Source organism: Bubalus bubalis, chromosome 8, assembly GCF_019923935.1.
Source record: "Bubalus bubalis isolate 160015118507 breed Murrah chromosome 8, NDDB_SH_1, whole genome shotgun sequence".
NCBI classification, from domain to species: Eukaryota; Metazoa; Chordata; class Mammalia; order Artiodactyla; family Bovidae; genus Bubalus; species Bubalus bubalis.
In genome coordinates this window covers 88811069-88883157 of record NC_059164.1, presented here as the reverse complement: position 1 = coordinate 88883157, position 72089 = coordinate 88811069, and the positions used below count along the sequence as shown (strand labels likewise).

The window sequence follows — 72089 nt, the reverse complement described above, 5'->3', positions numbered from 1 at the left end:
CTGACACATAGTTTTGGTAGAACTTGATTTTTCACAACTCATAATGAAGGTAATTCAATAAAATATTTCAAGTTTAAATGCTGGCAACCAATTAAAATTTAATAAGAAACAAACAACATACAGTACATAGGAGCATACTTGTTGAATTAAACAATATATATTTGTTGATATATTCAGTCTTGTTTCTTACTTTTGTGCTTATACAGACATAACCAGCAGAATGTATACAACTATATCATTCTTTGTCTCATCCCACCTATTATAATGTTTGTTTTTCCAGGAAGCAGGGAAACTCTACAGTTTCCTCTTGTCAACAAGGAAATTTTAAATTGTGTATAATTTTACCTTATTTCTCCAGGTCTCAATGGGAGTCATTTTGCCCCCTCAGAGACATTTGGTAACATCTTTGGGCATTTTTGGTTGTCATAATAGGGGAATGGATATGCTACTGGCATCTAATGAGTAGAAGCGTCTACAGTTCAGTTCAGTTCAGTTGCTCAGTCGTGTCTGACTCTTTACAACCCCATGAATCGCAGCACGCCAGGCCTCCCTGTCTATCACCAACTCCCGGAGTTCACCCAGACTCACGTCTATTGAGTCAGTGATGCCATCCAGCCATCTCATCCTCTGGCGTCCCCTTCTCCTCCTGCCCTCAATCCCTCCCAGCATCAGAGTCTTTTCCGATGAGTCAAAACGTCCCATAAGGTGGCCAAAGTACTGGACTTTCAGCTTTAGTATCATTCCCTCCAAAGAAATCCCAGGGCTGATCTCCTTTAGAATGGACTGGTTGGATCTCCTTGCAGTCCAAGGGACTCTCAAGAGTCTTCTCCAACACCACAGTTCAAAAGCATCAATTCTTCAGCGCTCAGCCTTCTTCACAGTCCAACTCTCACATCCATACATGACCACTGGGAAAACCACAGCTTGGACTAGATGCACATTTGTTGGCAAAGTAATGTCTCTGCTTTTTAATATGCTGTCTAGATTGGTCATAACTTTTCTTCCAAGGAGCAAGTGTCTTTTAATTTAATGGCTGCAGTCACCATCTACAGTGATTTTGGAGCCCAGAAAAATAAAGTCTGACACTGTTTCCACTGTTTTCCCATCTATTTCCCATGAGGTGATGGGACCGGATGCCATGATCTTCATTTTCTGAATTTTGAGCTTTAAGCCAACTTTTTCACTCTCCACTTTCACTTTCATCAAGAGGCTTTTTAATTCCTCTTCACTTTCTGCCATAAGGGTGGTGTCATCTGCATATCTGAGGTTGTTGATATTTCTCCTGACAATCTTGATTCCAGCTTGTGTTTCCTCCAGTCCAGAGTTTCTCATGATGTACTCTGCATATAAGTTAAATAAGCAGGGTGACAATATACAGCCTTGATGTACTCCTTTTCCTATTTAGAACCAGTCTGTTGTTCCATGTCCAGTTCTAACTGTTGCTTCCTGACCTGCATACAGATTTCTCAAGAGGCAGGTCAGGTGGTCTGGTATTTCCATCTCTTTCAGAATTTTCCACAGTTTATTGTGATCCACACAGTTGATCCTGTTAAAAATCCCACAATATGCAGGACAGCCCCATAACAAAGACTTATCTGGCCCTAAATTTCATTGGTACTAAGGTTGAGAAAACCTGGTTATAATATCTCCCCCTTCCCCCCAGTTCTTAATACTTTCTAAAATTTTTATGAAAGCCTAATGTATGAGAAATGGTATTGAAAAGAACTGAATAAAAATTTATGAGGGAAATTAAAGGGTGCTGGATACGAAATGAATAGTTCCCATTTTGTCGAGAGTTTTAATTTATTTCACTTCTCAATTAGTGGAACTACCTGAAACAGAGTTCTTCATTTTACTTAAATTTTATTTAAAAGCAATATAAGGAAAATCATTCCTATTTCTTTTTCTTTACCTTAAGCCTAGATGTTTATTTTAAAGTCTTATTCTTCCATCATGTTTAGGCCTCATGCAATTCTATTTAAATATTCATGCTCAGTTGCTCAGTCATGGGATTCTCCAGGCAAGAATACTGGAGTGAGTTGCCAACCCCTCCTTCAGGGGACTTAAATGTTCAATTTACTATTATTATTAATACCAATAGCCCAAGTAATAGTCTACTGTTTCAGACATTTATGAATATTTGTGACATATAATAAATACTCAATAAATATTAGTATTATTTTTCAGTTATTGTTCACCTGCATTTTCAGTGACTTTTAATAGTAATTTTATTTTTCCTTTTCTTAGACTTTCTGGTTTTTATTTATTTTCATATGCTTTAGCTAAAAGTTGGAGATTTATTCCAAAAGGTTTGAGCTAGACAAAATAAACAATTACATACTAAAACTGAAATATCATTGCAGTAGGGTAAATTAATTCATTCAGATATATTTTCCCATCTTCTGGGTTATCACATAAATATTAGGAAACATAAATTCTTCTAATAAAGATATATTTAAAAGAAAATTTCCTGATGAGTCAGCTATCTGGATACCTAATTCATATGTATAGACCCAGGAGTTCTGCTCCTTTCTTGAGCTCAGGAATCATTTAATAGGGTAGTTCCCTTTCTTGAAATGTTTTTTTGTTTTTTGCATTTTCTAATTCATAATCACTATAAATTATTTGCTTACATTCTCCATAGAAATTTATACTGCATGGTTCAAGTATATTGGATAGAGTCTTTGTAATATTTTTTCAGGTTTCAAGAGACCACTAGAGCGAATCAAATTTTCTTAACAACTTCTGACAAGCATCAAATTCATTTAGACTGAGGAGTTAGTCACCTTGAAAATTTCAGTTTATCTTAATCTATGACCAAATACACCACCAATTTCATTCAATTTATTCACTTAAAAGTAGGGTTGAGGAGTTTTAACTTCTTTAAAATATCTATTGGTGACTAGCTATATTTTTGTTTCTCTTATGTTGGTTTGATCTGTTGACACTATTTCATTGGATGAGCTGAAATTTTCATTTTTGCCAGTTTGTTTAGGCATTATATAAATGCAGCATTTATGTGATTTCAGATTATATACTAACTAAAAACCCTAACTACAAACTCAAGACTAACTACAAATACTAACTACGAACTACAAACCTAAGAAACCCTCTACTTCAAAGTTAAAAGATTTCAGATTCCTCCATCTTCCTAAAATTAAAAGATTTTAGATTAGAAAATTATCATATTTTAGCCATGAGTAAAAGTTATGGGAAAATTTTCTCTTACTCTGTAGCAATTAAGGAAATGCTTTAAAAAATCAAGAGTTTTATAAGATTATTTCATTAATATTCAAAATAGTTATACAGGTATATACAGACATGTGGGTACAGTGTAGAGAGTTATGTATGGTTCCAAATGATTGCAGCTCCTTAAAACTTCTGAAAGTATAGAACTCATGGAGAATATAATCACATACTTCCTGAACATATTTAAGAATACTAGCATTTTTTTTTCCTATTCTCTCAAGCTCAAGGGGATTTATTTAGGACAAATAAATGAATATACTACTTTGTACCATACAACTTTTGTGGTTAACACGCTGAAAAAACATTTCTTTACACATAACATCACTTGGTTTTTTTCTTCCCTTCCCTTCAGGTGATGTCACTAATTTACAAAGCTTCAAAATGTGTTAATGTGTATGTATATATGAGCAGCTTTGTTAATTCTTAAATTATTATGAGTATGCAAACATAGTAACACTGAACATTGAAAATTATTATTAATACTTCATTAACTCAGCTTTAATTATCTCCATTTAACAAAATTATTCTAGTCAACTACTTTAAAAGTTCAAAAGTCCTAGCATTTTAACTCGAGGACTGACCCAGTACTGCCTTTAGATCTGGACAAGTGGGGCCTCTGTCCTAGGCCCTGCAATGCAGAGGATGAATGCCCTCTCTATAATCTTCTAAGTCAACCCTGGGTCCCTGGGTAGAGCCAGCAGTGCCATCTGGGCATAGTCCCCTTGACCAGACTGGTACCTACCTTGGCCATAAGGCCCATTTCTCTACTTGGGCATTCTCTAACCCTCTATCCAAGTACATGGGCTCAATCAGATATCCATTAAGTTCTAGAACTCACTTAGTCTACAGAGTCTTCTGTAGTCTCCATGAGGTTGAGGTCCATGTCTGGGAAGACAGCCTAGCAAGAGGATTGCTCCAGGTGCTCAGAAAAGTGTTTCTTCTGTAGGACTTCACAAAACTGAGCTACTATTATGATGAAGACACACTCACTGGGGAGACTTCCACTCATGTTGGACACAGAGTGAATTCAGAGTTCCAGGCTGCTATGGATCAACACTCACCCTTGGTGACATGAGTTGAATGTGTGGACCTAAGCATTAGCTCTTGTTCTCCATTCAACTGTAGTGCCACCTCTAGTCTTTGGCACACAATGGTGCCAAGGTGGTGGCAGGTGACTTTGACCATATATGTCCCTGCTGCTGACACCTGAAGAGAACAGAACCCCCTCTTAGCAGGTTTTGTGCCACCTGACAGGCATTAAAGTCCACAAAGTTTTAGGGACTTGCTCACAAGACCTATCCTTCTGACTGGTCTTTTTCTGATAAATGTAGTAATGTTATAATCTCCTGGATCGGTCTTAAGCTTTGCCAGACAGGGACACTTAACAGCATTGTTAGCTTTATTATCATGGTATGCCAGAAGATATGAATCTGTGCATGAATCTTACTTTGGAAACTAAAAACTTAAAAAATGTTCTGGAGTTGAACTGGAGGGGATAGTGCATAGAACCTATGAAGAAAGTTCTTGTATAATGAGTAGACAATCAACAAATCCCTAAAGACATCTCTAACCATAATTCTAATGCATCATCAATAAATTACTATACCTCACAAGGGCCTGTGGATTTTGCAACATTTTTTTTACTCCAATTATTTGTGCAGACTGGGGCCTAACACACCCTAGGGGATGCCCCAGAATAGCCATCTCTATTGCTGGAATTTGACAGATACTACTATGTAATTTAAAATACTTAAAAATGAGACCACAGACAAGAAATAAAGAGACAAAGTGAAACATACAGAAGACCATTTTGAAGATAAACCTTACAAATTCCAAATTCATCTTTTATGTGGCTTATTAATAAAAGATTGAAATTATTAACCTTTTTGTTAACTTTTCTATGTATTTATATTGTAGTTGTATATCTGTGGCCTTTTTGTTTTTTACTAACAAGCACAGGTCTTGAAAATAACATACTCTGACCATGAAAATATTACTGGTGCCAGATTAGCTGTGGAAAAAAACAGCTGAAAACAAATTATAAAATATATATGGCAACTGTTTTCAGAGGACAGCAGGCAGGGAATAAAACACAAGTAGGGAAGTACATAGGTAAGCAGAGCAATCACCCTGGCTTTGTTCCTGGGGACACTTTTCAGGTTGTGGTGCAGAGAGTTGGAACCCAAACAGAGCACAGGGGTCCTGCTGAACTGTGAAGTCAAGGATCAGGGTTCCAAGGTGCTAAGCTGGCTAGACTCTGTAAAACAGAATATTACAGGTAAAGAAGAGCTACAGAAATTCTGTATGGGCTCCATCACTATTAAAACATATACTAAGCTTTGCTAGTATACTTTTTCCCAGGATAAAATTCCATAAGGTTTATTAGAGAATAGCTGCTGGGGAATATGATGATCTTACATCCCAGCCAACACTTGGCCTCCAACAATATGTTAAATTTTTAACTGATTCATCTTATGTGCTTGTGTAGTTTCACCAATTTCTCCCATGCTCTGCCACAAATAAGCCACTTTGTATGTTGTTCTCCCAAGAAGAGCCATTTCTGATTTGTATTCCATGTTATTTATTTGTTCTGCTGCTTCAGTTCTTTAACAGTCTCAAGAAGTTATGATTTTACAGTATATCCAGCCATGAATAGTTGTTAGAATGGATAAGACTCTTTTCAGTTTTACATATGCTGGGCAGAAGCAGAAATAACATTCAGTTTATTTTCAACAAAGGTGCCAAAGTAATTAAATTGGGTAAAGGAATGTCTTTTCAGAAAATGATTCTGGCATAATTGACTATTCATATAGAAAAAAACAGGGGGCCTCAATGACTATTTCACATCATGTAGAAAAGTCAACCGGGGGTGAGTCATAAACTTAAATGTAAGTTAAAGCTCTAAAGCTTCCTGAACAAGGATGCCACAAAAAAGAAAACTGCATGCCAGTGTCACTGATGAAGATAGATGCAAAAATCCTCAACAAAATTCTAGCAAACAGAATCCCACAATGTATTAAAAAGATCATACATCATGACCAAGTAGGCTTTATTCTAGGGATGCAAGGATTCTTCAATATTCACAAATCAATCAGTGTGATACACCATATTATCAAATTGAAAGATTAAAACTATATGATTATCTCAATAGAGGCAGAGAAAGCCTTTGACAAAATTCAACACCCATTTATGATAAAAAGTCATCAGAAAGCAGGTATAGAAGGAACATACCTCAACATAATAAAAGCCATATATGACAAACCCACAGCAAACATTATCCTCAATGATGAAAATTTGGAAGCATTTCCTCTAAAATCAGGAATAAGACAAGGGTGACCACTCTTGTCACTACTATTCAACATAGTTTTGGAAGTCCTAGACACAGCAATAAGAGAAGAAAAAGAAATAAAAGGAATCTAGATTAGAAAAGAAGTAAAACTCTCACTGTTCACAGACAACATGATCCTCTACATAGAAAACCCTAAAGATACAACCAGAAAATTACTAGAGCTAATCAGTGAATATAGTAAAGTAGTAGGATATAAAATTAATGCATAGAAATTCCTTGCATTCCTATACACTAACAATGAAAAAACAGAAAGAGAAATTAAGGAAACAATCCCATTCACCATTGCAACAACAAAAAAATAAAATACTTAGGAAAAAATTTACCTAAAGAAACAAAAGATCTATATGTATAGAAAACTATAAAACACTGACAAAAAAATTAAAGATTACACAAATAGAGAAATACACATGTTCATGGATTGCAAGAATCAATATGGTGAAAATAAGTATACTACCCAAAGCAATCTATAGATTCAATGCAATCCCTATCAAGCTACCAATGGTATTTTTCACAGAACTAGAACAAATAATTTCACATTTGTATGGAAACACAAAGAACTTTGACTAGCCAAAGCAATCTTGAGAGAGAAGAGTGGAACTGGAGGAATCAACCTTCCTGACTTCAGACTATACTACAAAGCTATAGTCATCAAGACAGTATGGTACTGGCACAAAGACAGAAATATAGATCAATGGAACAAAGTAGAAAATTCAGAGACAAATCCATGCACCTATGGACAACCTTATCTTTGACAAAGGAGGCAAGAATATACAATGGAGAGAAGACAATCTCTTTAACAAGTGGTGCCTGAAAAACTGGTCAACCATGTGTAACAGAATGGAACTAGAACACTTTCTAACATCACACACAAAAATAAACTCAAAGTGGCTTAAAGATCTAAATGTAAGACCAGAAACTATAAAAGTTTTAGAGAAAAACATTGGCAGAACACTCCCTGACATAAATCACAGAAAGATCCTCTATGACCCACCTTCCAGACTAAAGAAAATAAAAACAAAAATAAACAAATGGGACCTAATTAAACTTAAAAGTTTTTGCACAACGAAGGAAACTATAAGGTGAAAAGGCAGCCTTCAGAATGGGAGAAAATAATAGCAAATGAAACAACTTACAAAGTATTAATCTCCAAAATATACGAGCAGCTCATGCATCCGTATGCATATACCAGGGAAAAAAAATCAAAAAGTGGGCAAAAGAACTAAACAGACATTTCTCCAAAAACATACAGATGGCCAATAAACACATGAAGAGATGCTCAACATCACTCATTATTAGAGAAATACAAATCAAAACCACAATGAGGTATCATCTCAAGCCGTCAAAAAGTCTACAAACAATAAATGCTGGAGAGAGTGTAGCGAAAATGGAACCCTTTTACACTGTTGGTGGGAATGCAAACTAGTACAGCCACTATGGAGAACAATGTGGAGATTTCTTAAAAAGCTGGAAATAGAACTGCCATATGACCCATGTGTATGTCCAATCCCATTGCTGGACATGCACGCTGAGGAAACGAGAATTGAAAGAGACGCATGTACCCCAATGTTCATTGCAGCACTATTTACAATACTAGGACATGGAAAAACCTGGATGTCCATTGGCAGATGAATGGATAAGGAAGCTGTGGTACATATACACAATGGAATATTACTCAGCTATGAAAAGGAAAACATTTGAGTCTGTTCTAATAAGGTGGACAAAACTGTAGCCTATTATACAGAGCTAAGTAAGTCAGAAAGAGAAACACCAATACAGTGTATTAATGCATATATATGGAATCTAGAAAGACAGTAATAACAATCATATATGCAAGGCAGCAAAAGAGACACAGATATAAAGAACAGACTTTTGGACTCTGTAGGAGAAGCTGAGGGAGGTTTGATTTGAGAGAATAGCATTGAAACATGTATATTGGAGAAGGCAACGGCACCCCACTCCAGTACTCTTGCCTGGAAAATGCCATGGACAGAGGAGCCTGGGAGGCTGCAGTTATTACCATATGTAAAATAGATGACCAGTGCAAGTTCAATGCATGAAGCAGAGCACTCAAAGCCAGTGCTCTGGGACAACCCAGAAGAATGGGGTGGGGACAGAGGTGGATGGGGGGTTCAGGATTGGGGGATACATGTGCACCATGGCTGATCCATGTCAATGTATGGCAAAAACCATCACAATATTGCAAAGTAATTATCCTCCAATTAAAATTAATTAATTAATTTAAAAAAATAAAGCTTCCTGGAAAAAAACACAAATGAATATCTTCATGACTTAGGGAGCATTAAATATTGATTTCTTAGACTGTGTACAGAAAGCAAAGCCCTCTCCCCCAAATTTTTAAATGTTAAATTATATTTCATTAAAATTAAAAATTTATGTTCATCAAAAAAGACACCAAGTATTGACAAAAAACTGACAAAGGCTTGTACCTTTTGTACAAGTTATTTATATATGGTATATAAATAATTCCTGCAACTCAGAAATTAAAAAAAAAAACACTTCAATAATAATGGGAAAAAGACTTGGGACATTTAAAAAATATATGATGACTGATAAGCACATGAAAAGCTGTTCAATCATTAGTTTTTAGGGAAATACAAATCAAAACCACAATCAGTTAGGTATTTCCCTAGTGGCCCAATGCAGTGGTGGTGAAGACTCCACACTTCCAGTGTAGGGCCATGGGTTCTATCCCTGGTCAGGTTACTGCGATTTCACATGCCTTACAGTGCGAGGAAAAAAACAAACAAACAACCCAGCACAATGTGTTATTTAAAGATGTCCAATATAACTAGAATTAATACAATTATAACAGCAAATATGAGCAAAGATGTAGAAATACTGAAACTTTTACAAACTCTTAAAAGGAGTGTGAATTGGTACAAATACTTTGGAAAACGTCTAGCACTTGCTTATAAAGTTAAATGTATATCTGTGCTGTGCTATGCTTAGTTACTCAATCATGTCCAACTCTTTGCGACCCCATGGACTGTAGCTCACCAGGCAACTCTGTCCATGGGGATTCTCCAGGAAAGAATACTAGAATAGGTTGTCATGCCCTCCTCCAGGGAATCTTCCCAACATAAAGATTGAACCCAGGTCTCCAACATTGCAGGAGGATTCTTTACCTTCTGAGCCACCAGGAAAGCCCAAGAATACTGGAGTGGGTAGCCTATCCCCTCTCCAGGGGATCTTCCTGACCCAGGAATCAAACTGGGATCTCCTGGATTGCAGGCGGATTCTTTGCCAGCTGAGTTACCAGGGAAGCCCCAAATCTTCACTATGATTCAGCAATTCTATTTCTAGATATTTCCCAAGAGCAACAAACAAACAAACAAAGAAAATCATCCCACAAAATAACTAGAACAAGGGTTCCTAGCAGGCTTTCTCATAGTTGCTGAAAAAAAAAAAAAGTCAACCAAAACATTCACTCCCTTAAGAATGAATAAACAATCTGTGGTTTATTAGTGAAACACTACTTAGCAATAACGGAGAAGGCAATGGCAACCCCACTCCAGTACTCTTGCCTGGAAAATCTCATGGACAGGGGAGCCTGGTTGGCTGCAGTCCATGGGGTCGCTACGAGTTGGACATGACTGAGCGACTTCCCTTTCACTTTTCACTTTCATGCATTGGAGAAGGAAATGGCAACCCACTCCAGTGTTCTTGCCTGGAGAATCCCAGGGACGGGGGAGCCTGGTGGGCTTCCATCTATAGGGTCGCACAGAGTCGGACAGGACTGAAATGACTTAGCAGCAGCAGCAGCAGCAACTTAGCAATAAAAAGGGCAAAACCACTTACGAATCCCAAGAACATTTTACTGTGCAAAACAAGATGGATAAATTAGTGTACACGCTATTTGATTTCATTACTATTGAAAAAAATTTGAATACAGATTTTGATTTAGATAACAGTTTTGTTTCAATGTTAACTTTGAAGTAAAATGTCCTCCTTCTAGAAGAACATATTGGAATATTTAGAGGTATAGAAGGGATAAACTTGAATATATTCAGCAAAGTTTTTGAGAAGTTAGTATGTCTGTGAGAGAGAGGGACAGAGAGAGAGGGTAATAAATAATAAGGCAAATGGATAAAAATGTGAACAATTAGAAACTGCATAATGGGTACCAAGAAATTCCCATTTTGGCAACTTTTCTGTAAGTTAGAATAATATAAAAAGTTTAAGTTCCAAAAATTAGCATGCTGTACTTTGTATAATCAAAGTGCATACAAAAGTCTCTTACTACCAAAGTATTATGCAATGCTCAAGGCAAATTATCTTACCTCAAATTTTGACTGAGATATTTATATATCATACTATCCATTCTTTTAAAAAAAAACAGGCTTTTTAAAAATTGTATTTATTTATTTAGGCCATGCCACACCACACGTGGGCTCTTAGTTCCCCAACTAGGATCAAACCTGTGTCCCCTGCCACTGAAGTGTCAGTTAGTTTTGCCATTCATTCTTAAAAGCTAGTAGAATAATGGATACCTAAGATATTAGTGTAAGGCTATCTCCCACATAAGACCGGTGAAACAGCATTATAATAATTCTTTAAACCACCCTCCTTATGAATTTTGTTAAGATTTGAGACTAACAAATGAGACTAGAGCAGTAAGCCAAAGCTCTGTCACCAATGATCTTATTTATTTACCATGCTAAAGTGTTTAGATTTCATGAGGAAAATAGGAAGCTACTGAAAGGTTTTAGGCAGATTTTTTAAGTTCAGATGGAAATTTCATTACATCACTTTAATAAATTTGAGGACTGCAAACTATTGGCGAGGAAAAGAACTAGAAATGTATTGTCACAATCTACGAGTAAGAAAAAAAGGGATTTAGAGTGCAGACAATATGAATACTAACTGTATCTGTAAAATATTTTAAAAGGTGGAAGCATAAAGGTTTGTTATGTATTCAGTGTGGTGGTAAAGAAGTGGAAGAAGTAAAGCATTTATTTTATAGGACAGAGAATATAACAGTAACAACAGATTCAAGAAAATGATTAGCTCTACTACAAGTTTCAGACCTCCATGTAATGGCCAAGGTGAAATGATCAGAAAAGATCTGGAGTTCAAGAAGGTGAGCTGAGCTAGAGGTAGTATTTAAGAAGTCATCAGCATATAGATCTATCCTCTTGCTGTGAAATACTGGGCAAATAACTCCTCAGGTATAAAATATTTTAAGTTTTTATCAATTTCATTGTTAAATGTCAGGTGGTGTCATGATCTTTCATTGTCTATTATCCAAATAAATAGATTAAAAATGTTAAAATGCAGATAAACCACTAGAAACTGTAAATAAACATCTATCACAGTTTCTTTGAAAGAAATTTCTCTTTCTTTTGATACTTTCTTCTAATTTCAAGCATTTTTTTTTCTTGAATATTAATGCTGGTTGTTATATGAGAAAAATGCCTGTAGGCCAATTTTCAAGTGGCTGATGCTCTAATTACCCAAATTATGTTACATTTCTTGACAGGCTCCATGTTAACAGAATGTGAAATATGAAGTTTTCTCCAAATACAAGATTCCTTTCAAACTAATACAGTGTTTGAGGTTTAAAAATAAAATAAAATAAAATAAAAAGATTTTCAATAAGACATTTGAACCTGCCCAGAAAAGCAGAGGAAGGATAATGTAATTCTAATACATTTGAGATTCTTGATGGTATTAAAATTTTCAAGCCAAAATATGTGCCAATTCCCAACACAGAAGGGTTCAGCAAAGCCTCTCTGATGAAAATATTAATAAAAGCCAAGATGAAAATGGGGAGAAACATCAGTCATTCACTCCTCCTACAATCAGAGAATAACCTGTAAGAGTACGCATGCATGTGTATATGTATACATATGTGTATGTATATTGATAGATAGATATAGATGCAGCTGTATGAACACCAGTGGGAAATGTGGGAAGAAACTAGTGGGAAGAAAAGTTACCCAACATTTCAGAACTATCTCAACTACTTACTAATAAGATAAAAGTAGGACCTCCAAAGAAGTGGAACATCTTTGACCACTTGGCCATTTAAGTAGATCTTAAATCCCTGTTTTCTGGATTTGGCTACTGGTTAAAAATCTTTTGATTTTCAAAAATTTTGGCCTGTCATAATCCATCCATTCTTTCCTTATTTGGTAGAGACATTTTTACCCTATCTATAACAATTGTAAACCATTCTGCCAATATTAATCACAGAAATATAAGCATATTTATATGTTTATAATAAAGTGATACTTTTTAAAAGTTTATTTCCCAACTTGCTACATTTTTAAAATTTCTTTTCATTTAGGAATTAAGATTATCAGTGTTGAAAAAAATGTCATGAATGTAGGTAATTTGAATACATTGTAAATTTGCTTACAGGACGTTATTAAGATATGCTAAATATAATATGCTCCACAATAATGCCTAATAGGTGAACTGGACTTCCAGAAGTACAAAGGAGTTCTGAATGTTTCCTACTATTCTTGAAAGATGTAACACTATGGCCTTAGTGGATTACTTAAAGAAAATAAAATGTTCCTTTATTAAATGTAACTGATTATTATCCAAAACATCACTTTTCCAAGGAGAGCAATCTGAGATTTCCTCATTGACATTTAAATAATGCTTTACCACAAAACTAGAGTTGAGAAAATAATAAATTATGCCATATGTTCTTATCTAGTTTGTGCCCCCAAAGGCCTAGGGAATGGGCTCAGTTTTCTAAAGCTAAACAAATTAAATAAATGTTTTGCACTTGTAACGCTGTTACCTTTTAGCAAAAAAAAATGAATTACTGCCAGGGGAGCCACAGAATTAAGAGACCCTGTGAACAAATGAACAGAAGGCTGTCTGCATCTTCACACTAAATTAACGAACACCAGACAAGTTACAACAGATTATTCAGTTTATCAAAACAGACAGCTAAGTCATTGCAGTTTATCTGCATGGACTGTATATAAAAATATTTATAAATATAGCCTTATTTTAATCATTAATGAGGAAACACACAAAAAATTTTCAGTTTCTCAAGAAATTAAATGCATTTTTAAAAGCACAATGTAAAAATCTTGAATATGCCTTTCTAAACCTATTTCAGATTCTATATCTGCCTACAAACACAAATACTGATGTTACTTCTCCCCGTAATCATCTGACTATACACCAGCACATGTACATGAGCCTTGGCTATTATATGCCCCACACTTTGGTAAAATTATAATTTTGTTTCCCTCAAATTCTACCAGTTTCATTTTGTTTTTATTTTTTTCACAAACAGAATTAGTCAAGTTTTCTAATTTTATACCATGAAAAAAAATCAATGTAACATTAGAAGGATGGACTTTTATTTTGCATGTTTACTTGCTAATCTTTTTTATCTTACTACTTCTGATGAATCTGTGTACTACAGATTATATTAATAATTCTTAAGAGTTATGCCAGCAAATTTGAAAAATTCAGCAGTGGCCACAGGACTGGAAAAGGTTAGTTTTCATTCCAATCCCAAAGAAAGGCAATGCCAAAGAATGCTCAAACTACTGCACAATTGCACTCATCTCACACGCTAGTAAAATAATGCTCAAAATTCTCCAAGCCAGGCTTCAGCAATACGTGAAACATGAACTTCCAGATGCTCAAGCTGTTTTTAGAAAGGGCAGAGGAACCAGAGATCAAATTGCCAATATTCGCTGGATCATGGAAAAAGCAAGAGAGTTCCAGAAAAACATCTATTTCTGCTTTATTGACTATGCCAAAGCCTTTGACTGTGTGGATCACAAGAAACTGTGGAAAATTCTGAAAGAGATGGGAACACCAGACCACCTGACCTTCCTCTTGAGAAACCTATATGCAGCTCAGGAAGCAACAGTTAGAACTGAACATGGAACAGCAGACTGGTTCCAAATAGGAAAAGGAGTATGGCAAGGCTGTATATCATCACCCTGCTTATTTAACTCATATGCAGAGTACATCATGAGAAACATTGGGCTGGAAGAAGCACAAGCTGGAATCAAGATTGCTGGGAGAAATATCAATAACCTCAGATAGGCAGATGACACCACCCTTATGGCAGAAAGTGAGGAGGAACTAAAAAACCTCTTGATGAGAGTGCAAGAGGAGAGTGAAAAAGTTGGCTTAAAGCTTAACATTCAGAAAACAAAGATCATGGCATCTGGTCCCATCACTTCATGGGAAATAGATGGGGAAACAGTGGGAACAGTGGCAGACTTTATTTTAGGGGGCTCCAAAATCACTGTAGATGCTGATTGTGCCATGAAATTAAAAGACGCTTACTCCTTGGAAGGAAAGTTATGACCAACCTAGATAGCATATTGAAAAGCAAAGATATTACTTTGCCAACAAAAGTCCGTCTAGTTAAGGCTATGGTTTTTCCAGTGGTCATGTATGGATGTGAGAGTTGGACTGTGAAGAAGGCTGAGTGCCAAAGAATTGATGCTTTTGAACTGTGGTGTTGGAGAAGACTCTTGAGAGTCCCTTGGACTGCAAGGAGGTCCAACCAGTCCATCCTAAAGGAGATCAGTCCTGGGTGTTCATTGGAAGGACTGATGCTAAAGCTGAAACTCCAATACTTTGGCCACCTGATGCAAAGAGTTGACTCATTGGAAAAGACTCTGATGCTGGGAGGGATTGGGGGCAGGAGGAGAAGGGGACAACAGAGGATGAGATGGCTGGATGGCATCACTGACTCGATGGACATGAGTTTGAGTGAACTTTGGAAGTTTGTGATGGACAAGGAGACCTGGCATGCTGTGATTCATGGGGTGGCAAAGAGTTGGACACAACTGAGCAACTGAACTGAACTGAGGAGAGTTACAGTCACCAAATCAAGACCAGTATTCTATTGACTCAATTATGTTTCTCTCCTATTTGACTCACATATTGTCAAGAAGTGGAATTTGCTTCTGGCCACTCATCACAAGTCATTTAGGGGAACCCATCCCCTCTTTTACTAACCATGAACCTCAAACGAAGTTTATTTCCAGAGCTAGTGGCATTAATGAACGTGAAAGAGGAGAGTGAAAAAGTTTGCTTAAAACTCAACATTCAGGAAGCTAAGTTCATGGCATCTGGTCCCATCACTTCATGGGAAATAGATGGGGAAACAGTGGAAACAGTGGCAGAATTTATTTTGGGGGGGCTCCAAAATCACTGCAGATGGTGACTGCAGCCATGAAATTAAAAGATGCTTGCTCCTTGGAAGGAAAGTTATTGAAAGGTTGTTGTTGAATCATGCGAATACACGGGGATTCTTGGACCCCCAGAGGAGAAGAATTCAATCCGGGGCCAGAGATGAGGCTTGATCGCTCAGAGCTTTTGTGTAATAAAGTTTTATTAAAGTATAAAGGAGATACAGAAAGCTTCTGACATAGGCATCAGAAGGGGGTAGAAAGAGTACCCGGCTTGCTAGTGTTAACAATGAGGTTATATAATCCAAAGAATGTCTGGAGGTTGCAAAGACCTCATCAGACCCACTCGCATAATTTACATCTTAAGGTAACACGTCCTCAGGCAAGATACATCCTTGTAAAGACCAGGTCTACTCCCATAATTAACATTTTAAGATAACAAAAGGTTGAATCCAAAGACTGTCCTTAGGCAGGATACATTATTGTTAAATAATCCTAAGGAATGTGGAGAAAGAAAAACAGCTTGTCCTTTCTTCCTCCTTGAGAATTCCAGACCCCTCTCTCCTTGGGGACCCCTAGACTCCCTATCTACTTGCCTAGGAACTGACTCTCTCATTATGACCAACCTAGATAGCATATTCAAAAGCAGAGACATTACTTTGCCAACAAAGGTCAGTCTAGTCAAAGCTATGGTTTTTCCAGTAGTCAGGTATGGATGTGAGAATTGGACTAGAAAGAAAGCTGAGCACCGAAGAATTGATGCTTTTGAGCTGTGGTGTTGGAGAAGACACTTGAAAGTCCCTTGGACAGCAAGGAGATCCAAACAGTCCTTCCTAAAGGAAAGCAGTACTGAATATTCATTGGAAGGACTGATGCTGAAACTGAAGCTCCAATACTTCAGCCACGTGATACAAAGAACTGAGTCATTGGAAAAGACCCTGATGCTGGGAAAGATTGAAGATAGGAGGAGAAGGGGATGACAGAGGATGAGATGGTTGGATGGCATCACCTGCTAGATGGACATGAGTTTGAGTAAACTCCAAAAGTTGGTAATGGACAGGGAGGCCTGGTGTGCTGCAGTCCATGGGGTCACAAAGATTTGGACACAACTAAGCGACTGAACTGAACTGAACTGAACTGAGTGGCACTAAAGTCCACTTAAATCTTTTTTTTTTTCCCCAGGCAGGTCACTTAACTCTCTTAAACATTCATAATTTTTACCCAAATTACTTCATAGCCCAATGAATATATCTCAGGAAAGAAACAGAAATCTCCACTTTAAAGGTAACTAATAATTTGCTTTTGGATCCTTAACAGTTCTATGATTTCATTTAAGCCACATTTTAAAATCACTCAGCAATAAAGTCACGTTCAACAAGAAGTTCAAATCCATGTTAACAGGGTCAAATAAAAAATTAGGACACTCCCAAATAGGACTTTTTAATGATGAGCTACTCAGTAAAATGTCAGTCAATTCAATTTATTCAACAAATTTAGAAAGCAGATATTACACCAAGCCTGTGGGCTGTTTCATACACTGATCTACTATTCTCAGTTCTCCCCTCTTAGTGGTATGGTACTGTGTACAGCAATAAACAACATCCCAAAAGGAAGGAAAGACTTTCATCTGCTCCTGAAATAGAGGCATTTAGAGGGGAGGGAGAGGAGGGCATGTCAACCCACTCCAGTATTCTTGCCTGGAGAATGGCCATGGACAGAGAATTCTGGTGGGCTACAGTCCATGGGGTTGCAAAGAGTTGGATATGACTGAGCAACTAAACACAGAACACACAGCACAGACAGGAAGGAAATAAGAACAAGAAGCCAAATTCTCTCACCACTCCATAAATTCTTAAAATGTTCTCTTCGTCTTAGAAACAACACCACCACAATATTCAGGCCAGAAACCTAAGTGTGGAAGAATTGCAACATAATTTTTTTGGATACAAGTACCAGTATCTGTGCATTTCTCTTTCCTTTGTCAGAACAGCTCAATGGATTATGATACCACACCTGTGCTATAAATGGGCTCCAGGTGTGATGAGATTTTTTGTCCTCATTCTTTGCCCTACCTGGCTATAGCCTGGTATAGGATGCTCACAGTTAGTTGCCTCTACAAATATCATAAATTTTTATGAATCCATGACTTGTAAAAGGTGTGGAAGTACCGTTATATCCAACTGTCTCCATCTTCCTGGGCCAATGAAAACACACTGATTCTGTTTGATCTTGTATTCTTCCAAATTACTTTCTAATGGCATACGCTTCACTCTCAGTGTCTTTTGGGGCTTTATTTAGTAATTCTAAAGCTAAGAGTGAACTCTTCTGTCATCTGCTTTTATAAGGCAATGATTGTTGCTTACTGAATGGGAAAAGGTCTTGAAAAAACTACTTCAACTAAGTACACATTAGTCAGCATATCACAATAATCTTCCTATCTTTAGGCAGTGTCTTCATCAAGAATCAATCATGGTTGAAAATGAACTGAAATGTTTTCAAATTGGGTTCAGCAGAAAATAAAAGGGGTGTAGCTCTCTATCATCCACAAATATAAGAATCAGACAGAATAAATAAGACTTATGGGGGAAAAAAAACTACCTACCCAAGGACAAGAGGAGTTAATTGAGCATTTTGTGAGACTAGAACCAAGTTCAGTCTCACTGTCTCTCTGTACCACTTGATCTTCTTTCTAGGTTTCAGATTCATTCTTCCTTCACTCTCCTTTTGCGCCAAAGATTATTTTCCTAATTAATTTACCCTTGCATACTTCAAAAAGACAATTTTACACCTTTTCTCTCCTGATATCTCCAACAACCCTTTCACACTTTTCAGTCTCAGATAAAAAAGTCCTCATACCCATTAAAAAGAAATAATCAGAAAAGCATTTATACATCCCCCTTACCATCATATCAACCAAATGAGCTGTGTCTGTCCCTATATACTGACTTAATTCTTGTAACAATGAATGAATTGTTCCCTGTCTATGGTCAACCACTTTATTGGTGGACTAGATCACTTCCTCCTCTTACCTGAGCAAGAACATCAGTCCTGTAATTATCCCCTTCTTCTATGTCATTTTTCCACTTCACCAGATCATTCCATAGTCATCCTTACATTCAAATCACACTCTGAATTATCTATCTCCATTTGGAAAAAAAAAAAAAAGCCTAATCTAAAATCCCCTTATAGATTGTATGCTGTTTCTCCATTCCTTTTTCAAAACTTGTTGTGACATTTGTCTTTATTTATTTCTTATGTTCTCTTCAACTGAACCCATATGTCTTTTTGTCCTCCCTAATCCAATAAAACTGCCCTAGTTAATCTGAACTCTAGACACATATATTAGTATCTATTCAATGTACTGACTTCCACATCAAATAGGCATCCTGTATTTAATGTACCCCAAACCAGACCCTTCATTCTGCTGCCACTTTAACCCCAAACTAGCATGCTTCTCCCCAAGTGTCAACTTTTCCATAATCAACACCACATTCATCTAGTGGATTCACCCAATGGATGCACCCGATAAACCCACTCCAAGGTGACAGAAATTTTGAATTATATATCAAAGATATACAACACCTCACATGCAGGCTTCCCTGGTAGCTCAGCTGATAAAGAATCTGCCTGTAATGCAGAAAACCCTGGTTCAATTTTGGGGTCAGGAAGATCCCCTGGAGAAGGGATAGGCTAGCCACTCCAATATTCATGGGCTTCCCTGGTGGCTCAGATGGTAAAGAATCTGTCTGCAATGTGGGAGACCTGGGTTCGATCCCTGGGTTGGGAAGATCCCCTGGAGGAGGGCATAGCAACCCACTCTAGTATTCTTGCCTGGAGAATCTCCATGGACAGAGGAGCCTGGCGACTCTAGTCCATGAGGTCACAGAGAGTCGGTCATAACTGAATGACTAAGCACACACTTCTACACCAACAGCAAATCCTCTCAGCTCTACTTTCAAAATATATCTTGAATCTGGGGCTTCCCTGGTGGCTCAGTGGTAAAGAATCTGCTTGCCAATGCAGGAGACATAGGTCTGATCCTTGGTCTGGGAAGATCCCAAATGTTGCGAGGTAACTAAGCCTGCAGGCCACAACTACTGAGCATGTACTCTAGAACGCTGGAGCCGCAACTAATGAAGGCCACATGCCCTGGAGCCCATGCCCCACAACAAGAGAAGCCACTGCAATAAGAAGCCCGTACAATGCAACTAGAGAGTAGCCGTCACTCGCTGCCGACTAGAGATAAGCCTGCACAGCAATGAAGACCCAGCACAGCCAATAAATACATACATAAAAATTTTATATATATATATACATATCTTGAATCTAAGCATCAGCACACCCACCACTACTACCTTACTCCTTGACCAGTATAACACTTTAATTTGTTTCTCAGTCTCCACACTTTGTCACCCATAATGTTATTCTGACTATATATATATATATATAGAGAGAGAGAGAGAGAGAGAGAGATCTATATATCTATATCTATCTATATATATCACTCTCTTTCTTAAAACTGTTTAAAAGGTGTAACAGCACCATTTGAAAAAATTCTGTCCTTACTTTGGCCCTCCAATTCCAAAGAATTTGGCTTGTAACTGTATTTCCAGTCACATCTCCTATCATCACCTACCTCACTCACTGTACTCTAGCCAAACTCTTGCTTTTGAGCTTTTATGCTTGCTGTTTTCTTTGCCTGGATCATTATTCTCCAAGTGATCCATATAATTTTTTCCTCACATTATACAGGTCTCTTTTCAAATGTAATCAACTCAGAGAGTTAGTCTAGTACTATCCTATGTAAAATAATACCTCTGTCTGCTATATATCGGGTTTCCCTGGTGGTTCAGCTGGTAAAGAACCTGCTTGTATTGTGGGAGACCTGGGTTGGATCCCTGGGTTAGGAAGATCCCCTGGCGAAGGGAACAGCTAACCTTTCTACTATTCTGGCCTGGAGAATCCCCATGGACAGAGAAGCCTGGCAGGCTATAGGCCATGGGGTTACAAAGAATTGGACAGGACTGAGCGACTTTCACTTTCACTTGTTATCTGTCATTTTGCCCTGCTTTGTTTTTCTCCTTAACACTAACTTCATAACTATTATTTATGTAATTATTTTAATAATCTACACATCCCCATAAGTGTAAGCATTAAAGCATGCTTTATTGACTGAAGCATTCCTCTCACCTATGAGATAGTAAATAGTGGATAATCATTACTTACCCATTGAAAAAGTTTACAGAAAATAGCCCACATAGTATCACCCAGATCAAATGGTGAACACAGTTTCGTGAAGTCTCCATGTTTTATCTCCATGTCCCCAATCTATATTTCTAGGGCAAAGAAATACTTGGACAAATTTACCCTGGACCCATCAGTTACACATCCCATTAGCCATGGTGAAAGGGTGGCAGTCAATACAGGTACCACTGTACACAGTTACACCTATGGGAGTATTTAAGAAAAAGGGATATGAATAGGCAGGAAAATTAAATAACTTGTCTTCACTTTCATCTATTCAACAAATATTTATTGAGTACTGAAACTGTGCCAAGAATTCTAGAAGGTAGGATACAATAGGAACTTGGCAAACAAGAACCTTTCTCCTATAAATCTTTCACTTAGTGAATGGAGTTCCAAGTATATATGACACTCTTGCCTCTGGTCCATGAAAAAAAAAAATCAGAGTAAATAAAATTGAGTTATTTTGTTGTATTGCATGCTACAATTATTTAAATGTATTAATTAAAATAAGAATCCTTAGAAATCATCATGAAGTGAATATTGAATCATTTTCACACTGACCTTGATTATAATTTCACAGATAAAGCCTTAAAATTTTTTGTCTCCTACATATTATTTGGAATTTATAAATATGAGTATTTATTCCAAAAAGAATACATCTTTTTAAATATGTGGTATGCATGCACTTGACTCATTCTCATAACCACTACCACAATATAACCACTACTAAATTTATTCACTGTTTGATCTTCAGCACATTGCTCAGCCTCTCAGCCTTATTTTGTTATCTACAAAATTAACAGACTGGATTAGATGTTCAGAAAGCCTTTTGTGAGCTTAACATATTTTCAGTTCAAAAAGATGTATGGCAAAACCAATACAATATTGTAAAGTAAAAAAAAAAAAGAAAGAAAGAAAACCAATGGAGACAGATTTCTGTATTCTAGAAAGATGTATCTGGTGCACCATGGTCCACCATTCTCCTTTTATGAGAAGGTCCCATTGACTCTAAATGCTTTCGATGGTTAAGACTGCTGTTTAGAGGATATACAGTCAGGGACAGCAAAATGGATAACCACAGAGAAATGTTTTCTAAATAGCTCAATTATGACCAATTAAAATTTTGAGCATTCTAGAAATGAAAGTGTCAAAATTCCTCTGAATCTGAAGACATAAACTGACTTACCATGGGTTAAATTCTTCCCTCACATGTGATGTTTATGTTTTGTTTAGGTCAGCTCAGTTTGTTGACATTGAATTTGAATGCTTTAGGACATACTCTAGTTTACTGAAGTCCATAATTTCCCATTATTCTACACTGGTTGTTCACAAATTTGAGCATAAATTATAATCACCTGTAGAGCTTGTTAAAACACATATTGATGGTCTCATCCCAAGTCTCTGAATTGCATCTTCAGTGGGGCCATATAATATGCATTATTTAAAATTTCCCTTGTGTTGCTAATGCCACTGGTCTCAGGTCTGCATTTTGACAACTACTGCTCTGTACTACTTCTGCACTTTATATTATTTGTCAAGCCTCTAAAGACATCTAAATTCATGACTCACTGCCAAAAACAATTTACTCTAATCCTAAGATTTTTTTTAACTCTTAATGAGTAGACATCAAAAAGAATTGAACTGAGCTTGTCAACCCCCATCTGGCCTTGGATGTGATTAACATACATGGTGTTCTTTAAAGCTGTTTGACCAGACAACAAACTATTAGAAAGAGTAACTCAGAAAACAATCCCTTTTATATATGTGCAGGAAAAATAAAATATCTAGGAATAATTTTAACTAAGGAGGTTAAAGACTTGGACCTGTTACAAGATGCTAATGAAAGAAATTGAAGATGACACAAACAAATGGAAAGATATACCATACTCATGAGTTGGAAGGATTAATATTGTTAAAATGACCATCCTATCCAAGGCAATCTACAAATTTCATGCAATATTGGTCAAAATACCAGCGGTGTTTTTCATAGCACTAGAATAATTCTAAACTTTGTATGGAAATGAAAAAGACCCTGCATAGCTAAAACAATCTTGAGAGAAAAACAAAGCTAGAGGCATCACATTCCCTGCTTGAAAACTATACTATAAAGCTACTGTAATCAAAACAATATGGCACTGGCACAAAAAAGACACATAGATCAACTGAATAGAATAGAGAGCCCAGAAATAAACCCATATTTGCATGGGCAATAAACCTAGGGCAAAGGAGGCAAAGATATACAATAAGGGGAAGATAATCTCTTTAGCAAATGGTGTTGGGAAAACTTTTGCCAGCTACAGGCAAAAGAATAAAACTGGACTGCATGTTAAGTCACTTCAGTCATGTCTGACTCTTTGTGACCCTAAGGACTGCAGCCTGCCAGGATCCTCTGTCAACGGGATTCTCCTGACAAGAGTACTGGAGTAGGTTACTGTGCCCTCTTCCAGGGCATCTTCCTGACCCAGGGATTGAACCCACATCTCCTGCACTGGCAGGGGGGTTCTTTACCACTAGTGCCACCTGGGAAGCCCAAAATTAAACTACTTCCTCATATTGTGTACAAAAATAGATTCAAAATGGATTAAAAAAATGTAACACTCGAAACCATAAAACTTCTAGAAGAAAACGTAAGTAATATAGTCTTTGACATTGGTCTCAGCAATATTATTTTGGATATGTCTCCTCATGCAAGGGAAACAAAGCAAAATAAATAAATGGAACTATATCAAACAAAAGGCTTTTGCACAGTGAAGGAAGCTATCATCAAAACGAAAAAACCACCTACTGAATGGAAGAATATATTTTGGCAGGGAGAATTAGATGAAGGCAGTCAAAAGATACAAACTTCCAGCTATAAGATAGGTAAGTACTAAGGATATAATGTACATGATTAACAAAATTAACATTGTTATATGTTATATATGAAAGTCGTTCAGAGAGTAAATCCTAACAGTGCTCGTCACAAGGAGAAAATACTTTTTTTCCAATTCTTTAATGTTGTGTCTATATAAAATGATGACTATTCACCACACTTATTCTGGTAATCATTTCATGATATTACGTAAATCAAGCCATTATGCTGTACACCTTTCACTTATACAGTAGTGTATGTCAATTATATTGAAATAAAGCTAAAAAAACTAGATAAAAAATTGTAAAACATTGTTTGATCTGGACTGTTATGTGACTATCTTATTAGGACCACACAACTAAACTATACACCTGGTCAGTTATGAGGATTCTCCTAAAAGGAACAGATATTATCATGTTCTTAGAGAAATACTATATATTGGGGTACAAAAATCTGTAGTTATCAGATTTATCTTTAGACCTTGATAATGATTTCATCTTAAGTAGTGAGAGCATAGGTAGTATCAATCTTCTATGTTATTTCTCACTATAATTATATACATATATAAAGCTATATATATATAGTGTGTGTGTCTATATATATCCATATATATTCATCTACCTGTCCACCAGAGTGATTCCCACAATAGATACATTATTTTTCATTCCTTTCCCTTATCCTCCTTAACTTGCCTAAAAAATCAGTACTGATTCCTCTTTTCCAAAACCTACCCATTCTGCAAACTCTAAAGTACATTATTTCCTTACTGGACTCTGGGGGAATCTTACTGCCGTTGTGACACAGAGCTGTACTGCGGATGCGACAGGAAAGAATAACTACTGTAAAGATCTACTATTTGGATGGATTGTAACAGCATTTCAGAAGAGAAAAGTTATTATATTTGACAGATAAAGCAAACTACATTGCCAGAGAATTAATTACTGTGGCCATGAAACCTATAACTTTTGTTTATGCTCTCTATACAAAATGTGTTTGTTTATTCAGAGAAATTGATATGTGAAAATGTCAAAACAATATTAAGCATCCAAAGTGTATACTAATCATGATAAATATTGATAAAAATCTAAATTCCATATTGGTTAAATGGATCTTTGCTTCAGAAGTTTAAGTCTTTTATAGTGCAACATGTAATTGCTTTATTGTTAAATCATTAGAAATAATCAGCATCATGTTACAGGGATTTAAATTTTTAAGATCTTTACCTAAAGAAACTAGCCAGTTGCATTTTTATTTCTTTACTTAATAAATAATTTGGCTGATTTTGCTTGATTGCTTTATTTTGTTATATCCATCATGGCCCTCAGTCTTATAGCAAAGACTCAGGGACCAAGCTGAGAGCTTGCGCCCTGTGATGTAAAGGGAAGGGACCATCACTAGTCCCTGCCTTCAGCTCTCAGAAAGCAGGAAGTGGAAGTGGCTTGTGAAGACATATAATCCTCAAGGAAGCTTTGCCCTTTCTGTTGCCTGTGCCTAAAGCATATTCACCCTGCCTCTTTGTCTAATTAACATCTATATATTCTTTTTCTCAGTCAGTTTGGGCATCATAGCCCCTAATTAAGTTTACTCTCCTTTCATAGGGCCACTAAGCTTCCCTTTATTGCACTTATTGCAGCTGCATATTATATATTCATTATTATATTATTTAATGGATGCCTCTCTCACCCCCAAAAATGAGCTTCCTACAGGCAGTAGTGTGTTTTTACACAGAAACAGTGTGTAACAACATGCCTAACATCCAATAGGTACAAAATCTATATATGTATATCTTATACATGCATATATGTGTTCAGTGAACAAATGTATGAAAATATCTTTGCTCTTGGTCTACCACTTGAATTGAAATTTCCAAAGTTATAATCATTGATTATTATATAAATGAAATAAGAATTTTGCCCAATTGTTCCCAGATAAAATGAGAAATATTATCTAGGTTTTTCCTTTTTATATGGGCAATTTATTAGGTCCTATAGATATGGCTAGCTCATTAGATTAAATTTTAATTGAAAGACAGGTGAAAGAGTAGGACTGTGCCTTTTAAAGCATATTGAAATGTGACCTGAGCTGAGAGCTCTGTGCAGCAAGCATGAACAGTAAAGGAGAACACTGACCATTTAATCCGGTGGAGAGAACTCTGAAATGACAGAGAGGGCTCCCTGCCTTAGAGGACTTTTTAAGGTCCACTCTATTAGATGTTGTACAGGAGACAGGGATCAAGACATCCCAATGGAAAAGAAATGCAAAAAAAGCAAAATGGCTGTCTGGGGAGGCCTTACAAATAGCTGTGAAAAGAAGAGCACAGCAGGATCCTCTATGACCCACCTCTCAGAATATTGGAAATAAAAGCAAAAATAAAGAAATGGGACCTAATTAACCTTAAAAGCTTCTGCACACCAAAGGAAACTATTAGCAAGGTGAAAAGACAGCCTTCAGAATGGGAGAAGATAATAGCAAATGAAGCAACTGACAAACAACTAATCTCGAGAATATACAAGCAACTCCTACAGCTCAACTCCAGAAAAATAAATGACCCAATCAAAAATTGGGCCAAAGAACTAAATAGACATTTTGCCAAAGAAGACATACAGATGACTAACAAACACATGAAAAGATGCTCAACATCACTCATTATCAGACAAATGCAAATCAAAACCACTATGAGGTACCATTTCACACCAGTCAGAATGGCTGAGATCCAAAAGTCTACAAGTAAATGCTGGAGAAGGTGTGGAGAAAAGGGAACCCTCTTACACTGTTGGTGGGAATGCAAACTAGTACAGCCACTATGGAGAACAGTGTGGAGATTCCTTAAAAAACTGTAAATAGAACTGCCTTATGATCCAGCAATCCCACTGCTGGGCATACACACTGAGGAAACCAGAAGGGAAAGAGACACGTGTACCCCAATGTTCATCGCAGCACTGTTTATAATAGCCAGGACATGGAAGCAACCTAGATGTCCATCAGCAGATGAATGGCTAAGAAAGCAATGGTACATATACACAATGGAGTATTACTCAGCCATTAAAAAGAATACATTTGAATCAGTTCTAATGAGGTGGATGAAACTGGAGCCTATTATACAGAGTGAAGTAAGCCAGAAAGAAAAACACCAATACAGTATACTAAGGCATATATATGGAATTTAGAAAGATGGTAACAATAACCCTGTGTACAAGACAGCAAAAGAGACACTGATGTATAGAACAGTCTTATGGACTCTGTGGGAGAGGGAGAGGGTGGGAAGATTTGGGAGAATGGCATTGAAACATGTAAAATATCATGTATGAAATGAGTTGCCAGTCCAGGTTCGATGCATGATACTGGATGCTTGGGGCTGGTGCACTGGGACGACCCAGAGGGAGGGTATGGGGAGGGAGGAGGGAGGAGGGTTCAGGATGAGGAACACATGTATACCTGTGGCGGATTCATTTTGATATTTGGCAAAACTAACACAATTATGTAAATTTTAAAAATAAAATAAAATTTAAAAAAAAAAGAAAGAAAGAAAAGCAAAGGAGAAAAGGAAAGATATAAGCATTTGAATGCAGAGTTCCAAAGAATAACAAGAAGAGATAAGAAAGCCTTCCTCAGCAATCAATGCAAAGAAATAGAGGAAAACAACAGAATGGGAAAGACCAGAGATCTCTTCAGGAAAATTAGAGATAACAAGGGAACATTTCCTGCAAAGATGGGCTCAATAAAGGACAGAAATGGTGTGGACCTAACAGAAGCAGAAGATATTAAGAAGAGGTGGCAAGAATACACAGAACTGTACAAAAAAGATCTTCAAGCCCAAGATAATCACGATGGTGTGATCACTCACCTAGAGCCAGACATCCTGGAATGTGAAGTCAAGTGGGCCTTAGAAAGCATCACTACGAACAAAGCTAGTGGAGGTGATGGAATTCCAGTTGAGCTATTTCAAACATGAAAGATGATGCTGTGAAAGTGCTGCACTCAATATGCCAGCAAATTTGGAAAACTCAGCATTGGCCACAGGACTGGAAAAGTTCAGTTTTCATTCCAATTCCAAAGAAAGGAAATGCCAAAGAATGCTCAAACTACCGCACAATTGCTCTCATCTCACATGCTAGTAAAGTCATGCTCAAAATTCTCCAAGCCAGGCTTCAGTAATACGTGAACCGTGAACTTCCAGATGCTCAAGCTGGTTTTAGAAAAGGCAGAGGAACCAGAGATCAAATTGCTAACATCTGCTGGATCATGGAAAAAGCAAGAGAGTTCCAGAAAAACATCTATTTCTGCTTTATTGACTATGCCAAAGCCTTCAACTGTGTGGATCACAATAAACTGTGGAAAATTCTGAAAGAGATGGGAATACCAGACCACCTGATCTGCCTCTTGAGAAACCTATATGCAGGTCAGGAAGCAACAGTTAGAACTGAACATGGAACAACAGACTGGTTCCAAATAGGAAAAGGAGTACGTCAAGGCTGTATACTGTCACCCTGCTTATTTAACTTATATGCAGAATACATCATGAGAAACGCTGGGCTGGAAGAAACACAAGCTGGAATCAAGATAGCCGGGAGAAATACCAATAACCTCAGATATGCAGATGACACCACCCTTATGGCAGAAAGTGAAGAGGAACTAAAAAGCCTCTTGATGAGAGTGAAAGAGGAGAGTGAAAGAGTTGGCTTAAAGCTCAACATTCAGAAAACGAAGATCATGCATCCGGTCCCATCACTTCATGGGAAATAGATGGGAAAACAGTGGGAACAGTGGCAGACTTTATTTTGGGGGGCTCCAAAATCACTGTAGATGGTGATTGTGCCATGAAATTAAAAGACGCTTACTCCTTGGAATGAAAGTTATGACCAACCTAGATGGCATATTGAAAAGCAGAGACATTACTTTGCCCACAAAGGTCCGTCTAGTCAAGGCTATGGTTTTTCCAGTGGTCATGTATGGATGTGAGAGTTGGACTGTAAAGAAAGCTGGGCGCCGAAGAATTGATGCTTTTGAACTGTGGTGTTGGAGAAGACTCTTGAGAGTCCCTTGGGCTGTAAGGAGGTCCAACCAGTCCATTCTAAAGGAGATCAGTCCTGGGTGGTCTTTGGAAGGAATGATGCTAAAGCTGAAACTCCAGTACTTTGGCCACTTCATATGAAGAGTTGACTCATTGGAAAAGACTCTGATGCTGGGAGGGATTGGGGGCAGGAGGAAAAGGGGACAACAGAGGATGAGATGGCTGGATGGCATCACCGACTCAATGGACATGAGTTTGAGTGAACTCCAGGAGTTGGTGATGGACAGGGAGGCCTGGCGTGCTGCAATTCGTAGGGTCACAAAGAGTCAGACAAAACTGAGCGACTGAACTGAACTGAACTACTAGATGTTGATTCAACAAGATATTTGTTCTTGTTGCTAGGAGGATGCTAAGTATTAAAGACTAATATAATAAAAAGGAAAATGAATATGATAAGACTTTTCATTCCCATTTTAAAATTCTTAGCAATTCATATTATTTGATTAGAATCCTCCACAATTTTTAATTCCATTAAATAGCCACTCATCCAGAGACAGAGGAAACTGGAAGTTCAAGATTCCTTTTATAAGCAATAGAATAGCCAGTCTTGAGAAGTTTTGGAAAGATTGCCAAATCTCACCTTGTGGTCTGCATAAGAATTGATGTTGTTTTCTTTTGATTAGTTTTCTAATACTGAAACAGTAAGCACTGATTTAAATTGCATAGTGTTAGGTCTTTGATGGATCAGATTATCAAGAGAGCTATCACAGGGCTTCCCAGGTGGCAAAGAATCTGCCTGCCAATACAGGAGACATGGGTTTGATCCCTGGGTCAGGAAGATACCCTGGAAATGGCAACGTGTTGGACATGACTGAAAACACACACACACAAGTTCATTATAATTTTTACAGGTCTATATTTAAAAAAATTTTTATTGTAAAATCTGTTTTTCATGCATGCTAAGTCACTTCAATCGTGTCCAACTCTTTGCAACCCCACAGACTGTAGCCCACTAGGCTTCTCTGTCCATGGGATTTTCCCAGAAAGAAATTAGAGTGGGTTGCCATTTGTTCCTCCATGGGATCGAACCTGTGTCTCCTGCATCTCCTGCACTGTCAGGTAGGTTCTTTATCACTGTACAACCTGGGAAGCCCAAATCTGTTTTTAAACTAAATACCCATAATTATTTTCCTATCTAATGAGTTTAATGATGAGTTTCAAAATAAAAAATTACAGAAAAACTAGACTATATTCCTTGATATATTTAGAATATAACATATTTTATTTTCTTATGTTTTAGCACTTGAAATTTTTTAAAAAATGAAGTGAACCAACCCAATATTCTCTGTGTTTAGCATAACTGTATGCATGATTGCTTTGTTGTGGCAAGCTAACCAGGGATGAGGAGATGATACTAGAAATTAATACAGTTACTTAAGAAAAGCAACAATTTACAATTTCTTTTTTTTTATTTTATTTTATTTTTAAACTTTACAGTATTGTATTAGTTTTGCCAAACATCGAAATGAATCCGCCACAGGTATACCCGTGCTCCCCATCCTGAACCCTCCTCCCTCCTCCCTCCCCATACCCTCCCTCTGGGTCGTCCCAGTGCACCAGCCCCAAGCATCCAGTATCGTGCATCGAACCATTACAATTTCGACTTCAATGATGATAGTGAACATGAGTTCAATTATATGTGGGTTTAATTTGCTTAAAAGTTTGCTTCTGTTAATTCAATTTCACTATTTTTAAAAAATCTTGCTCAAAAGAGTAATTTAAATCAGATAGACTTTCAAAGAAATGCAGGCTTGACTCTCAAATCTATTTGAAAATATTTTAATATCAAGGCATCATTAATAGCTGCAGCTTCCATGACTTTGCATATCCGATAGCTATCTAAAAACTTTAATTGTCTCTTGAAAAGTCAATAATGCTGAGCAGCATGCCCAGCAGCAGTGCTCTCTCTTGCTGCCTCCAAGTCTCAAATTGTGAGCCACCAAAGCAATGCTACGAGTGTGCACCCCTGCAAGATCAGACTGGAGCTTGTTTTAAGGCCTGATACATCTATAGATGAAACTACAATTATAACCTGATAAAATCATACAACTTCCCTGGAGGCATGGAAGATGCTGCTGCATGCAAAGTACTGGGAATGACTGGAATTGTCCTGGAAACTTTCCCTGTGTGTATATATTAACAGCATAAACACAGTGATTAAAGAACCTCTCTTTCATGAAGTTAATAAATATCAAGTATCTCTATTGAGTTTTACAATTGTAAATTTACTGGCATACTTCTGTAAACTTTCAGATATCACCACTTGGATAAATGTATCCTGATAAGGTAATCCCCTAAAACCTCCAAACTCATCCAGTTTAAAGCTAGTCTTAACTTGAAGACTGGGAAGAAATCTGAGAGTAAGATCGATTTTTCAGATATTGATGGGAGACATGTGAGGTTAGCTAAGAAGCCCTCAGCAGCCTGATTAGAACTTGCTTTGTAACATTTCTTTCCTCATGATCTCCTTGGTGTCCTCTGTGGAGAACTTCCATCCTAATGCTACTATGTAAATAAATGCTGTGTGTTAATGCTTGTACTTCAATGTATACATAATCAGTAGTAACATACACATATATATTTTAAAATACTACAATCCTCCATAAAAATCATCCCTAGATAAGCACAAATGAGAAGAAAAGTTTTCCTATTCATTAATAAGAGCAAATATAAAATATCAGTCAAAACTTTAGTAAAATGGACATGCTTTCTTTTGATTGCAAAAGTAAACATTAAAACTATTTTAAAATAGTAAAACACAAAGAGGAAAATAAATATCCTTAATAATCTCACCCTCAAAGATAAATGCTAAGAAAATGTTTGTGGCTTCCAGGATTCAACATCTTGTACTTATATAAGTGAAGTTTTACAAAAACACAGTTGTTTAAAGTTCTTGAATTTGTTCTATTACATTCATAATGTTATGATTATTTCCCCCATGCCATTAAATAGTCTAAGCATAAGTCTGAATGGTTGTTCATTGTATTTTTGTAGGAGTATTTGTTTAACAAATTCCATGTTGCTTCATATTTAACCTTTGTTGTTGTTCAGTCGCTCAGTCATGTCCAGTTCTCTGCCACCCCATGGACTGCAGCAAGCCAGACTTCCTTGTCCTTCACTATCTTCTGGAGCTTGCGCAACTCATATCAACTGAGTCGGTGATGCCATTCAACCATCTCATCCTCTGTCATCCCCATCTCCTCCTGCCTTCAATCTTACCCAGCAACAGGGTCTTTTCCAATGAGTCAGCTCTTCATATTAGGTGGCCAAGTATTGGAGCTTCAGCTTCAGCATAAGTCCTTCCAATGAATATTCAGGACTGATTTCCTTTAGGATTGACTGATTCGATCACCTTGCAGTCCAAGGGACTCTTAAGAGTCTTCTCCAACACCACAGTTCAAAAGCATCAGTTCTTTGGTGCTCAGCCCACTTTATGGTCCAATTGTCACATCTATACATGACTACTGGAAAAACCATAGCTTTGACTATATGGACCTTTGTCAGCAAAGTAATGTCTCCACTTTTTAATACACTGTCAAGGTTTGTCATAGCTTTTCTTCCAAGGACCAAGTGTCTTTTAATTTCATGGCTGCAGTCACCATCTGCAGTGATTTCAAAATGGAAAATGAAAGTCACTCAGTTGTACCTGATTCTTTGCGACCCCATGGACTGTAGCCTGCCAGGATCCTCTGTCCACAGAATTCTCCAGGCCAGAAACTGAAGTGAGTAGCTATTCCCTTTTCCAGGGGATCTTCCCACCCAGAGATCAAACCCAGGTCTCCCACCGTCTGAGCCACCAGGGAAGTCCAATTCCAGCAGTGATTTTGGAGACAAAGGAAATAAAGTCTGTCACTGTTTCCATTGTTTCCCCATCTATTTGCCATGAAGTACTCTGCATATAAGATAAATAAGCAGGGTGACAATACACAGCCTTGAGGTACTCCTTTCCCAATTTGGAACCAGTCAGTAGTTCCATGTCCAGGCACTAAATAACAAGAAAATCTGTTAAAAGGTTGTGTCTCATTCTAAAAGAAAGATAATGAGTCAGGATCAAAACACTGGCAAGGATCATGTGAAATAGGGGAAAAGAAAGGGATTTAATACATAGATTAGCAATCACATACTGAGAAATCAGCACAGAGGGAGTGGGCAGAGGTGGGAGTGATGGAAGTAAAAGTAAGAAAGAGACCAAGGATGATTCTGAGGTTTCTAAAGGACCTAGGTTAACATTTACCCTGTCAATTTATATATTTCATATGCATCCAAGCCAATTATTTTTATTCTGTGTGAAGGTTATTTCATATACTAGAAAAACTTTCAAAAAAAAAGTCTCAGTGACTCAGGTGATATTAAACATCAGAACATCTAATAAAATGAGAAAATTCTGAGAACATGTTATGATTTTGAGGACAACAATCATTTCACTCTTCTAATTAGGAATACAGCCTAGAGTGTCTTGTTTAAATGGACCCCATTTATTATAGCATGCCTTTAAAGGAATAGTATTTTAGTCCTGACATTTTAGCAACAAGCTGAATAGAAAGTTAGTTAATTGGTTCTGCTATGGAAGCATGGCTTCCAATTAGACTATAGGCTCTGAAAGTCTAAGTTTAGCTACACTGCAGGTGGAAAATGGACTCCAAGGTATTTTATAACTTACTTCTTACAATAAATATATATATATAATAACTATGTCTCAAAACCATAGTTTCAGGCATGAATTAATTTATTTGTATTTAATCTGTATTAAATTGTTCATTTATATTAAGTAAAAATCCCCTAAAAATATTAGTGTTCTTCCTTCCCTTCCTCCTTCCCTCCTTCTTCTCTTCCTCCTCTACTACCTCCTTCCCATCCTTTCTCCCTTACTTCCTTCCTTCCTTTTTCCTTTTCTTCCTTCCCTTCTTTGTTTTGGCTGACACATGCAAAAATCAGTAAACAGTATTAATGGAAGAGAGTAGAAAGGCAATATTGCATAACAGATTCTGAACTCCAACAGTCTTGGATTCAAATTCTGGCTCTGCTGCTAATCAGTATCCTGATCATGAATAAATTACTTATTTCTCTAAGACTCATTATTTTCTAAAATAAAGATGATGATGATAATATCTACTTTGAAGGGTAATTATAAAATTTAAATAAGAAAAGGAATGTACAGTAACAATGGGCCTAGCACATAGTATATAGTTAATACTGATTAGCTATTATTACTATTAATAAATAGTCATGTGCACTGATATTAGCTATGAAGGAAAAAAATCATGACAGCCTGAAAGAAACAGATACAAAAACGGTCAAAAACAGATTAGCATCTTTTTTGAAGAAGTCTCTTTTTCTTAGCCCATCTTTACTGATGATTAACTGTAAAAAGGTCCCAATTCACCACCTTTTCCTACATCCACAGTCTTTTCCTCATGACTGTGCAGCTCCTTCCTTCAGAAGGTATAGACTTTGGCCACAAGAATAAAATAGAAGTGAAAAAGTGCCAGTTCCATGTGGGGGACTCAATAACCTTGAACACTTCCTCATGCTGCTTCCTGGAAAGGAACCAGTCTTGGCTGGTCTGCTGGAGGACGAGAGATCATGGGGACCAGAGAGCAGATGGCCAGCTGAGATCATAGATGAGCCAACCCCCAGCTGATCTACAGCTGTCCACTGATGGGGTTCAGGACAAGCTGCCCTAAGAGGTGTCACTCTGGTGTTCAGATTGTTTCTAGCCAAAAACAAGTAAGGCCCCAAAGACTCAGCATAACCCTTGAACTTCCCCCTACTGACTAAAAGAATTCAAGATAGAAGGTGTGTTCCAAGGAGTTATCACTGCAGATAACTGCAGTAAAGAAGTGGCAACCCACTCCAGTACACTTGCCTGGAAATCCCATGGACAGAGGAGCCTGGTAGGCTACAGTCCATGGGGTCACGAAGAGTCGAACACGACTGAACGACTTCACTTTCACTGTTTACTTTCATGTATTGGAGAAGGAAATGGCAACCCACTCCAGTGTTCTTGCCTGGAGAATCCCAGGGACGGGGGAGCCTGGTGGGCTGCCGTCTATGGGGTTGCAGAGTCGGACACGACTGAAGCAACTTAGCAGCAGCAGCAGCAGCAGGTGCGGTAGACAAGGAGGAATTTAGCAAAGCCCCCACAGTCAAAGCCCTTTCTGGGTCCCAGTGTCTCTTGGTGACCAAGCAAACACTTGTTTATCAAACATTAACTTTTTTCATCTTCCTGTAAATGTCCTTATTCCTTTTTGAAGTCCCAAGCCCCTAACTCATTCTACTTAATCCAAAATTATCTGTCTTTGGCATCCTTCATACTTATGTGAATTCCCCACAGGCACATACAAAATTTTATTTTCTGCTGTTAATCTATCTTATGTCATTTTAATTATTTGACCAGAGGAAAGAACTACAAAGGGAAGAGGTGAGCTTGGGGGAGATATTACCTTCTCCCACTCCACAGACACAGTAGAGATTGGCCCAGTCTGGTCCAGATCTGCAGAAACAGCAAACCATGAACTTATAAGCAAAAATAAATGTGTATGTAGTATATCACTGAGGATTTTACTTGTTTGTTAGCAGGCATTATTGGGGCAGTAGATTCTTGGTAATTTGCTGCATATAGAAGAAATTGAACATATCTTTGATAAAAAGAAAAGTTTGCTTGTGAATAAAGACTTAAAAATAAACATAGGAAAAGAAAAAAGCAAAGCATAGCAATTTAGTTACCACTGCAGCACTTACTAACTGCCAGAGAGTGTGCCAAACTTTATGTGTACATATAAATATATACTATTTATGCACCCACACATATGTAATTTCATTTAATTCTTATGAGAAACTTTTGAAGAAATTTATCAGAAGAAATCAAAGCTGAAAGAATTTAAGTAACTTACCTAAGCTTTCACTATGATTTCTGCTCGGGTTTGTCTGACTCCAAAGTGTATATCAATGCTCTTGTGATATTGTCTTCCAGTATAGATTTATTCATAACTCACAAGGCCTCTGCATTCATTTACTGCTGCTGCTGCTGCTGAGTCGCTTCAATCGTGTCCGACTCTGTGCAACCCCATAGATGGAAGCCCACCAGGCTCCCCCTTCCCTGGGATTCTCCAGGCAAGAACACTGGAGTGGGTTGCCATTTCCTTCTCCAATGCATGAAAGTGAAAAGTGAAAGTGAAGTCACTCAGTCGTGTCCGACTCTTAGTGACCCCATGAACTGCAGCCTACCAGGCTCCTCCATCCATGGGATTTTCCAGGCAAGAGTACTGGAGTGGGGTGCCATTGCCTTCTCCGCATTCATTTACTAGAACTTGATTAAGACACAGTTTTATCAGTGACTTATAATTTCTACGGTAACAATGAATTATTATTCTAAACATTTTTTGGCTCCTTTTAACAGAAGCAGAGAATCAAAATCAGTAATCCAGACAAGTGCAAACAAGGCAAAACACTTTCTAGTAAACACATTATTTTCTCAAACACATCCTTTTTATAATTAGCAAAATAATAAATTCTAAAGAAATTCAAAGCACATATACAATTTGAGGATAACTAAGAACTAATCTGGGCAATAGATTTACACAGACTAGGACAAATCAAGTGAAGGAATACCTAGTTTCTCCGTTTTCAGAGTGCAACTTTTGTAAAGGTCTAAAATATAAATGCATAAGATAATTTTGTGGAAATCATTAGAAGAGACACGAACAATGTAAATTGTTGAAAAAAGAAAATGCACTCTCCCTTGGAAGAGATGGTTTTGAAATTTTATGAACATGGAAATATCACTGTAGACTGAACCTGGAAGAATTCGGGTATCCAACTTAAATAAAAAGTGTCATCAGCTTTACTGAATGAAATGACCTTACGCTGCTTAGTCCTCAAAGGAAGGGAAAAAGCAACCAGCTTTTATGTTCTAGAAGCTGCCAGTCACGCAGCAGTAAGCATGAGCCGTCACATGAGTCACTTTTCTTTCAGCTATAATCTCTTTTCACAGTGACAAACGAATCACAGAAGTCAATCTCAACTCTGACTATGAAAAATCTTCTGCAGGAATTTTTATTTGAAAAGAGTAAAGACAGGCAACCCAAGATTTCACATTAGGAGGCAGACAAAATGAGTGCGAGCCTAAACTGGTTCAGGTGTGCACAGAAAGGGTTTCAGAGCTCTGCCTGGCATGTTAGAGAGAGTTCAGTCCTTGAGACAGAACAGATAAGACCACATCCTGTCCCATGGCCTATTAGCTCAGTGAGTGGCTAAATTAGTCAACCTCTGCAAAACTTAGTTTTCTCATTCATCAAAAAAGAGAAGATAATAAAATCTACATGGTAAGACTGTGATGAATGTTAAACAACGTACTGAGCCTTTTTTACCCACATGCCACTAAAAGCACTGATACAGAATCAAATAAGCACAAAGCAATCCTAACATCATTTTATACTATATGACTTAATGATAAAAATACCTTGCTGCTATTTTTCTGCAAGCATATGTTTATTTCACCCCCCTAATCAAACAACAATTTCCAAAAAGCATGGCTTTCTATTTCTTTAATGTACCCTTCAGTTCTGAATACTGTGAAGACCCTCTCTCTGCCCAAAGAAGGAACTCATTAAATAAGGTAGATAACTATTGAGCTACACATTCCAAACAAAAGAGTGAGATGTTGCGAATCATGTTTTTATATGGATTCAGAAGGCACTACAGGAATCATACCAAAAGCAAAACATGTACCAATACTATTTCTGCTCATTAGTAAAGTTTTATATAATCTCCATGGTTCTTTCTCCTGCGCCAGTGCCTTGCGGACAGTTCCAAGGCATACCATTTGTTTCCCAGTCATTAGTAAGAATTAGTAAGATAATTCTGGATATCTCAATGGAACTTTTGCTGAATACTCTGGTCTCTCTACTTATTAGACAAAATTATTGTCAGGTTAAGAAACCTCTTAGTGGTTGCTGAGCTTCTGTTGCTACTCATTAGAAAATTCTGGAGCCAGGAGCAATACAAAAGGAAGGGGTTTATTAAGGTTCATTTTTTATGCTGAATAAAATTTCTGCTATTAGCACACATTGCGGCATTTCAGTTTATACTATATTAGCTACCTTTTAAAAATACACCCATAAATACATTAAATGAAATACATTAAATGAAAGCAGTGGCAAAGGGATCCTTGCTCTGTTAAAACCTCTGATGAATGACGCTGCCTTGCTATAAACAAAATGCAACATAAACATGCCCCCAACTTGAATTTTACTGGGCTACTGCTAAATGTACGTAATTTAAGTACAGAAGCTATTATTTTGTGGTTAGTCTCAGGAAATTATCACAGTTTTAAACCTTGCCTTTGGTTTCTATTATTCTGTTTTTTCAGTCTCAGCACAGTAGAGTGTGTGTGTGTGTGTGTGTGTGTGTGTGTGTGTTTGTCAGCACATAACTTTCAAATGATTCAAGATATGTTATATATATTTAGTTTAAAAATCCACTAATTAGCAGTTTCATACTCAAGATGCTTTTATAATGTGAAAAGCAAGAAGAGAGAAAGCATGAGAAAAAAAAAAATGTGGTACTGTGTAAAACATTTTTAAGCCTTTCCCACCCAGATGGATAGCAAACTTATTTTACTATATAGGCATTAAAGATAAGGTGAGCATATCATCAGAGAGTTATTTGCCAAGCCCTAGGAATTGTTTTTAAATACTTGGATAATATTTATCTACATTCCATAAAATACAAAATATTTGTTTATTGATATAGCGCCATCTTCTGGTAAGTATTATAAAGGTAGTTGGTTTCACACCAAAATAGTATTGAAATCATTTAAAGAATTTAATGAAAAATTGATCCATTGTAACAAATGTCTAGAATTGCACTCTACTAGGGCTTTCTTAACATTTTAGTGTTATACTAACTTGCTACTTGTTAACCTTGACTTTTAACCTTTTCCAAGAAGTTTAAAGTTATTGTCAAATGGCTACACACGGCATAAAATCAATACAAACTGTAAGATGAAGTTATATATGAGTGTCTTTTATACATAACGTGTCATTTTATAAATTCATTTTATATGTAATATAAATACATATCTATATAAAAATAAAAATGTACTTGGATAATCTAAAAATTAGAATTATGTATTCCACTGCACAATGGAATATAATAAATACATATATATATACACACACACACACACAATTCTACACATATAAGATCCAAAACATAGGAACTGGCTAGCATTAATAGAAATGCAACACATCAAAAATGGACTACTTGTCTAAATATACCTTAACAAAAATTAAAAATTAAAATGCAAACATAAAATTGAACAAAACTCTTAGCATGTATGAAATAAAAAGGGCCAATAACTCTAAAATATAATCATTATAATTATTATCAATGACAAATGCTAACCTCCTTAAAATATTATAATTTAAGGAGCAATTTTTAAAAAGGCAGTGACAACACAGAAAAATGAGATTAATAAAATTTTATAAGTGAGGAAATAGAAACTTAACAAAGAATAAGCTTAGTAAATAAACCAAAAAATATTTTATCCTTATATACAATGAATTGTAAGCTAAAAAATATGTTTTTAACTAAAATTTGATAAAAAATTAAAACTGCAAATTCATAATTTTAGGAGTATAAATGCATACCATATTTCTGAAGTTATTTGCCAATATGCACCAAAAGTTCATTTTAATGTATATAACCTCGGATAACAAGGAAATGTGTGAGAAACATGTAAAAAAGAAAATTTAAAAATTTTAATTTTGGGAATTCCCTGGCAGTCCAGTGGTTAGGACTCCATGCTTCCACTACAGGGGCCAATGGTTCAATCCCTGATCAGGGAACTAAGCTCCTGCATGTGTGCAGAGCAGCCGAAACAAAAACACACACACAAAAAATTTTAGTTTCATTTGGTTTGTTTGTATTATACATTGGGAATATTTAGAAACAAATTAGACATCTTAAGAGGATTATTTATATTAACTGCAATGCCTTAACATGATAGAAAGATACTATTGACAGAATGATGGTCACAACATATTGCTTAGGAAAAAAAAAAGAAAAGAAAATGAACAAAGTAATATGTACATGATTCATGGAAAACAATGAATGGGGTACATCAGTTACAGGTCATCTCTGGATATTAAAATTACATGTAAATGTATTTTTATATTAATCCTTATTTTCTGTATTCTAAATAGTAACTTATTTAGAACAATAGAACTTTTAAAAATTATAAATGCTAAAATTCTTTAATTTTCAAGCACATATAAAATGACATAAATCAATAAACAGTTATTAAGAGCCTGTATTTTGTGTACTTACACTTAAGTATAAAGTGTACTGTGGAACTAAGTTACAAATCAGTAACATAGCATGATAGATGAAAAGCACTGTATAAGTGAATACATCAGCAGGATATTTTGACTTTAAGACTTCAAGAAACTGAATGCAACCTTGTTGAATATGCTTAAACAAAAAATAAACAAAAAAATATGGGCAGGGGTTGGGGGGGAATTATTTGCTTACACAACTGGGCAGAGCAAAACTCAGGCTGATCTTAAAGATGACTGAAAAGAAGGATGTAGAAGCAGACAGATCTGGGCTCTGTTTCTGTCCATGTGACATCATTTTCTAATGTCAGGTTTTCCATATGGTGGAAGCAGAGGATGGTCCATAGCAACTTAGGGCTCATACCCATGTAACTCCATTAAAAAGACTACAGTTCAAAAAATTTTGACTGGTTGAGCTTGTGTTGTACCCACACTCTACAGCCCAGGATATAAGTTAACATGACTGGCACTCTCCACTGCTAAAAAATAATATTTGACACCTGTTAAAATAGTAAATTAGACTTTTCTTTTGGCACTATTGTGATAAATATCAAGATATCAAGACTATCTGGGGTCCCTGGTGGCTCAGCCTGCCAAAAGAATTTGCCTGCCAAAGCAGGAGACCCAGGTTCTATAGGAGGATCCCCTGGAGAAGGAAATGGCAACCCATTCCAGTATTCTTGCCTGGGAAATCCCATGGACAGACAGGCCTGGCAGGCTACAGTTCATGGAGTCACAAACAGTCAGACATGATTTAGCGACTAAACAACAACAATATCAAGACTATCATAACAGAGAAGAGAGATCAGCCAAAACTCCTAATACAGAAAAGACAACTGGAAATGTATAATCGATGAGCAGAATAAGTGGTTATTGGATGAAAGTTACGAAGAGAAGACATCAAGGGTGGGGAATTCTTGTTAAACCCCCTTAACAGGGTTCTTGATGAAGACAGGCCAGGGTGATCAGATATCAAGGGTGGAAGGACTCTTAATAAGCAGACTTAGCAGGATTCTTGCTACAACTGAACTAGGCAGGCTACACAGAGGGCCCAAGGACAAAGACTAGTTAAAAAGTGGGCTCTGAGGACCCTGACTAAAGTTTGGTCAAGGAGAGAGTCTTCGTTACCACTAAAACCACATTTTTGAAAGAGGAAGAAGGGTATGGGAACAGAGTTCTGCTCAAAACAAAGGATAAGAATTTAAATATCATAGTGCGACTCACTAGAGGCTTATAAGAAATCAGTCATGGGAAATAACTCCAACTTAAAGATACTTAAAGAAAAGATGAGTATAAATGTGATATTGAAAATTAATTAGCATTTTATAGGCAGACATGAGAGCAGGAAGGAAGCCACTGCTAAGTCATGAACAAAGACAAGAAAGCAGGAGAAGAGAGATGAGCTTGTATGTGAATAAGTTCAGCAGTCTGGCTGGTATGTAGGATTCATGTAGAGAATTAACGGAAGATAGTTTATAAACGTCTATTAAAGCTATATGTGGAGTATCATGAAATTCCAGCAAAAGAGTTTGAACTCAGTCTGACTTTTCAAATCAGAGTACTTCTACCTCCATGAAAACGTGATACAGCCAGGGAAACTTGGAGGCATATGGCAAATCTTCCTGAACATCAAAATCACTTTAAGATTTGGGATGAAATACTAGGCTCTTTAACCAGGAAGTATTTTTAATAACATTAAAACAAATGTTGATAGTGAGACAGGCCTGGGACCTGGGACCCTTTGAAGCAGTGCTGCAAAACTTGCACCCGGGCACACCTCTCCCAGAGCAACAAAATACAAAGAAGCTGCATGGGGCTAAAAATAACTGTGCGCATGTACAGCTGGGGCAAATTCTGAACCAAAAGATGTGAAGACAGCAACAACAAAAAACTCAACTGCCATTTCTGAAGAGCCAGTAACAAAAGAAAAGTGGGTGGCAAAAGCAGAGTACTATGCATGCCTGCCTGCACTCAACAACGCAGAGGGGTGGGCAAACCACCTAAGCCATTCCTCTGCCCCCACCCCAGGATGTACCCCTATTCTACCCTCACTTCATATAAAGAATGGAACCGGAGGGTGTAGGGGGAGCAAAAGAACAAGTTACTTGTTTCACTTCCTCCTACAGCCAGTGCAGGAGCCCCAATAAAGCCTTGCCTGAAATTCTTGTCTGGCCTCTAGTCAATTTCTGTTACTTGGGAAAGACCAAGAACTCTGGTTGGTATCAATAGTATGTGATTAAGAATGAAAAATTAATTTGCATTTTAAAACTACAAGGCAAGATTGGAGGAGAATTGATAAATTCTTTGCCCCCAGGATCTTCCAGTCCTCTCCCATCTGCCATTTGGGTAGAAATTCTTGAGAACTCGGCTGCAATTCAAGGATGTGTGAGCATGAAGACAGAATAATGAAAAAGCACATATTATATAAATATTAGTGTGAAAAGTGAACATGAAAGCCGCTCAGTTGTGTCTGACTCTTTGTGACCCCATGGTCTATACAGTCCATGGAATTCTCCAGGCCATAACACTGGAGTGGGTAGCCTTTCCCTTCTCCAGGGGATCTTCCCAACCCAGGGATCGAACCCAGGTCTCTTGCATTGCAGGCGGATTCTTTACCAACTGAGCCACAAGGGAAGCCCTAGTGTATACAGAATCAGTAAAGAAGGGTAAGAATAAAGAAATGGAAGCTAGTTAGAAAAATATTTTTAAAATTCAGGTATAATACCATAAGGTAATGGCAATGGAGATGGGGGAAAAAGGAATGATTTAAGAAACACTATAAAGGAATTTAAAAATATGTACCATGTCCATGGGGTCGCTAAGAGTCGGACACGACTGAGCAACTTCACTTTCATTTTTCACTTTCATGCATTGGAGAAGGAAATGGCAACCCACTCCAGTGTTCTTGCCTGGAGAATCCCAGGGATGGGGGAGCCTGGTGGGCTGCCGTCTCTGGGGTCGCACAGAGTCGGACACAACTGAAGCGACGCAGCGGCAGCAGCAGCAGCAACCATGTTTTTAAATAAAATTCTAACCACATTAATAAAAATAATGTTAATACTATGTTGTTAAATCAAACTGACACTAAGGTCATGAAGAATACCTAAGTCCACTGAGTTATTTGGTCCAATGCATCTTTTTGTCACCCCTTTTTGCTTACCTGCCACAACATAGGGCTAATGATTAAGAAGGTAATATTCATGAACTCTCACAGACATTGTTCTCATCAGACTCCAAGACTTACATGGCAAGAGGAGCCATAAGTCTAATGAGTAATTCTTCATCCCTTCCAATTTCAACAAGACTTCACTTTCCTTCTGGGATACTTTAAAATGGAAGCTAATTACAAGAGTTGATAAAAAGTCTGAACTCTTGGGTATAGTTCTGGTGCCGTGCCTGAAGAAAGACAATATAAACTTTGAGACAGGATAAAAGGTAGTTAAAATCAAGAATATTTGGAAATTTTCATATAATGAAGTGGGAATCATGAATCACAGAAAAAGTAAATAAGAAAGGGAACATAACTGAATTCTATAAAAGAATGAGGACGATACTGAGGTAACTGATTCTGGAACAAAACAGTACCTACTATGTACTAAGAAATTGTATTTGCCATAATGCATTCTATTTTGAGACCAAAACTGGTTATTATTATTCTGACATTTCAAATAAAGAAACTCGGGCTCAAAGAATTTGAGGATTATCCCATAATGAGTGAATGAAATAGTGCCAGGTGATATCAAAGAAATTATCACTCATACCCCAGTGGATGAAGATAAGAGGTATCAGAGCCTAAAACTAAAATTAAATATAAGTGAATAAAAATTCAAGGAGAACTTGGATTCTTGACTACAGCTGTGCAGTGAATAGTGAGTATATATCATGAAGATTTTTGGAGTAGAAGGCTAAACCCTTTGAGATCAAAGCATGGCAAATAATTGGGAAGCTTTATAACACCACTGCCCTGTCTCTCTCAGAAACAGAATTAATGTGTAACAGCATCAAAGTTGTTAAAATGTGACACACATTTATCAAGCACAATGCTTAGGATATCTTAACTCTATTAACATTCCTATGACATTACTAAAAATAATCAAACATCTGAGTTTTAAAAAGTTGTTTTTATGTGTATAATATCATATATGAAATGAGTCGCCAGTCCAGGTTCGATGCACGATACTGGATGCTTGGGGCTGGTGCACTGGGACGACCCAGAGGGATGGTATGGGGAGGGAGGAGGGAGGAGGGTTCAGGATGGGGAACACATGTATGCCTGTGGCAGATTCATTTCGATATATGGCAAAACCAATACAATACTGTAAAATTAAAAATAAAATTAAAAAAAAAATAAACTATAAGGGCAAAAAAAAAGTTGCTTTTTTTTTTACATAATTGCTTTTCTTTGTCGTAGAGACCCAGAACTATACTGTAATGTAATCCCCAGGATCCATGCCATGGGACTCTATTATAAATGAAGCCTTGGTACAATGAGATCTTTTTGGTATTTCCAGTAATAAATCCCCTCAGATAGGGTCAAAAACACATCTACTTTATACTGAATTCTACATTCTCCACAGCAGTACTGTGAGGCTCTGGCCTTATATCATAAATGTGAAAGCAAACCCTCAAAAAAATTTTGATTCAGATGGAAAACCTAAGAATTATATTTAATATGACCATGTAATGCTACAAAGAATTCTGAGCAGCTCTTGTCTAACAGCATTCTACTGTCTCATGAGATCTATGTACCAAATAATAGCTGCCAACCAAGCCAAATCCAAAGCCAATTTCTAATTTATTATTTCATAGGGAACTTTGAAATATGCTCATTTAAAAATCTGCCACATAACAGCAAGTTCTGTACCACTCTTCTGTAATATTGCTAAGCACAGGAAAGAAGCATGAATGTTGACACTCAATTATGGATATTAAATTCAGTCTCCCATTTCAGATTATGTCAGATGTCACCATCTTCAGGAATTTATAATTTATAAATAAGCAATTCTCTTCCTCTAGTCAATGTAATATGAACTATAGCTTGAGAAATACTATGTTACACCACTCTTCTTTGGCTACACAACTGTAAAATATTCTTTCGCACCCCAGAAGCTCTGGATCACAGAAATTTCCCCAATACTTCATCCATCACTGTATTGTAGTTACCTCTCGAGTGTGATTTCAATATTCAGAGGCGAAATGGAGCATAGCAGATCATGACTTCTAACTAATTAATGATTTAAATTGTTATGCCTGGTAAGCTTGAGCATTTTTCAAAATAAGAATTGCAAGTGGCCTATTTTTAGGAGCAGCACAGTCTAAATTACCAGCTATATATCTATACATGCATGACTTCACAAAATGGAAAAATATGAAAAGGTATGTTGGTGATAACAGGGACATTTAAGGTCATTGTTTGTTGCTACTCTTGTTTATTTGAAGAAACTAAAAAAATAAGGCTTTATATTTAGCATTCTTTGACCACTTAAACTGTGTGCTGAAAGGTTAAAAGTTATATCAAAAGTTAAAGTTTTGCAATCAATTGTGTCTTAAACTCTCACCTTAGAGCTCAGCTGCTGAAAACATTTTACTTCTTCTCTGGAGACTTACTGTTCATGGGATTCACATTGCAAAATCATATTAGAGCTGAAGCATTTGTACAATTTTCTGTAATAAATGCCTTCAGACAATGGTCCCAGATTTAGAGCAGATTTCCTAACAGAGAATTCTATATTGGTTTATGGTACAGTGAAGGCCAAGATAATCAAAGAAATGTGGTTCACTTTCAAAGGAAAAGTTAAACATTTTGGTCCCTAAATCAGAAGTCATCTGCTTTTAGCAGTCATGATTACATGTAATAACCAGCAGGCTATGATACATTTTAAGAAATGTATGTATCACACAGTGATAACGTATATTGCCAATTCATTTTTCCTAACTCTTTTACTTCCATTTTATCATTTCTGACTAATTGCATGTTCTGACAGTTTCTATGATATGTGTGATACTGAATAATAATCATTGACTATTCATCCAGCAGTGGTAGGAAACATAGCCAGGGGAAAATGTGTCCCAGATGATACATCAGCAAATGTTGCTTAGACTTAAATAATTTCATGTTAATTTGGATTTCAGCAGTAATTAAGGAATTTATGCTTTAAATTTTTTTCACTTTTATTGATATTGTTAATACTTTTCAGTGGCTAATTTTTTCAAAAGTTTCTTATTGACCATTTAAACAGAGTTAGCTTATCAGTATAATAAACTTATAAGCTTTCATTTTTTAAGGGAAATTTTCTACCAATAAAGAATGGCTTGGGATTTGTTTTCTCATATAAGTTTTGTTTATTAGTGGTTAGTTTCTGCTTCAAAACAATTCAATCTTATTTCCTAGATTAATTTTCCATTTGAGTGCGATATACATACAGGGACAGTCTTCATGGGGACAAACATCAAAACCAAACTGTAACCTGAAAATGCCATACCAGCAGCTCGTCATCTTCAATGATGCATTTCAACAGAATTGCAATTTCATCACAAGCGACCACTTAGTGGTTACACTTGAAACCTGAACAAAGTCTGGTTTTACCTGTGGCTGTTCACTGAAATTGCAAACACAATTCACTACGCTTTTATATACATTCTAGGGCTTTAACTCAGTCATGCAAAGAACCCAAAGGCATCTGACCTGCTAAGTTGCCTGAAAATATGGGACTGAAAGTTTTTCTCAGTTTCCTCATCTGTAAAGTGGAAGTGGTATTTCTGTAAGATTTCTCAGATACGCATGTATTGAAAACTGTTAAGGACAGGGTAAAGTGATTTCATACCCCTAAGTATCCAGAGCACCAGAGATAGCATAAAGAAGAAAAAAATAAATAAATAAACCTCCAATAAAACCAAAGTATGGCTTTGGTTTTATTACAGATTTCACTTGAAGGCAGTGAAGAAAATAACATGCTTCACAGGCTGTCCTTGTTAATCTAGCAATACCTGGTCTGAGGTTAAGGATGGAGTGAACACTTAGAAAATACATGTTAAATGAAAGATCATTTGCATAGTTAAACAGTTTCAGTGACAAGGAAGTATCTGTAAATTCAAAATTCTGCAATGCCTACATAGATATTTTCTTATCTTAGACTATCATAAAAGTAAACAAGATTGAAACCTATGGCATCAAATCATTAATTGATTCATAAATGGTTGACCTGTTTAGCAAATGGGGCCTTCCTCATGGCTCAGTGGTAAAGAATTTGCCTGCCAAGGTAGGAGATGCAGGCTTGACCTCTGGGCCGCGAAGATCCCCTAGAGAAGGACATGGCAACCCACTCCAGTACTCTTGACTGGGAAATCTCATAGACAGAGGAGCCTGGTGGGGCAGTCTACGGGGTTGCAAAGAGTCAGACATGACTGAGAGACTGAACTGAACTGAAGACTTAAATGTGGCAAGCAAAGAAAAAAGGAGCCAAATCACTCTATTTTATTAAAGATATAGCTATTTATGCCTGGGCACATTAAGTGCAAAGTGAAAATGATAGACAATGTCAGACTCTAGTATAAACAAACTCGAAATGGGAATTAGAGCATGAAAGAGCTCTGAGTCTCAGTTTCCTCATCCGTAAAGTGGAAGTGGTATTTCTGTAAGATTTCTCAGATACGCATGTATTGAAAACTGTTAAGGACAGGGTAAAGTGATTTCATACCCCTAAGTATCCAGAGCACCAGAGATAGCATAAAGAAGAAAAAAATAAATAAATAAACCTCCAAAAAGCAAACAATAAAACGTCTCACTGATTTGCTGTCACATCCCATGGTAATTTAAGATTATATCTGTTATACATACTATACCTAAGACATTTATACAATTTAGGATGAAATCATTTCATATGTTATTTCCCTCCCAAGAACATAAACTTGTTTTGTTTTTTCTGTTTATATGAATATGAGTTAGAAAATCATCACACTAACCATGGTTAGAGTCTTTCTCAACATTTAAGTAATGGAGAAATATCCCCAAATTAGCACATGCTAAATCATCTACAGAGAACCTTCCTGAAGTCTTACAAATGTGGAACAATATTTGAGCACTAGTCCCCAGATGGAGAAGGAAATGAGCAGTGTTATTTATGAACCAACAGGATTTTTTTTTTCTTTCTAAAGTATCTTTTCACTTGGGACTGACATATACAACTGCTATGTATAAAACAGATAAGTAAAGAGAATCTACTCAACAGCACAGAGAACTCTACTCAATGTTCTGTGGTGACCTAAATGGGAAGGAAAGAGATCTAAAAAAGAGTGGATATATATACACGTACAGCTGATTCACTCTGCTGTACAGCAAGAATCTAACACAACAAATATAAAGCAAATATACTTTATACTGGAGTAAAGCAAATATACTCCAATAAAAATTAATTTTTAGAAATGCATTCTTTCACTCAGAATGATATCTTTACAATCAGAACAGGGTTGTGGGTGGTGCATTTGTAATTTGGGAAAACAGGAATAATACATCATTATACACACATCTTCCTTCTTCTGCTCATCCACAAGAGGATCATCAAAATCACCCAGGGATTTCTGCAAAAACTCTGACAAGTAAGTGGAAATTCACAGGTTAAAGCAATGTGGTGTGGTGTTGGGGAGTTTTTCTGAAGCGTGAGTATTTTTGCCCGATTTCAGTTAGCCCCACCCTCGTAGGAGTCATAGCCTCAAAGCAGAACTGGAAATAACGTATATGTAAGTTCAAAGACTGCAATCATCTGAAAGTTGTCCAGTCATGTCTGACTCTTTGCGACCCCATGGACTGAATTCTCCAGGCCGTAATAGTGGAATGGGTAGCCGTTCCCCTCTCCAGGGAATCTTCCCAACCCAGGGATCGAACCCAGGTTTCCTGCATTGCAGGCAGATTCTTTACCAGATGAGCCACCAGGAAAGCTAGCACATTCCGATTTACCTATCTGGTTCTCTCTCACTGTAAAACTAAGTAAGAATTTTCAGAAAGGGACTGGAGTCCCTATTTTGAGAAAACTACAATTTCACTTCTATTTTACCAATGTTTTAATATCATTTTACATCTTCATTTACATGAAAAAACTGGTATCTCTTAGGCAAAATGATATTTTAAAATACACAGATGCTGCAAATAAAACATCTTGTGGCTGTTCAACAGAAACATAAGGCCACAGAAATATATTAATTTTTCAGTACACATGTAAATGTGGCTAAGCAAAAATTTGGCAGAAGAACAAATATTCTCACAAAGAAAATACAACACAGTAAAACATAAACACAATTAAATGAGCCAAATTATACCCCATCAATGGATGAGAGAGGCGTGCCATTGACTCTGTCTGCATGGTAACTATACAGTCAATTTTCTGGATTATTAGACAAAATATGCACAAAAGCTTTTGGATGATTAACTGTGTATAATAGAATCCTATTAATTTAGCCAACATTCACTGAACACCTATCATATTTCATGCACTATGATAACCACTGGAACTACCAAGATGAAAAGAGGCACAGTCCACACACTTAGAAGCCTGACACCTTAAGTCTTTTCTTTACTGTGTAGCTTTAGATGCATTATAGATCAGCTTACATTTCTTGAATACCAACCAAAGTCTGATACAACATGATTCGTCAAAGTTCAGCAATGCTCTTGCCTTACACGAACATGTAAAGATGAAATTCACTTTACAGTCTATGACATTTCAGCAATATATAGACATTAAAAATATGTTTCATTTTAAAATGTCTTGTTCATTCATTTATTTCACTCAAAAAATATTTATCAAGGGCTTATTCTGTGCAACATTCTGCAACTGGAGACACAGCAATGAAATATCAGCATACTCCTTGTTTTTCAGAACTGTAATTGTATATTATTCTTTTCACAATAACAAAGCTCCTTAGAGCCTTCCATCTGGACAGATTATTTCTTTGTTTCCCTGCTGTTACAGTCTGCCCTTCTCCTGAGAATATCTAAGCTTCTCTCATCTCCACTCAACTTATTTGGCTCAATCTTTACTTCCTTGTCTACCCAACAAGGTAGTAAAGATTATTATCTGGTTATTATTATCAGATCTGATTATTATTATCTGACACTAATATATGGTAATGAATTAATAAAATATCTGCCCCCTACTGAGTGACAGTTGTGCATTTGTGCAGTGTCCTTCTAGAGACCATGTGTTTAAACTTAAGTGAGTCTAATGGTAGGTATTTCAAACTCTTAGTTTGAGGAAATGATGAGATTGAATTCCTAAGCAGTTACCTGTATGGCTATGCAGGGATTATACTATAGCCACCTGGTGTTAAATGTTGTGAAAGTATTTTGGTATTCAACTGCATTGCCCATCTCATGGTGATGACACTCATCAACAATATGACACTCATACCTTCTGTTTTGGAGACTTAGGCATGGTCCTTTGATTGATGAATGTAATCATTTCATTAAAAGAGGTTTTTTTTTTTTTTTTCATCCTTCATCCTGCTGTGTCCTACTAATCATGTACTAAAATGAACAGAGGACATCCATCCTCAAAAATCAGGTTTAACAGCCTCTATTTCAAATGCACTTTATCAATCTAGTCTGCTGTCAGAGTAAACCAATAATCAGGAACACTTTCTATTATATGCAATGAATTTCAGTGTTCTAAATGCAGTTAATTTAAGACCACTGTAGGAATAAAGAAGCTAAAGGCAAAGGAGAAAAGGAAAGATACACCTATCTGAATGCAGAGTTCCAAAGAATTGCAAAGAGAGATAAGAAATCCTTCCTCACTTCTCAATGCAAAGAAATAAAGAAAAACAATAGAATGGGAAGAACTAGAGATCTCTCCAAGAAAATTAGAGATACCAAGAGGCTATTTCATGCAAAGATGGGCACAAGAAAAGACAGATGTGGTACGGATCCAACAGAAGCAGAAGATATTAAAGAATAGGTGGCAAGAATACACAGAAGAACTATACAAAAAAGATCTTCATGACCCAGACAACCATGAAGGTGTGATCACTCACGTAGAGCCAGACATCCTGGAATTCGAAGTCAAGTGGGCTTAGGAAGCATCACTACGAACAAAGCTAGTCGAGGTGATGGAATTCCATTTGAGCTATTTCAAATCCTAAAAGATGATGCTGTGAAGGTGCTGCACTCAATATGCCAGCAAATTTGGAAAACTCAGCAGAGGTCACAGGACTGGAAAAGGTCAGTTTCATTACAATCCCAAGGAAAGGCAATGCCAAAGAATGTTCAAACTACCACACAATTGTACTCATCTCACACGCTAGCAAAGTAATCCTTAAAATTCCCCAATTAGGCTTCAACAGTCTGTGAACTTCCAGATGTTTAAGCTGGATTTAGAAAAGGCAGAGGCACCAGAGATCAAATTGCCAACATCCATTGGATCATTGAAAAAGCAAGAGAGTTCCAGCAAAACATCTACTTCTGCATTATTTAACTATGCCAAAGCCTTTGACTTTGTGGATCACAACAAACTGTGGAAAAATTTTTAAGAGACCACCTTACCTGCCTCCTGAGAAATCTGTATCAGGTCAAGAAGCAACAGTTAGAACTGGACATGGAACAACAGGCTGGTTCCAAATTGGGAAAGAAGTACCTCAAGGCTGTATGTTGTCACCCTGCTTATTTAACTTATATGCAGAGTACATCATATGAAATGCCAGGCTGGATGAAGCACAAGCTGGAATCAAGACTGCTGGGAGAAATATCAATAACCTCAGATGTACAGATGACACCATCCTTATGGCAGAAAGCAAAGAGGAACTAAAGAGCCTCTAGAGGAAAGTGAAAGAGGAGAGTGAAAAGTTGGCTTAAAGCTCAACATTCAGAAAACTAAGATCATGGCATGCGGTCCCATCACTTCATGACAAATAGATTGAGAAACAATGGAAACCGTGAGAGACTTTATTTCTGGGGCTCCAAAATCATTGCAGATGGTGACTGCAGCCATGAAATTAAAAGATGCTTGCTCCTTGGAAGAAAAGCTATGACCAATGTAGACAGCTTGTTATAAAGAAGAGTCATTACTTTGCTGACAAAGGTCCATCTAGTCAAAGCTATGGTTTTTCCAGTAGTCATGTTGGAGATGGAAATGGCAACCAACTCCAGTATTCTTGCCTGGAGAATCCCAGGGACAGGAGCCTAGTGGGCTGCCGTCTATGGGGTCACATAGAGTTGGACATGACTGATGTGACTTAGCAGCAGCAGCAGCATGTATGGATGTGAGAATTGGACTGTAAAGAAAGCTGAGCACCAAACAATCGATGCTTTTGAACTGTGGTGTTGGAGAAGACTCTTGAGAGTCCCTTGGACTGCAAGGAGATCCAACCAGTTCATCCTAAAGGAAATTAGTTCTGAATATTCATTGGAAGGACTGATGCTGAAGCTGAAACTTCAATACTTTGACCAGCTGATGAGAAGAACTGAGTCATTGGAAAAGACCCTGATTCTGGGAAAGATTGAAGGCAGAAGGAGAAGGGGATGACAGAGGATGAGATGGTTGGATGGCTTCACTGACTCTATGGACATGAGTTTGAGCAAGCTCTGGGAGATGGTGATGGAAAGAGAAACTTGGCATGCTGCAGTCCATGTGGTCGCAAAGTCGGACACAACTGAGCAACTGAACTGAACTGAATTGAACTAAGGAATAATTAACATTTATGCACGAGGAACTGTGGTACTTCTCTTTATTTTCCAACTCATGTGGTTCCCTTTATAGTTTCATGAGGTGGATTATATATCTCTACTTCACAATGAAGAAACTGAGATTAAAATCTTTGGCTTTGGTTGCATAACTAGTGAGTGTAACATTTTAGACTAAAACAAGCAGAAGAGATTTCAACAGTGTCAGAAATAGAGCCTGACCAAAACTACATCTGCCACTACCTACCACTGTGATTGAAAGTCTACTTTCAGAAAATCATTATTTGGAGTTCTTAAGATAGTTTACTTGACTTGATTTTTTTTTTGCTGTTGTTTCATTTTAGAAGCTTATTAAATAAGTGTGTTCCCCTAAGAGGAATAATGCCTAAAGATTTTCACCTAAAATATTACTGAACATTTAGACATTTTATAGGGAGACACTGTCTTTACGAGTGCTACACCTTATATCTAATTTTACTAAATCTAAGATGCCATTAATTGGAAAATGCACCAATTTTCTATGTACTACTGGAAAAATGCCAGTTAATCATGACAGTGATAATGATATTTTATCACATCAACTAAAAGTTACATCTCAATTTCAAAGATGTTAAAATGTGAAAAATTCACTTTTTATGTTTGGCAAAATAATGTAGAACATCTGAATGTGAAGAAAGTAAAATAAGATGGAATTCAAACTAATATTACCTGCTTTATCCATTTTAAAAAAGATTACTGAAATTACTAGTTAATTCCTTAAATGGGTTTGATACATCATATTTAAATAGTTCTGTGTTATTGCAGAATTAGAATATGCACAATCATTATATTCAGAGGAATACAGTTGCTATAGTTATGAGTTTAATTAAGAAAATACTGATTTAATATCTATTACTTATTACTTTGTTTTGTACAATGTAAAGGCAAAACAAGAAGAGGCACGATGTTCTTTGATTCTTAGAATTTCTAACTGAGGCCAAGATGAGGAACTGTTTCAGTTTAAGTGGGTCAGTCAGTCAGTCAGTTCAGTCACTCAGTCGTGTCCGACTCTCTGCAACCCCATGAATCGCAGCATGCCAGGCCTCCCTGTCCATCACCAACTCCCAGAGTTCACTCAGACTCACGTCCATCAAGTCAGTGAAGCCATCCAACCATCTCATCCTCTGTCATCCCCTTCTTCTCCTGCCTTCAGTTTATCCCAGAATCAGGGTCTTTTCCAATGACTCAGTTCTTCTCATCAGCTGGTCAAAGTATTGAAGTTTCAGCTTCAGCATCAGTCCTTCCAATGAATATTCAGAACTAATTTCCTTTAGGATGAACTGGTTGGATCTCCTTGCAGTCCAAGGGACTCTCAAGAATCTTCTCCAATACCACAATTCAAAAGCATCAATTCTTTGGTGCTCAGATTTCTTTATAGTTCAGCTCTCACATTCATACATGATCATTGGAAAAACCATAGCCTTGACTAGACGGACCTTTGTTGGCAAAGTAATGTCTCTGCTTTTCAATATGCTGTCTAGGTTGGTCATAACTTTTCTTCCAAGGAGTAAGAGTCTTTTAATTTCATGGCTGCAGTCACCATCTGCAGTGATTTAGAGCCCAAAAAAATAAAGTCTGACACTGTTTCCACTGTTTCCCCAACTATTTCCCGTGAAGTGATGGGACCAGATGCCGTGATCTTCTACACCATAACTCTGTCCTAACATCATTTGTAAAGTGCTTCTAAGAACCTTCTAGGTATTTGAGTCCTCCGGTATCCCAGCAGGCAGTGCAGCCTAGAGATGCTGACAAAGGACTGGAGGGAGCAATCGCAGCTGCTTTCCGAGGAGCCAGTGTTGCTGAGATTGCCAAAATGCTTTGGAGTTTTTAACTGATTTTTAAGAAAAACCCCAAATAGATTTGAGACTGTAAAAACCGACGCCTCAGCAAGGGGGATTTAGTGCCAATGCATCAACAAAAAAGACAGCCAGAGTTAGTGGAAGGAAATCTTCCTGTCTTTGTGTTTCCTACAGAGCTAATATTTTATGCAGATGACCAGTCAACACATAAGCAAGTGTTGACACTCTATAATCCCTATGAGTTTGCCTTGAAGTTCAAAGTGTAATTCGTCATAGAGATGTCCGATCCTGTCACTGTTGTGCAATAGACAAATTCCGTCTCCAGGTTTCTGAGCAAAGCCAGAAGAGGGCTTTAGGAAGCAAAGAGGTTGTGGCTACTCTTCTCCCGTCCGCAAAAAAACAGCAAAAGGAAAAGGAGGAACAAAGAATAAAAGATCATTTAACTGAAAGTTTATTTTTTGAGCAGTCGTTTCAACCAGAAAACAGAACTATCTCCTCAGGACCTAGTTTACCGCCTGTCTTCCTGGCAGTGGTGTGTATTACAGCTCTGATGCTTCCCACGCTGGGGGATGTGGAACCACTGGTGCTTCTCTACCTCCCTTAAGTGTGAATCAAAAATTAGTGGCCGCTTATATCTTAGGTCTTATCACAGGGGCTATATTTAGAACATGAACAAGGAGTTCAGTTGACTTCTGAAGTACATTTATCTTGAAAATATGAATGTGGACTGCCTTTTATCTCTATTTCATCCCATTAACATGCTACAAACTATTGAATGATTTACAATCATTTCATATGTATAATATATATTTTAAATTACTCTATAATTTTATTCCAAGGACTACAGCACATTATGTTACAGATAGCAAGGAGGGTTCTAAGTGACACTTAGGAAATTATTTGAAGAAATTCTTTTTATATCTAAGCCACCCATGCAAAAGACTTTAATTAAGACATTTCTTTTTTTCACATCCTTTTGCTAATTCACTTTGATTGTTGCAGTCATGTGTCCTTCAAAGTTAAAGGCCTAAAAGAGCAAACTGACCAGCCTAAAAGTAAAAGTGCATTTACTTCCTAGGTACGAACATCAATGTTCCCATGTAAACTATGCCTTGTCCCCTATCATTATAAACAGTTGCCATGGTGTTTCTAAAATATGAGTTTTACAGTTAATATGTAGAGAGTAATAAAAAGCATAAAGTAAAAAAAAAAAAAAAAAAGAACACTTCTATATTCAGCTCAATACAACCATCAGTGCCAATCCTGATTCAAGAATGTCCAATCATCACTTCTTGTATAACCTGAAGTATCCTCTGTTTATCCTCTCCTATAATTGTACCCTTTATCAACCACCTGAGCAAAATTTCAGATTAGTTTTTTTATTTATTTCTTGTTTTTAAATATAATCTATTTATAATTAACTATTAAGTAAACATCAGAATAGACAGCAATAGAAATATCATAAATCTCAGAGTCGGAGTTGAATTTGGATTACATTTTCAGACTTGATTTCTTTAGTTGCAAATCATAAGAATTAAAAGAAATAACATAAGTAGCTGGTATTTAATGAGTACCAATATACATTAGCTTCCCACAGACACATGCTTTGTAAACAGTCAAGTGTGTTGATTTCTTTAAGGATGCCCTACGTTGTGACATTTTGGAGCTCTAGCAGTGGGTAAGAGAAGACACAACAATGGTGCTGAGGTTGAAAAGAAAATAAATATCCTAAAATTCTGGAGGACACCTAAGTAAATAATAAGTGTAGTCACTCAGTTGTGTCCAACTTTTTGCAACCCCGTGAAGTAGCCCTGTAAACTCCTCTGTCCACGGAATTCTCCAGGCAAGAATACTGGAGTGGATTGCCACTTCCTTCTCAAGGGACACTTAGGGAGACATCTAAGATATATTTAATAAGAAACACAATTTAATAATCTAATAATAAATATTTTACATTTCTCAAATGGGCACAAAGCTACTTATTAATATACACATTTCAAAATACTCTTAATACTTACACTTTTTAACAATGTGTTCATCTTTCCCTCCCACTTTTCTTCCCCACCACTTTTCTTTTTTTTTTATTTTTTAACTTTACAATATTGTATTGGTTTTGCCATATATCAACATGAATTGGAATTTAGAAAGATGGTAACAATAACCCTGTATACGAGACAGCAAAAGAGACACTTTTCTTACTTTTACTTCCTAACTCTGCTTCAAAGTCCCTATTATTGTATAGTTGTGGCTTTGTTAACTAGTGCTTAGAAGAAGCCTTTCTAATTACTTTGTCCTTTCACCTCAATCTTTGGATGAAAATCAAATATGCAGAAAAGAGACTCCAATGGCTGTTTCATTTTCATCTCTGTAACAGGAAAAAACAGAATATGCTTCTCTTAAAACTGTCACTCATCTAAGTTTTTCTATTCCTATTTAAAACAGCTAACTTTGATTCAATGTTTTGCAAAATTCTAGTCAAGTTTCAGTGCCTGTGTAAAATTAATTGAGATGAACAGAAATTCTTCTTTGTTATTTCTGGTCCATGAATTAATTTTTCTAAGAGTTTCTACTTTGATTCTTCTATAGTAATCAGGATCCTAGGTACAAGTTAGTAGCTTTTTGGTGACAATCCTCAAGCAGGAGTTTGATAAGGCTCTCTCTCCCCCTCCACCATTCTGGAAATGTACCTGCAAATATTTAATCTAAATTTCACACTGAATTTTTATTGTGACTTCTTATGCTGGTTTTGGACAACTTTTAATTTGATAAATAAATAGCCACACTTTATTTTTCCATATTTTAACTGCTATTTTATGCATCCTCCTACTTTGTACTAAGAAGGTAGAAAAAAAAATCAGTACTGATCAGTGAAAATTCATAGTTACAAAAAACTGAAACGAAGCAACACCTGTACTGTTTTATTTTTGCTGTTTCAAGACAGGCAGAACTTTAATAATTAGTTTTAGGAAACAATTTTAACAAGTCAACAAAAAATTGGAACACCTCAAATTCATTTTTATGATGCATAATGACTAGTAACATCCCTACAGCTGTTTTTGTGTGATTAATTTCTCAGCACAACATATTTACTTTTAAAAAAAGTTTTCTTTATATTAGTTCCTTATAGGATTCTCCCATAACAAGGTTTTATTATACATTCACCTTAGCTAGGCTTCCCTGGTGGCTCAGAGGTTAAAGCGTCTGCCTGCAATGCAGAAGACCAGGGATTGATCCCTGGGTTTGGAAGATCCCCTGGAGAGGGAAATGGCAACCCACTCCAGTATTCTTGCCTGGAGAATCCCATGGAGGGACGAGCCTGGTAGGCTACAGTCCACGGGGTCGCAAAGAGTCGGACACGACTGAACTACTTCACTTTCACTTTCACCTTAGCTAATGCTTCCTGCTCTACTTTCTTCATATTTATATTCTCAGAAGGAGTGCTACTATTTCCTAAAATACACACTAAACTGTTATCAGCTGGCAGTGAAGTTAGTCATAAAACTGAAGCTATTATATTTGAAGTAACTTGGCAATTAATACCAAATTACATTGACAGGTCTTATTAGGTAAATTATTCAACATAAATCCTCTGGCTCAATTAACTGCTGTATAATAAAACTTTTAACTTTAGGAATACCTATACTAAGAAGCCAATGATGTCTTGTTTCAAATGAATATTTGTTTTTCTTTTAAGCAATAATAGTACATTTCCTATGGTTAGATTTACAATGGCACAACTCCTAGGTAAGTGCTTACCTTTCCAATCTTCTAATCTTAGCAGAGAGCCCTCATAATGAGCAGGGCAGACAGATTGGTGAGGACTCCAGCTCTACATCCCTGGTTCCTGAGCACTACCTAAAACTCTACAGCGGGGAAAAGTAATCTTAAAGAAGTATTTTCAAAGCAAAATAAAATACTTTAGAAGCACTGACTCTTGTCCATCACCTATTTTACAAATGAGGAAAGTGAAGACCCTTTCTTGTCCACAGTGACTTCTGTTCTAGTAATTCTCTTTAGCTGAGGAAAAACATTTTTTGAAACCAGATCTTTTCATACACAATGTTTATTTTCTCAGAGGGGAAGAAAATGTTTCCCACCTTTCACACTTGGGAACTTACATACCTTGAAAAACTTTAAGGATTTTTGACTCAGTTTAAAATTTAAAATATTTTACTAATTATGAAAATTACCATTTCTAGCCAATAGTAGAAAGAATTCCTAATGTATGTCAGGTATTTTGGTAGACACTAAGGATCTAGAAATGAAAATATATGGCTCTCTGACATGAAAGATCTTGCAGTCTAGAAAGGAGGCAAAGTGACAAATAACTATAATTCACTATACTGATGTCATAATAAAGGTGCATGTAACGTGACAAAAAGCACAGAAGATGGGAGTAATATCTGCCTAACAATGTAGAGTAACTTTTACATCTAAACACTATTTCTTCTAAATTTGCTTGCTTTTTAAATAAATACCATATAAATCCTAGTATTCTAAAACTGATGTTTCAGAACTATGATATATGGCATTTCATCAAAAACATACTGAATCCATAATATATAACAAATTGCTCTCCAGTATTCTCTTACCTAATAAATCCATCATCAATTAGAGAAGATAAGAGCAGCTTAAAAAAAACTTTAATAAATTTGTGATGTTGATTACTTTTCAAACATTTTGTTCTCAAGTGGTCACATATCAATAGTATTTATTGGGTCAAAATTTAAATCAGGTTGTAAATCATGTGACTCAACTTTGTGTAAACTTTCTAGACTTTTGAACTATATCCATTCCAGAGTAGAAAAGCTTCACTCTAAACTATGTGCAAGGAGATCCAACCAGTCCATTCTAAAGGAGATCAGTCCTGGGTGTTCTCTGGAAGGAATGACGCTAAAGCTGAAACTCCAGTACTTTGGCCACCTCAGGTGAAGAGTTGACTCATTGGAAAGGACTCTGGAAAAGACTCCGATGCTGGGAGGGATTGGGGGCAGGAGAAGAAGGGGATGACAGAGGATGAGATGGCTGGATGGCATCACTGACTCAATGGACATGAGTTTGAGTGAACTCCAGGAGTTGGTGATGGACAGGGAGGCCTGGTGTGCTGCAATTCATGGGGTGGTAAAGAGTCGGACAGGACTGAGTGACTGAACTGAACTGAAACTATGTAGGGCATTGAACTTAAAATGCAATCTGAATAGGCTTTTATAACATTGTTTCTACTGAAAGTGTGATTATGCAACTCTCAGGTAAGCTCCTTCAAAGAGGAGGGATAGGAAAAATACTTAAGGCTTTCTGCTGAGGTTCCCAAAGATTTTCACAATAGTGTAAAGGCAAACTGGAAATAGAACAGGACTCAAAAATTCTGAAACAGTTTAAATACATGCATGGCTAAAGGTGGTTTCTTTGCTAACAAAAGGAAATTAAATTCTCTTTGGAGAAAGAAATAACATATAGTCCTTCTATAACAGTTTAACTTTTCTCTATAACTTTTCCTAAAGATCTGTGGTATTCACTAAATGACCAAAACAGCAAGACCAAAATCCACATGACAGAAAAAGATCCACAGGTAGACCATTTATATATTATAGCAATCAAACAGGGACTTAAAATAACAATGATAAATGTGTCCAAGAAAACAAATAAGATAAAAAATTTTACTAGGAAAATGAAACCCATCAAAAATAGTCAAGTGGAAATTCTATAAAAATAAACTTACAATAAGTTAAATTGTGAATTTAATAGATATGCTTACTGGATGATAAGATACTGCAGAAAAGAAGACTATTAACTTGGAAACAGAGGAGCAGAAAAATAAAGTTAGTAAAAGAATTAAAAATATATAAAAGAGAAGGAAAGTCATATGGGAATACTAAAATTATCTAACATGCCTGAAATTGGAGTACAAGAATCAATGGAATGAAAGAATATTTGCACATATATTGGACAGAGAATATTCCAAAATGGATAAAAACTAGCTGGCAACATCAAGCATAAAACATATTAAAAAGCTCTGAGATCGAAGAAGATAGGCACCTGAGCTGTAGAGTCACTGAAAAAGGAAAGGAAAAAGAAAAAAAAAACTTAGGATAGAGGGGCAGAAAACAGAAAAAGAAACATTACCTTCAAAGGAGTGACAGACAATAAGACTGACAGCTTGCTGAGCAGACATGATGCAACTCAGAAGACAATGAAATGACAGTTTAAAGTACTGAAAAAAATAAATGCCAACCTAGACACCTTCCATCAGTGAACACATCCTTAGAAAGGTGGTGAGATGAAGAAATGTTCAGATAAATAACATATGAGAAAAGTCATTTCCAGGGCAACTGCACTAAAAGATATAACAAAATTGTTCTTTAGGAAGCAGAACTTCACAAAGCAGAAGCATAGTAAAGCAAAGGATGGGTAAGTTTTGAAAGTATTGACCTGAGGGTAAACCTAAATAAATATTGACTGTTCTAAATAATAATATCTAGTGCTGTTTGAAGTGTGTGTATATGTGTGTGTATACACATATACGTACTTATATGCATATATGCATACAAACACACATATATATGTATCTGTACTTGTTTTTGTATATATCATTAAAATATATAACAATAGAAAAAAGTTTAGGAGGTAGGCAAATGAACTTAAAATGTATAAAGTCCAGGAATTGATAAAAAATATTAATAAAAAGTAGACCATTGAAACCTCTGGTGCAGCAATCCCCAACCTTTTTGCCACCAGGGACTAGTTTTCTGAAAGACAATTTTTCCATGAACTGGAGAGAAGGGAATGGTTTCAGGATGATTCAAGCATATTATATTCATCGTGTACTTTATTTCTGTTATTATTTTATCAGCTCTACTTGAGATGATCAGGCATCAGATCCCAAAGGCTGGGGACTCCTGCTCTATGGATATCACTTCAATAATAAATATATGTATATAATTAGAAAGCCAAGAGAATAAAGAAAATACTTTAAAATTATACAATTATTCTAAAAGAAAATAAGAGCGGAGGGGGAAAATAAACAAAAACAAAAAAACTGAATATATAAAGATAATAAATTTAAATTCCACATGTATCATTACTTACATTTATTATTTGAAATTTAAATGGATTATCTACTCCAAATTTTTTAAAAATTGTCAGACTGAATAGAAAAAATCAAACTATACACTGCTTACAATGGATATGCTTTAAATATTAAAAGACATAGAAAGTTTGAAAGAAAAAGGATGAAAAAACATGCCATGAAAAACTATACATAGAAAGAAACATCTTGTAATAATTGTATTAGGGTTCTCCAGAGAAACAACCAACAGGAGATGATACAGAGATATATAGATATAGGGCTTCGTCATAGCTCAGTGGGAAAAGAATCTGCCTGCAATGCAGAAGATTCGGGTTCATTCGCTGGGTCAGGAAGATCCCCTGGAGAAGGAAATGGCAACTTACTTCAGTATTCTTGCCTGAAGAATCCCATGAACAGAGGAGCCTGGCAGGCTACAGTTCATGGGGTCACAAGAGTCAGACACAACTTAGTGACTAAACCACCACCACCACAGAAATAGAGAGACTTGGCTCATGCAATTACAGAGGATAATAAATCCCTAGACCTGCAAGGCAACTAGGCAGAAGGAGTTCTCTATTACTCTGGGAAGAGTCAGACTGTCTATTCTATTGAGACCTTTAGCTAGTCAGTTGGGGTTCACCCACACTGAGGAGAGCAATCTGCTTTACTCAGTCTACCAATTCAAACGTTAATCTCATCCAAAGACATTCTCACAGACACACCCAGATTATTGGACCAAATAACTGGACACCCATGGCCTAGTGAGGTTAATATGTAAAATTAATTATCACAACAACAAGAAAAAGATAAATTCAATTGAAATATATAACAATCTTAAATTTGTGTGGACTTAATACTACAGCACCAAAAGAGACAAAGAAAACTCTTACAGAATTGAAAGGAAAAATAGACAAATTCCAAAAATACTGAAAAACATTAATATAAATTCTTCTTGTAATTAATAGAAAAGAAAAGCAAACAACCCACAGAAAAACATAATTGACAAAAACCATAATTAACAGATGTGGAACACTGTCCCTAACAATAAAACAGTACACTCTATTTCTACCTACTAGAAATACTTTATATAAAAGGCCATCTATGGGTCACAAAACCAGTCTCTACAGATTTATAATGATGAAACTAACATACAAGTCAGTCCCCTATATATGAACAAATTCCATGAGAGCACATTCATAGGTCCAATGAGTCTGTAAGTCCAATAAAGTTAGCCTAGGTACCCAACTAACACAATCGGCTATATAGTACAGTACTGTAATAGGTTTTATAGTATTTTTCACATTAAAAAAAAACCATAAAAAACAAACACACAAAATAAAGAAAACATTTTTAATCTTACAGTATAGCACCTTGAAAAGTACAGTAGTACAGTACAACAGCTGGCACACAGAGGCTGGCATCGAGTGAACAGGCAAGAAGAGTTACTGACTGGAGGAGGGAGAAAAGAAAGAAAGGAAAGGGAAGTCGCTCAGTCAGGTCTGACTCTTTGCAACCCCATGGAGTGTAGCCTACCAGGTACCTCTGTCCATGGGATTTTCCAGGCAAGAATACTGGAGTGGGTTGGCATTTCCTTCTTCAGGAGATCTTCCCAACCCAGGTCTCCTGCATTGTAAGCAGATGCTTTACTGTCTGAGCCACCAGTGAAGTCCAGGAGGAAGGAGAGAAGGTGGGAAATGGTAGAGCTGAAGGATCATCAGCAATAGGAGAAGAAGGGCAATCTGCAATTTCACTCATGCCTGACATTGATGGCACAGGTTCTAGTTCCTTCAATTCTGGATTCAATTCTATCTACCCCTCTGGAAAAGCAATCCAAAAATGTCTGGATAGTAGCTCTTTGTTGTTGTTGTTTTTTCTTATCATAGATGACATGGTAGCACTGTATTGCCGCATTCTGAAGTGTTGTGCAATCTTCGTGTACCGTTCTGCGTTCAGGTCCTGTTCCTCAAAAAATAATATTGCCTCCTCAGATAAAAAAATTGCGCTTGCCATTTCCTGCATCATGAATCCCTTTGGCTCTTCAATTACTTCTTCTTCCTCTTGTCTCTCTTCATTCTTTCTCTTTCTCAACTCCATCAGGTCTTCTTCATTGGTAAGCTCTTCCTATTGCACAGCAAGGAGTTCAAGAAAGCCATCTTCTTGCAGTTCTAGCTCCAGTTTTTCGCTGAGGGTCACAAAGTTACTGAAGACTTTTTTTCAGGGTAATGGCTGTAACCTCATGCTAAGCAAAGTCAATCGTTTTTATGGCCTTGTAGATATTATCAGATCAGATCAGATCAGTCACTCAGTCGTGTCCGACTCTTTGTGACACCATGAATCACAGCACGCCAGGCCTCCCTGTCCATCACCAACTCCCGGAATTCACTGAGACTCACGTCCATCAAGTCAGTGATGCCATCCAGCCATCTCATCCTCTGTCGTCCCCTTCTCCTCTTGCCCCCAATCCATATTATAGTCCTTCCAAAATTGCAACAAGATTCTTCCTGATTTGTCACTCACCTTTACTGCCTGCTGAAAAGTGTGATGTAAATAATATTTCTTGAAAGTTGCTACGACTCCCTGGTCTGTAGGTTTGATGAGTGATGTAGTATTTGGTGGAAGATGAACTCTTCTGACGATGGGGTGAAAGTTGTCCATGAATGGCGGTTGGCCTGGAGCACTGACAAGCAGCAAAAGAATGTTGAATGGGATGTCCTCCCCCAAGCAATGTTTCTCTACCTCTGAGATAAAGTGGTGGAAAAACAAGTCTTGGAAAACGACCTGTGTGACCCAGGATTTGGGGTTATTCTTCCACATAATACGAAGTGAGCCCTTTTCTATGTTCTCTGTGGGAGAGGGAAAGGGTGGGATAATTTGGGAGAATGGCATTGAAACATGTATAATATCATATAAGAAATGAATCACCAGTCCAGGTTCAATGCAGGATACAGGATGCTTGGGGGTGGTGCACTGGGATGACCCAGAGGGATGGTACAGGGAGGGAGATGGGAGGGGGGTTCAGGATGGGGAGCACGTGTACATCCGTGGCAGATTCATGTTGATGTATGGCAAAACCAATACAATATTGTAAAGTAATTAGCCTCCAATTAAAATAAATAAATTTTTAAAAATAAATTAATTAATTAATTAAATATCAATAGGCTTTCCACCTGTTAAAGTAGATGAATCCATAGCAATCCCACTGCTGGGCATACATACCAAGGAAACCAGAATTGAAAGAGACACGTGTCCCCCAATGTTCATCGCAGCACTGTTTATAATAGCCAGGACATGGAAGCAACCTAGATGTCCATCAGCAGATGAATGGATAAGAAAGCTGTGGTGCATATACACAATGGAGTATTACTCAGCCATTAAAAAGAATACATTTGAATCAGTTCTAATGAGGTGGATGAAACTGGAGCCTATTATACAGAGTGAAGTAAGCCAGAAAGAAAAACACCAATACAGTATACTAATGCATATATATGGAATTTAGAAAGATGGTAATGATAACCCTGTATGCGAGACAGCAAAAGAGACACAGATGTATAGAACAGTTTTTTGGACTCTGTGGGAGAGGGAGAGGGTGGGAAGATTTGGGAGAATGGCATTGAAACATGTATAATATCATATAAGAAACGAATCGCCAGTCCAGGTTCAATGCAGGATACAGGATGCTTGGGGCTGGTGCACTGGGATGACCCAGAGGGATGGTACGGGGAGGGAGGTGGGAGCGGGGTTCAGGATGAGGAGCACGTGTACATCCGTGGCAGATTCATGTTGATGTATGGCAAAACCAATACAATATTGTAAAGTAATTAACCTCCAATTAAAATAAATAAATTTAAATTTTTTAAAAATTAAATATCATTTAATTCTATCTATCTAAATCGGGTTCTGATGATTGTCTCCCCAGATAATATTTCTTGCCTTTAACGTGTCCTATACTTTTTTTGTTGAAATGTGAACAAGATAGGATACACTAGAGATAAATGGGACTCTTCTGTGAGAATTATTTTTTTCTTTCATGTCATCAGGATCAAGAGTTTCTAAAAATTTTATTGGAATATAGTTGATTTTCAATGTTTTTAGTTTCAGTGTACAGTAAGGTGATTCAGTTATACATATACATAATGTATTATTTTTCTAATTGTTTCCCCATATAGGTTATCACAGAATACTGTGAAGGGTTCCCTGTGCTCTGCAGTGAGTTCTTATTATCTGACTCATATCTTAGTGTGTGGATGTTAATCCCAAATTCTTGATTTATTCCTCTCCCCCATATTTCCCTTTTGGTAACTGTACATTTGTTTTTGATATCTGTAAGTCTGTTTTTATTTTGTAAATAAATTCATGTCATTAAAAGAATAAATAAATAAAATAAAATAAATAAAATAAAAAAAAATTCTAGGTGTAAACATAACATGGAACAAGAATGTTCATGATCATTATATCTATTCAATGTAGCACTGGATGGTCTATAAGGCAATAGAATAAGGCAACAGATAGTAAATATACTTGCCAATTCAACATTTTGTTCTGTATTTATGTATAAAATCATGCCATTTGCAAATAATAGATTTCTCCTTTTCATTTCTAATATTTGCAACTTATGGCATCTTCCACTAGCTTCCATTTTCTAATCTTAAACCTAGTTATTGGGTCTTCTACAGGACTACCCAGAAAACAGTATGTGTCTCCTGAGGTTAGAGGTGGCATAGTTGACCAGAAAGTCTAAAAGGCATAGAGATCAGATGGCTGTGCCAAACGAGTAAAATGAGCATAGCAGAAGTTACATAGCAGAAGTTACATGTCTAGAGTTTGCTCCTGGTAAGACGCATGAGTTTTTTCTGTGGATCAATAGAGGAACATATGAGAGAAAGTAGACAGAACCCACCATAAATTTTCTCACATTGAAAACAATAATAAGAACACTAGATCCCCTGGAGAAGGAAATGGCAGCCCACTCCAGTACTCTTGCCTGGAGAATCCCATGGAGGGAGAAGCCTGGTGGGCTACAGTCCATGGAGTTGCAAAGAGTAGGACACGACTGAGCGACTTCACTTCAGTTCACATTATGTTTACCATGGGATAAGTGGATGGATAAATAGAGGGCTAGATAGGCAGGCAAGTAGGTAGGTATATAGATGTAATTTCCTCTCAGGAGCTCTATAATGTTAGTTCTATTTATTATCATACCTCTTCCAGATGACAAAACTGAAGCAAGAGATATTAAGTAACCTGCCCAAAGTCACATGGCTAGTAAGTGGTAGAACGAGGATTTGAACTCAGACAGCCAAGTTCAAGACCTTCTTTAGCACCACGCTTTGCAACATAAACAAAAAAAGTCTAGGAAAAGTATATCTCCAGAAAACTAGGAGGTGGTAAGAGGAAAGGTTGAATCCAGAGAAAATTACACCTCTTCATCACAGAAACCTATGAAAGAGCACATGAAAGAAAGAGCTTTAAATACCTATCAGCTCAAAAAGAGAAAGTTAACCTGGCAGAATCAAGTAAGCACATTTATTTGACAGTCCCCCACCTTTTATGCCTCTGTCTTTCCCTAGTTTGACCCTAGAGGGGTTTGGAACTTCTAGTTCCAGGTATAAAATATTACCTTCTTTCGCTTTCCTTTATTCATTTAAAATACTTAAAAAAAAAAAAAGAATCACAGTTTAAAAAAAAAAAAACAGCTTAACTCATATTTTTCAGATTATTCTCTTATTCTGACTTCACTGTAAGAAGGATTCACACCATTTCTTTTAGTTCATTATAATTTTCAAATTTCTAGTCTCTGCAGGTGTGTGTCCTGTTACACAAAGGATCAAATGCTCATATTTGGAAATACATGATAAAAAAGAAGAGACCTTAGTTGTTGTTTTCCTCCTAACAGTTTTTTTCTTGCCAAACCAATTAAGTAAATAAGCTGTAGTTTCTACTCTAAAAATAAAAACACACATTTACAGTTGCCCAAATATGTTTTCCTTTTCTTACATAAAAGGAAATACTCAGAGGATTTAATTATAACAAGACTTGACATTTGTGGCATAAATATGATAGGTTAGTTAATGTTTGTGTACTTGCTTTAAACACAGAAACAAATTAAAGGATCTAGCAAGCTGGCTTGAATGCTGTATGGCAGCTGACAAGCTGGAAGCGTGCCACATGGATACTATAATTGTTGCAATTAGCTAGCGCCTCTTGGACAAAAATTTTGTCTTTCCTTATGGGATTTTTTTAATGCAGAGGAGAAATATTGGGAAAATTAAGACAGTCTTATGGAAGTGATAACTGTTAAAAGAAAAGAAAGATTAAGACCAGCCTATATTGTGAACCTGCAAGAATCTTCAAAAGAGGGTCTAAAATATTGCTTTCAAAGGAATAATACTGAAGGGCCTCAGCAGCAGCTTTCACATTAGCCTAGAGTCATTTTAAACTTATAAAGTTCAACTGAGGCAGGTGCTGGGCAGACAAAGACTGGAAGGATCCTGTTGAGAAATGATCACAGCAGGATAGTTACTAAGAATAAGAGCAAGAATATTAACCAAAAAGGGTTTTCCAAAGAAACAATTTTCCAAATTCTGAAGGAGCATCAGCCAAAGTATTATATTTCACCCTCTAACTCTAAATTTGATCTATTTGATCTACCATTTTTCACAGAGAGAATATTTTTTAAAAGCATTTCCCACTTTTTCTTGCTTCTGAAGTCAGTTCTACAAGTTCAACAAAAATCTAAATAGTGCTTCTAAAATAAACAGCTTCACAGATTCACTCAGCTGATGGGTTTACAAAATGGTAACAGAGCAACAGAACTCATTTCTCCACCTATACTATGTTCTTTTGCACTTTCTTTTGCCTGTATACACTATCATGAACAATTACTTCAACTTGGAATTAGAACACATTTAGTTTGAGCTGAATCTCAATTTAGATGTTCCTCCCTCTAGGAATCTTCTCATGATTCTTCCAAATATTAGACAGAATCCTCAACACTCCCCAAACTATAGGACTTGTGCTAGGACACATTGAAAGTGAAAGTATTATTTAGTCAGTCGTGTCCAACTCTTTGCGATGCCATGAACTGTAGCCCGCCAAGCCCCTCTGACCATAGAATTCTTCAGGTAAGAACACTGGAGTGGGTTGCCATTTCCTTCCCTAGAGGATCTTCCCAACCCAGGGATTGAATCTGGGTCTCCCAAATTGCAGGCATATTCTTTACCAACTGAGCCACCATGGAAGCCCATGCTAGAACATATTAGAAAAATCTAAATGTTTAATGTTCTTAATATGTTTCCATAGCATCCTATATTTCTCCTCTCATAGTACATACTTAGCATGCACTGTACTGAATTCACCTATTTTTCTTCCTGTGCTCATCTTATAAAATCTATGAAAGCAGAAGACCTGCCTTTACTGTTCACTGGTACTTCCCCAAAGCTCAGTGCAAAGCCTGACACCACAATGACAACATTGAAAATACATGGATGGAAACAATAGCTAAGCTAAAATAGAGCATACACAAAAACTCACATAGTGAAGCTTTGACTCAGGACATATATGTGAATTTCGGACAGCACTATAAAAAATAAGAACAACCCAACAAAAGCAGCAGAAATCAGGGAGGAGTAATGGTTAACAAAAAAAAGAAAAAAAAAAAAAGGTGGGAAATAACAGCAAAACTTACAAACAAGAAACATTCACTAGAAAGTAATTTCATATGCAAGTTAAAAGCTGTACAAGTTACTTTGTCACAATTTGAGAAATACCTAATAAAGCCATCTCTTCCGTGAAGGAAGTCACAAACCAGAAATTTTAGAACTCAGAACAAAGATGGTGAGACAAAAGAGGAAATAATGTGTGAGCTGATAGTACTTGGGAAAGAAGTTAGAAGGAATAAAAACAATCACAGAAATGAAGGAACACAAAAACAGAAAGTGATGGAAGTTCTGAAGGAACACAAAGAACAGAAACTGATGAAAATATAGTAAGTGAAAGAGTGAATACAAATTTGTGTCAAACTTAAAAGAAATGGGTTTAAGGAAAATTGAGAAGAATCAGAGAGACTATATTTAAAGACAGGCAAACCAAGCCAATATAGAATAACTGGAGTCTCCAAAGAGAAAAAAAAGACAAAAATCTATATTTAAATATTCCATTCCAGAAAACTCTCATTTTCTGAAACCAGCTGAGTGTACCATAGCAGTAGAAGTGAGCCAGAATGACCAATAATAAGCTATATCCCAGTCAAGTTATTAAAGCTTGACAATACAGAAACAAGCAGGAGAAAGTGGTGGAAGGGGGAGAACAAAGCAAGCTTCAAATTTCTCTGCAGCAACAGATAATAACAGAATAGAGTGAAAAAATATCCAAAATATCATCAAAGAAGGAAAAGCCCAGGGTTTATTATACAGACAAATGTATAATAATTATAGAAATATTGTTTCCATGAACATTCTCAAGTATCTACTTAGAAAACTGTTATAAAAATCATTTTTTCAAAAAGTCAGATTGATTGAGATCAACTAATTATATTGATAGAATTGAGACTAAAATAAAAATGGAGATTAAAGTGGCTTGACCACATAATTTCTATTTTCATTGCTCTTTATTTCCTCCTGCATCTTTGAGTTTCCATCTGGAAAAGTTTCCCTGCTGTTTTTGTTCATCCAAAAATTTATTGATTTAACTTTCATTCTCAGTGAATTCTTTCACTCAATAGAGGATTTCTGCTTGGCATTTTGAAGTTGTTATTCCATTACCTTTAAGACGACAATTCTTTTTTCTAGCAAGAAATCACCTGCCAGTGATCACTGTTGCTCTCAAGATAATCTTTTTTTTTTTAATTCAACTGCACTTGGCATTTTATTACATCTTTTTAAGTATTATATTCCCTATCTACTCCTTCTCTCAACAATCCTACTTAAATCAGAATGAACTTACTTGTGTATTTTACATTCTCTTGCTTATTTTCAGTTTTGATTTGTTCATGTTCTTTCTGGGCATGTTCTTCTGACCTATCTATTAGTTCACAAATGCTGTCCTCATCTATATCTAATATATTGAGAAATCTTTACGGATTATTTCTAAATCTTGTTATTACATTTGTTGGCCTTAAAATAATTTCTTTCTTATGGTGTCCAGTTCTCTACAAAATTAAGTTCATATTTTATCTCCTTAACTTATTTGGGGTGGGGGCTCTCTGATGGCTCCACTATCTGGAGACCTATGGGTCTTTGCCATTGCTTATTTCTGCTGGGTTTTTTCCACCCTGTTTCTTCTCCTTGTGCACCATGTTATCCTGAATATTTTTTATTATGTTACCAGACATTGTATTTGCAAAATTTATTGTATGAATAATTTTATTTGAGGCTTAAAATGATGTGAGGTTTTGCCAGAGATAGTTTATCTTTAGTTTCTGCTAGGGAGGAGAAGGGGATAACAAAGGATGAGATGCTTGGATGGCATCACCGACTCGATGGACATGAGTTTGAGCAAGCTCCAAGAGTTGGTGATGGGCAGGGAAGCCTGAAGTGCTGCAGGCCATGGGGTCACAAAGAGCTGGATACGACTGAGTGACTGAACTGAACTGAGGGGCAGTGTAAACATGGGATTGTCTTTATCCACTCCCGGAAATTGAAATGTTCCAGAGCTGACATCAGTCTCCATGACAGCCTTTATATTTCCAATTTTCCCTTCTTCTAAGGCTGTGGCCTTTTGAGAATCCTCTGTAAGGACATTGGCACCCACCAGACCCCAATTTCCTTCACAGGCCTTAGACTCCAGCTCTGCTCCCACAGAAATATGGAATAAAATTAGAGTGATTTCTTTCCTGACATACCTCAAAAGTAATCATTATAAGCAAAAATTTAATTGTAACTTTCTTTCTTTTTTTACAATTTAAAGAAACTATAGAAGCAATGGAGGAAACTATGGAGAATTCACATATAAACTTAAAGTTGGAAAGGATATTCATACCATCACTCAAAATCTGGGGTTCTCAAAGAAAAGATTGATAACTTTCACTACCAAAAAAAAAAACTTCATGTCAAGAAATGCCATAAATGAATTCAAAAGGCAACCTAGGAATATATCTGTGATTCTAAAACAGATGAAGAACAACTCTTGCTAGAATGTATGTTACAAAAACTAAATTACAAAAATGAAAAATGGCAAAGGTTATGAGAAGAAAAGAAAATGCAAGCAGCTGCTAAACACATAAACAGATTTTAAACTCATCTATAATGAAAAAAATAAACTTAT

The 72089-nt window shown here is 36.7% G+C and overlaps 1 long non-coding RNA gene and 1 pseudogene across 1 annotated transcript; one reads left to right on the top strand and one right to left on the bottom strand.

The window, feature by feature from the left end:
- Nucleotides 1-32768: 32768 nt before the first annotated feature.
- On the bottom strand, nucleotides 32769-36049 carry LOC112586399. Its single transcript, XR_003110809.3, has 3 exons — nucleotides 35810-36049; nucleotides 35360-35409; nucleotides 32769-32901 (listed from the first exon to the last, which is right to left on the bottom strand). It is a non-coding gene; the product is annotated as an uncharacterized LOC112586399 (long non-coding RNA).
- An 18660-nt stretch (nucleotides 36050-54709) lies between these two features.
- Nucleotides 54710-55574, top strand: LOC112586398 (annotated as a pseudogene).
- Nucleotides 55575-72089: the final 16515 nt, after the last annotated feature.